Raw genomic sequence first — 72,089 nt, forward strand, 5'->3', positions numbered from 1 at the left:
TGTGGGGCATACTTCTGATTTGGATGATACATTGAGAAGCTTGAAGGAAGAGATAAGGAGTTTTAAGGAAGATAATGATCGGATCATACATGCACAAGAGAAGCAAGCAGAGGTCATGTTATACTTCCTTCAGAGTTTGTTAGAAATGTAGCGACAAGAGCTGCTTTGGATCAACCATGCACATGAGGATGGGACTAATGGAGCATATGGAAGTAGATCTCGTGGTAGGCACAGGTTGGATAGATCTGATACAGTGAGAGATGGAAGGTTGTTGGACACTCCATAAAGGAGGGGTGATGAGTACAGGTATTGTTCTAGTTTTGGGTCTTATAGACATCATGATCATGATCATTATCATCCTTATAGGAGGAATGATAGGGGATACTTACCAAATGAATTCAAGAAAACAAAACCACCTAATTTTGATGGAGATGTGAAGAAGTTGGAAGATGCAGAGACTTGGAGACTTGGGATGAACAAATTCTTTGAGTTGCATGAGTACAGAGATAACATGAAGGCTAGAATAGTTATATGCAACTTGAAAGGTAAAGCATACATCTGGTGGGAAGATGTTAAGCGAGTTAGAGACATCAAGAAAAATGACTTGAGTTGGCGAGAATTTAAGAGGCTTTTCAGGAAGAAGTACTTGTAATAAAGGTACTATGACGATAAGGCTAAAGAATTCTATGAACTAAAGATGGGATCAATGACAGATGAAGAATACATGACCAAGTTTCTAGAGTTGTTGAGGTATGTACCATATCTTACCAATGAGAAGGCTAAAGTTCAGAGATTTTTAAGTGGTTTTCCATTAGTATTTAGAGATCAGATTGAGTATGATGAGCCTCTGTCACTTAAGGAAGTTATTGGGAAACTAAAGCATTGTTATGATCAATCAAAGCGTAAGAATGAATCTCAACATGGATGGAAGGGAAAATACAAAGGTAGAGGTAAATGGCAACTTAAGAGGACAAGGCCTCAACATGCATATGGGAAATAAAATGTGGCTCCGCAAAAGAGATTTAATGCAACTAGATAGGGACATGGGTCACAACAGGTAGCATAAAGGTGAGGGCACTAGTCGGTTGGAGTGTTGGACATGTGGTGAGGAACACCTTAAGAGAGATTCTCTGCAGCATCAAGGTGGAAGGCCTAAGATATACAATGCACAAGAGGCGCAAACTGTTGGGGACAGTGGTCAGAGTATTCCACGTATCTATGCAGTTGTGGACAATAGGCAGGCAGAACAAGAGGCATCTATCACTGAGATGGACGATAAGCTTTGTGATCAAGTTATTTCTATTTTGATTGACCCTGGATCTAATTATAGCTATGTTAGTCCTGACTTGGTGGATAAGTGTGGTTTGAATAAGGAATTTCATGTAGAGTCTTGGTTAGTGCAATTGGCTACAAGTATAAAGAAGCACATTCATCACTGGGTAAGAGCTTGCACATTTGATTTAAATGGTATGACTATAGCAACACATTTGAATGTGTTACCGTTGGGATCATACAATATGTTGTTGGGAATGGATTGGTTGTATCTACATAGAACCAAGATTGACTGTTATTACAAAGCTATTGAGTGTGTTGATGACAATGGAGAACCAAGAGTCTTGCAAGGTAAGAAGAAACCCACATCAGTTAGGATGGTGACAGCTATGTAAGCAAAGCGTAGCCGCAGGAAAGGGTGTATGTTATTTGCAGTAAACATATCTAGTGATAAGGGTAAGGAGGTTGAGGATGTAGATGTGTTGATCAGGTATCCAGTGTTGTAGTAGTTTCAGGACATATTTTCTGAGGACATTACAGAGTTTCCACCTCACTGGGAGGTAGACTTTTCGATTGAGTTAGTGCCATGGGTAGCTCCAGCATCGAAAGCACCTTATAGGATGAGCACACCTGAGTTGGTTGAGTTAAAATTGCAGCTGAAGAAATTTTTTGACAAGGGATACATTAGGCCAAGTGTATCACCTTGGGGTGCACCAATATTGTTTGTGAGGAAAAAAGATGGTTCTCCCATATTATGCATTGATTACAGTCAGTTGAACAAAGTGACTATCGAGAACATATATCCTTTGCTAAAGATTGATGACTTTTTCAACCAATTGAAGGGAGTAACAGTGTTCTCGAAGATTGACTTGAGATCCGCTGATATCATTAAGTACACATAGAAGAGGAGGAAATTTACAAGACTGCGTTCAGGACTAGGTATGGGCATTATGAGTTTGTTATTGTTCCATTTGGCTTAACTGATGCTCCAGCTACATTCATTTGTTTGATGAATATTCTGTTGCATCCATATTTGGATAAGTTTTTTATTGTGTTCATTGATGATAGACTGGTATATTCTAAAAATGAGGAAGAGCACGTCAAGCACTTAGCAGCAGTATTGAGGTTGTTGAGAGAGCATCAGTGGTATGCTAAGCTTAACAAGTGCAATTTATTTCAAACTGAGGTACACTACTTGGGGCATGTGGTCTCCAAGAAGGGAATTGTAGTAGATCTAGAAAAGATAAGGGCCATCATGGAGTAAGTAGCTCCTAAGAATGTGGATGAGGTGAGATCTTTCATGGGTATGGTAGGCTATTATAGCAAGTTCATTAGGAACTTCTCACATATTTCTTATCCCATTACATCATTACAAAGGAAAGGTATGAATTTCGAATGGACAGAGGAGTGTGAAGCTAGTTTTGAGCAGCTTAGGCAGTTGTTGACGCATGCACCAGTACTACAGATTGCAGATACGGACAAAGAGTTTGTGGTATGCACAAATGCTTGCAAGAGATTTCTTGGTGGAGTCCTTATGCAGGATGGATAGGTGGTATGTTATGAGTCTCAAAAACTAAATGAGCACAAGAAGAACTGCTTGACACACGATCTTGAGCTAGCAGCGATTATACATGCACTGAAGATGTGGAGGCACTATCTTCTTAATAGGGAGGTTGTGCTTATGAGTGATTACATTAGGTTGAGGTATTTGTTTGACTAGCCGAATCTGAACGCTAGGCAAGCTAGATGGTTGGCCACGATCACCGAGTTTGATTTTGAGATCATGTACATCAAAGGTAAAGAGAACATGGTGGAAGATTCTCTCAGTAGATGGGTACATGTACATCACTTGGAAACTATGATCTCCTTTAGGACAGACTTACAAGATAGGATCTTGTAGGTAGGATAGTAGGATGTCAGGTATATGGAGATTGTGCACAAGTTGTAGCAAGGTGATAGTACAACTACAGGTACAGGTCATGGTACAGGTATAGGTATAGGTACATGTAGTGGTACAGGTACATGTATAGGTACAAGTGTAGGTGCACAAGGCATGGACTATCATATTACAACAGATGGTTTGGTCAGGTTTTGAGACAGGATATATGTGATAGACAACAGTGAACTCAAGAAGGTGATCTTTAGGGAGTTTCATGCGAAACTAATTTTAGGTAACCCATGTTATCAGAAGACACTAACAGTGGTAAATAGGTACTACTATTGGCCGAATTTGAAGAGGGATATAGCAGAGTTTGTGGCAAGATGATTTGATTGTTAGCGAGTGAAGGCAGAATGTAAACATACAGGTGGATTGCTACAACCGATTGCAATTCCAAAATGGAAATGAGAGGTCATTTACATGGACTTCATCATAGGGTTTTCGAGGACAGTGAAGCAACATGATTCCATCATGGTCATTGTGGACATGTTAACAAAGGTTGCACACTTCATTCCAATGAAGTCTACATTCTTAGCTAGTGATGTGGTATAGGTGTTCATCATAGATGTGGTTAGACTACATGGTGTTCTGAAGAAGATTGTGTCAGATAGGGATGCAAAGTTCACTTCCAAGTTTTTGAAGGATTTATTTGCAGGTTTGGGCAAAGAGTTGGCCTTTAGCACAACTTATCATCCACATAAAGCGGAAAGACAGAGAGGGTCAACGAGATATTAGAGGATATGTTGAGGATGGATGTGATGCATTCGCAGTAGAAATGGGAAGAGTATCTCCCTTTGGTAGAGTTCACATAGAAAAATGGTTATTAGGAGTCAATGAGGATGACTCATTTTGAGGCATTGTATGGGCAGAGTTGTAACACTCCCATTAGTTGGAGTGGTTCGATTAGCAGCGTATTGATTGGGCCAGATATGTTGGCAGGCATGGAACATGAGATGTAGGTGATCAAGAAGAATCTAAAGGAAACACAGAATAGGCAAAAGATTTATGTAGATAGGAACATGTTTTTCAAGGAGTTCCAGGTTGGGGAACATGTGTACTTGCGCATCAAACCGAAGAATTTCTCCTTACAGATTGGATAATGTGCCAAGTTGGCACCACGATTTTATGGACCCTTCAGTATCGTTGAGAGGAATGGGCTAATAGCCTATCGAATTGCACTGCCTCCAACAGTGAAAGTCCACGATGTTTTCCATGTATCTTTGCTTAAGAAGTATGTTAAGGATGTTGATCATGTGATCGACTGGTCTGTATTTCAGGTGGAACCAGATGGAGAATTCCAGTTAGAGCCTTAATGTATATTGCAGAAAAAGGTGCTCATGGTCCGAAACCGAGTAATAGATCAATTTAAAGTGCAATGGAAGCACTTTGGGCCCGTGAAGCTACATGGGAGATAACGGATCAGATGTAGGCCATGTATCCTTGTTTTCTGGTTGAGGCAAAGCATCTTGACATGGTGGTTTGGTATTTTCTTATGGTGGTTTGGTATTTGCTTATGGTGATTTGGTATTTACTTATTGTGGATTGGTATATGCTTTATGGTGGTTCAATATATGTTTTATGATGATTTGATATATGCTATATGATGTTTTGATATGTGCTTAGATATGATGACTAATATATGTTTGATATATGTTTTGGTCTATGATTTTGCATATGTTTTGGTATCTATATTTATGTTGATGTTGCTATATATACCCATGTGTATGGATGTAAATACCATAACAAGTTGTGTTATAAAGCTCCACTATGCGGTATGCGTGTCATGTCATTATGGTTATGTTATCATGCTATTATGCTATCACGTGGTTATGTTATCATGATGTTATGATGTCATGTGGATTGACACTCAACAGGATGATCATTGTAAATATTGTAATGAGTTATGTTATAAAGCTCCACTATGCGGTACGTTGTCATGTTGTCATGATGTTTTTTTCTCTTGAGCAAATCTTTCATTGTAAATACTGCATCGAGCTATGTTATAAATATCCATGAGTAGTATGTCTTCTTTCAGCAGGTTGCTGAGGTATACAAGTGATTGAACACTGAGGATGGTGTCCCCCAAGGGGAAGGGTTCTATAACAACCCTGGTGAAAATTCCATGTAATAAAAGTTAAAAACAATAACCACAGATGAATGGGACACTTATTCCAAGCTGAATGTGTAACAACCCTTGTGAAAATTCCATGTAAAAATATATAAATACCATGGATGATGGGACATGTATTCCAAGCTGAATTGTGGGCAGGACATCCTAGGGGGTGTTCATTTGGTTGTTTATGGCTAAGGAAATTGGCAAAGGCAATGGCTAAGGAATTAAAGAGGAAAAAAGGTATTTTGGCACATTTATATATGAAAATAATGGAAATTAGGAGAAAAGGAAGGTGAAAGGCCACATTTTGCATGTGAGGAGGAAATTGAAGGAAAATAATGGAAAATGAAGAAAATAGAGGCCTCATTAATAAAAAGGCTTATGAGGATCAGTGGGAAAGACTTGGTCAGTTCAGTTTTGGAGCTCTCTCATTATTCTCTCTCTCTCTCTCATACTCTTGGTTACTTAGAGTTTTCTTGGAGAACTCTTGGAGGGTGTGGCATACTTGGATTCTTGGAGCAAGAAGGCAAAGGAAGAGAAGGAAAGCACAAGAAGGCATCGGCATCAGCAACTACATCAGATTTTATTGCAGGTACCGAGTTGCATGTATGATTTCTTCACTAGTTTTGGCATGCATGGCACATGCATTTGGTTTCTTGGTTATGATCTGTCATTGACATGGAGTATGGTTGGGATTGACAGTGGATTTCCTAGCCTTTCCATTTCCTGGATAGCCATGGTGATTGTGGGTTTACTTTCATTGCTTTTTTTTGGTTGGTTCTCATTTTTTCATAGCTTGGGTTAAGTTACTAGCCCTGGAAGGCCTGGTTGAACAAACACTCTGGTAGCCCTATAACAGCTTGGGTTGAGTTACTAGTCCTGGAAGCCCTGGTTGGACAAATGCTCTAGAAGCCCTTGGAAGTTTGAGTTACTAGTCCTGGAATCCTTGGTTGGACAAATGCTATGGAAGCCCTGTATAAGCTGTGGGTTGAGTTACTAGTTCTGGAAGCCTTGGTTGGACAAACACTCTGGAAGCCCTGAAAGGCTTGGTTGGACAAACACTCTGGAAGCCCTGAAAGGCTTGGATGGAGACCGATCTGATGATGGCTTTTGGTGATGTCCAACCATGAGGTGGAATCACTGTTCGATGGGTTGAGGTGGGTGGCCTCTGGAAGCCCTAGATGAGTTTTGATTGATGTGTTCTCTGAGATCCCACATTCATGCTTGAAATATCACACGGGGGTGATTGACTGAAGAGAGACTTGGTTCACCCAATCTATGGTCGGGTAGAACATGGTAGTCCCATCTCTAGTTGGTTCATTGCATTTATTAATGAAAAAAATCATTCCCTTGATTTTCATTTGCAAATGTACTGATGTATATATGGATTTTGATGGCTGATATGTTTATTGTATTTCTATTCCTATTATGTTTTTTTATATGCACATTCACCCTGGAGGTTGTTATAGAATGTTGTGCAAGGCATCCTAGGGGGTGTTCATTTGGTTGTTTATAGCTAAGGAAATTGGAAAAGGTAATGGAAATGGCTAAGGCTTTGGAAAGGAAAAATGGCATTTTTGGCACGATTATTTATGAAAATAATGGAAATTAGGAGAAAAAAGAGGTCAAAGGTCACAGGTTGCATGAGAGGAGGAAAATGAAAGAAAATAATGGAAAATGAAGAAAATAGAGGCCTCATTCATAAAAAGGCTTTTGAGGATCAATTGGTAACCTTTTGTCAATTTAGCTTTAGAGTTCTTTCAATATTCTCTCTCTCTCTCTCTCTCTCATACTCTTGGACAATTAGAGTTTTCTTGGAGCACTTTCGAATTGGAGCAAGAAAGGTGAAGAAGGAAAGAGGAAGAAAATATCAAGCAGGGAAAGGCAGGATCAAGCAGCTACATCAGGCTTCATTGTAGGTATCAACTTGCATGCGTATTTTCCCTGCTAGATTTGGCATGCATGGGATTTCATGTGTTTCTTTTCTACCATGGCATGGGTTTTTCTAGGTGTGACAATATTTTCAGCCTAGCCTTGCCATTTCCTGATAGCTTTGATGAGATGGGTTCTCTCATTTGGTTTATGTGGGATGACTCGATTGGATTCGAAGTTGAGTGGAGTGGATCTCCGAATTGGCAAACACATGGTGTAGTGGTCCCTGAATTGGACTGAGGATGCATGAAGCCACTGGCCTAGTAACCCCTGAACTAGACTATGGGTTGCGGTAAAGCCTGATTATGTGCCTTGGTGGGCCTAGGAATCCTTATCGGTGAATGACGGGATATACTATAAAGCTAAGAGGTGGATTTTATCTCCATTGGGCCTAGTGATTCCGGGATGAAATGCATTGTAAAGCTTGGAGAGTATGTCTCGGTGTAGGGCCTAGTGATCCCTGGATCAGACTGCGGATGCACGATAAACTATCAGAGACTAGGAGGCATTAAAATTCCTCACGATGTAGGCAGAGAACTCATGTCATGAAACTAGCTCACCAAAAGATAGAAAAGATAGATCAATGACTTAAAAATCAGCCTCTTCAAGGGGCAACCTCCTTTACATTACACAAATGAACAATTATTGGATGATACAAATGACAATAGCTCATTTCTATATATAGGAGTCTAAGTGGTCCCAATATAATCAGAGCCTACATAAAAATCATATTGTAGGGGCACAACAATAACAATAGTGGGCTTCTATGGGGCACAATAATAACAACATGGGGACTACATGAGCACAACAATACCATAAGGGGATAACAATAAGGGGCTACACTAGTAGTATAGGGACCTAACACGCCCCTCTCCTTCAAAAAGTGTTGTCCTCAATGCTTGAGTAGTTTTGGATGCTTCTGTATAAAATAAATTTGTTTGTATGGTTGTAGCCGTAAAAATACCCAGTCACCTATGCCAAAATTGCTTTCATTGCTATGTTGATCTACATGTTGTTTCATTCGATTATGCGTGAAAGTGAGGCTATCCTTTTTCTTCTTGATATGTCCTTCTATCTTGAGAGTTCCTGCCAATGCATTACAAGATATGGTCAAGTTCATTTCTTCTTTCTCTGGGGTTGGTTCTTGGTGTATATCCTCTTCTTTTGATGTTTCTTGATCATTTTCTTCCTCCTCTTTACAATCAATGTAAACTAATTTCTTCTGAGCACACTTATTACCTTTAGTGTATTTTCTATCACAACTGTAACAAAGGTCATTTTCTCCTTTTTCTTCCAATTGTTATGGTGTCAACCTTGTAGGTTGGGGAAGGCTAGGAGAAACAACACTTCCATCTTTATAATTGTGGGTGGTAGGATTTCTTGTTGCCATAATTTTGCTTTCAATTTTTCTTGCCAACCTGAATGCCTTCTCCAATGAATCAAGTTCCAAAAGATGAACCTCATGTTGAATGTTATCCTTTAAAGTCCCTATGAAGGCATCAATCCTTTGATTCTCTGGAATATCATTTACCATTATATTCAATTTTTGGAAGTCCTCAATGTGAAATGCCATTGAACCCTTTTGTTTGAGATTTATCAATTGGCTAAAGAAGGTGTTGCTCTTTGTATCCTCATAATGTGCTATCATTTCCTCTGTGAAAATTGACCAGGTGACAAGTGGTTTACGAGAACAAATCCCTTTATACCATAAAAATTTATTCAGTTCTAAATATAACAATGCAATACACACCTTTTGTAACAGTTGCACATCATGTAGATCAAAATATTTCTCCATCTGTAGTATCCATGTTATGGGATCCTTTCCATCAAAATTCCTCATATCAATATTTGGAATATGGTGGGTATTCAATCCAATGTTAGATTCTATGAAATCATGATTAACATTTATTTTTTTCTCATCATGAGTTTCCTCTACTACCTTTTCGTCATCAAGAGGCCTTTCTTGTAGCAGCTTTGTCCCACCTTCCTTCAAACCTTCCATGTATTTCTTCAAATATTCCATGCCTTTCTTCAAATCTGCATCCCTACCATTGATATTAGCTTCCATGGCATATATAAAACTATTTATCTTAGATTTGATCGGATTATTCAAATCATCTATCCAATTTTTCTTACTAGGTGTTTCTATTTTTTTGATTCAAGTCATTATTTTTCTTGCTTTTAGAAGCCCGATCTTGAATCTATTTTATCTCTGAAATTTTGGATCTCCAAGGTCTGAAATTGCGACCTGCAGTAGCCCTCTGCATCCTCTTTCCAATGCCACTAGTTTGATCGAAATTGGATTCTCTAAGAAAGAGTTATCCCCATTCTCCCAAGATGACTTGATTATGTAATTTTCAGTATAGTGAACGTGTATGAAGTGCCATGGGTTATTGTTTCGACCTTCGGACCTGAAAACAATACATAGAAAAACACAGTCCCCCCTCTTTCTATAAATTCTTACTAAATTTCAATCTGATGCTCAGAGAGAAATTTATGATGATTTTCCCAAGGTCACTTGTTCGGGATGTAATTCGGGATCCTGTAGAAACCCTAAATGTCTTGGACCATATCTCCGAAAAAATAGTGAAACAAGATCTGAAATTCGGGCCTTAGCTTCACCAAGATTTCGGCTTAAATGAGTTTTAATTTAATATTCTAAACCTTCGTAGGAAAAAACGTATAGCAACAATTCCACGATGACCTGTTTGAGATGGAATTCTGGAGCTTGCAAAAACCCTAACTTCCTTAGATCATATCTCCATAAATATAGCGAGACAAGATCTAAAATTCAGACTCGAGGTTTAGAAAGATTTCGGGTCAAATGGGTTTTTCTTTTAGATTCTGAAACTTTGTAGAGAAAAAGTTATAGATAAAATTCCACGATGACCTATTTGGAGTAGCGAAACCCTAGAATCCAAAGCTCTGATACCAAATGTTATAAAACCAGTTCAGCAAAAGATAGAAAAGATAGATCAACGACTTAAAAATCAGCCTCTTCGAGGGCGAAACCTCCTTTAAATTATACAAATGAACAATTATTGGATGATACAAATGAAAATATCCCCTTTCTATATATAGGAGTCTAAGTGGTCCCAATATAATCAGAGCCTACATAAAAATAATATTGTATGGGCACAACAATAACAATAATGGGCTTCTATGGGGAATAATAATAATAACACGGGGACTACATGGGCACAACAATACCATAAGGGGGTTTCACTAATAACAATAAGGGGCTACACTAGTAGTATAGGGACCTAACAACTCTGGTGGCATCCACATTGATTGATGCTTTTGATGTGTTCTATGAGCCCCACATTCATGCTTGAAATATGACACGGGGGTGATTGGATGAAGAGAGACTTGGATTAGCCAATATATGGTCGGGTCGAACATGGTAGTCCCATCACCGTTTGGTTCATTGCATTGATTAATGAGAAATTCATTCCATTAATTTTCATGTGTAAATTTACTGGTGTATATATCGATTTCATTGGGTGATATGTTTATTGTATTTCTGTCCCTATTATGCTGGTTTCATGTACATTTTATGACAACAGCTAAGTTTGGCTCTCAACAGGTTTTTAATTCTATATGAATTGATAATGTGTCTGCGACCTAATAGATGAATATGCAACAAATGACATGAGGGAAAAATGGTTTATAGTGATTCTCAAATAAGTATTAGATCCCTACACTTAATTATGTTGTTTACACTTGTAGGTTACATGTCGATGATATGTTTGACAAAATGCCTGTCATGGCTAGTAGGGGTCTAGTTAAGGTCTTGTTGAGATTATTTCTTTTGCATCATTGTTTCTCTATACTTTTATTGATTTCAAGCTTTCATTCCATTATGGGCAGTGGCCTAGGATTTGGGCCTAAAAAAAGTGGCTTAAATCCCAGGGTCGTTGGCACAAAACTAGCAAGTTTGGTCCACAGTCGCTAGCATGTAGGCCTATGAGAGTGAATTTTGGTTTATGGTCTCTCCCTTGCCTATAGCATGAGAGTGACTATGACCTCAAAGGTCTAGAATAGTAGTGGGACCCAGGACAGGATGTCTGAGTGGCTGACTTGTCTTCTGATGATTCTGGTGATGATGTTGGATAAATGTGTGTGATGTTCCATCGATTCCACTTCCTTAAGGTCACCTAGTAGGTCAAATATGATCGTAGGAGCCTCTCGTCTCATGTGTTACCCCGGTTGGCATGGTTACCTGGGTGGATGTGGGAGGAGGGTGTTATAATGAAGATTGCCTTGTAGGGGTTTTCTTACCTTCAGAAGTTTACTGTAGCAACTATTACTTTTAGGCTTCAACTCTTCTATACTTTTCTCACTATGTCTTGTTGAGGAAATTTTTCTATTTGTCCTTCAAAGTGGAATTGAATTGCTTATATTATCATTTATGCTCATTTTCAGATGGAGTACAAGGTCTTTGTTGGAGACACCTTGTGTTGCTAATGTTTTCATGATTGAGTGTAGGTTGTCATGATGTTTTCGTGAGAGTTGTTTGTAGGAGAATATTTCCTTGAAGGGGAAATAACCACATGTTTAATCAACAAATATTTATGTACTCCTTTTCCACTGGATATATGGAGCGATCTAGCTATGTCGCCAGGACCAAAGATGTAGCCCAGGAGCGGTGAACTCCATCGCCAAATCCTTTGTTCTACTCTTCATCAATGCCTATATGAGTTATGTGATTTTATGTTGCTTATGCTTAAGTTTACATGTGAAAACTAACTCATAACTTGAAGAGACCATTTTGAAAACTTGTTTTGTGTTAAGATCCATTTTTCCTTGTAATGTGACGGAGAAAGATCCCTATTTTTAGGAATAGGAAATTGACCTCCTCCTCCATTTTCAGATCAATTGGTATTAGAGCCTCATCTGACCAAGTTGCAATAATGGGCAAGAAGAGTCTCCAAGAGCTAGAGGAGATGAATTTGGCTCTTCGTATGGAGAACATTGAGTTGAGAAGAATGCTAGAAATGGCTGAAGAGGAGAAGAGGCATATGCGCCTTCAGTTGCAGCATGTGCTTGAGGAATAAGTTGTTGAAAGTTCCACTCATGTGACAACAAAAGACACCTCCAAAATGAAACCAATATGTGGGCATGGTTCACACAATAATTATGGACCATATGAGGAAAATGATGCATGTACATTTTGAAAGCATCTCCAAGATTATCACCATATTCCAGTTGGTAAAAGTGGGTTACTAGAGTCATCCACAATGTCATCATCATCATCAGGAGCTGAAAATATGAATGGCAATTTCAAGGAGGTAATAAGGATTTCAAGTACAATTCCTTCTATTTATGTTCATAACACCTCTTTTTCCGCATTTGAGAATCATACCAAAGGCATTGGTATAAAGTTGCTTTCTAAAATGGGTTATGAAGGAGGAGGCCCAGACATCAATGGCCAAGGGATCACCAATCCAATCATGGTAGAAGAAATACCAAAGTATCAGGGATTGGGATATGGTCAAAGGGAGTTTGGAGAATGCTCTAAACGGTTTGAGGCACAAAAATCATCTGAGGATGATATGTCACACCAAGATGGTGGTGACAATGTTCATTTGTCTATCAAGCGAGATGAATGATTGAAGGGACCTTGCATGTCATTGTCCAACCCACATCATCAAAGCTGTAGCCCATGGAATATGAATAAATCTCATGGGTTTTTTTCCAAATGTTGGTAATTTTGACTATTTGTGGAATATGTATCCTTGGACTTTCTATGATGCATTTTACCATTTTGTGGTTGTATATGAGCAACACATGGTAATGGTTAAAATTATGGATCATATTCTAGGCATCAAGCATGATGACTCTCCTTCGCATGAGAGAAATTCCTTATCATCAAAGAAAGAGAAAGTTCTTTTGTACCCATTGCAAGATGCATGGGCATGGAAATAAACAATGTTGGAAATTACATCCAGAGCTTCGTTCCAAGAAGGGAAAATAGATTGTGAAATCTAATGGAAGGGAAGGAAGAGGTGGCAAATAGGACTCACAAAAATCCTAAATCAACCTTCAAGGAAAATTTGTTGGAAAAAAGGAACCCATAAGCCTAGGAGAGGCAGAGATTGGGTAGACTGTTTGTGAAGTTGCTTTGTAAATTTGTAATTACTTGTTGTTGTTTACCTGTTTGGGTACTTTTGTGAAGTGAACAATAATAGTCACTATGTGCAACAAGTATGTTTCATTGATGTTATGCTATTGGATTGTTTATAAGTCCATTTGTGTAAGGACTTTTGGAATGTACAAGTTGTAGTCCATGTTTGTTTACAAGTTTTTCATGTACTCACCGATGCAAGTATTCAAGATGGAAATTGTTGTGAATAGAATCTTTGTTTAAGATTGTATAAGATGACTAAGTTTTTTTATGCAAAGCCAATTATGCCATTGAATTTTTTCCGCAGTGTACTTTTGTGTACAAGCTCAGTTTGAGGACGGTAAAGCAATGTATACTGCTTCTGGTTTCCAAGATGGAGTCAAGTTTGTCTTCAACAGTTGAACTTCAAGATGAAGTTGTTTTGATCCATGCAAAGATGAGATTAAAGAGAATTTTCAAATTCCACACATCAGTATTTTTGTTCCTATATCAACGATAAGAATTTTTGGCCCAATCCTTAACAAGACAATAGGTGATCTTCACAAAGAAGATAGGTGAAGTGCCTTGATTAGAGCTTGAAGGGCATAAATTCCAAAGATAGCATATGGATTGAATTTTTGGGTAATTTTGAGTTTCAACCTCATTTTATTTACTAGGAGAAGTAAACTTTTGGAGTCCAAAAGTTCCTAGTGGGGAGGTGTGATCAGGTGATCAAATTTTAGCTCAAAAATGAAAGTGCCCAGAAATTCTTGAAACTGATGTCAAGTCGAAGTGCTCATCATTCTGAATCCAATGATGTTTGTTTCACCTCAATCTGACACCGTATGCTCAAGTTATTGTGTTTTGATCATTTGGCCCAACAACTAAAAAATGAGCAGGTTGCTGACTGGACTACCGTACAACTGACATCATCTATGGTGACTGTGCAGGTACAAACTAATGAGGTTCTACCTAGTGGAATCCTTTTATTGGTAAAATTAGCTCATTTTTTACTGGTTCTTGTTTTTGCGTGGTGGACCAATTAGGGTTTGCCACATGGCCTAACCAGAGGTCGCCACGTGGCACCCCATGGCTGGCCAAAATTTGGTTAATGGTGGGAAAGGTTGGGCATGATTCAAACACAGGACCTTTGTCGACCAAGACAAGTGCCTTAGCACTATTTCCTCACGATATTTCTTAACACCATAGGTCTCTGACACCATTTGAAGTTTAAATGACACATGTTTTTGGAGGAGGGGTCAGGCGGTCAACCCCAACCCCCAATCACCTACATACTATACTTCTTCAGCGCAAAGGTATGGGTCTCAGGGACCAACCCTGACCCTTGGTCACAACCTCCCATGAGACCACAGGAATATCCGTGAAGGCGCCAACAAAGAGGGGGCTTAGTGGAAGCTCTAGGTCCAGGTCACCTGGGAGCCACAAGACTGTGGCAAGGGCTCGACAGATGGGCACTAGTGAAGGGGGCTAGCCCTAGGCTACATGGATTTTCATGTAAGCCCGACGCGTGGAGTATGTTGGCCCAGACCTCCACCCTATGGGATTAATGTGACCACGCACCCAAATTTTAAGGGGCTAAGCGGGCAGGGGTGGGTCATTGGCCTTAGTCCCGGGCACATGTCCCATGTGGCCAAAATCCCCCCCTGTAAGGGTTATTAGGAAATTTAAGTATCCAACAAATTGCACCTTTAGCAGGTGAATTTGTCACCTCCACAATGGAAAACAGGGTGGATTTGTTGGATAGTTAGAATGTTGGTCCGATTTGTAGGACGAATAACAACAAAACTACATGGAGAGCTTGTAGAGCCATATCTTTGTGAGTTTTTGGCCTTTTGGAGCTTAAGAAGAGTCTACCTAGGGGTTTTTGGACATTCTAAATCCAATGGTGACCTCTATTTTCTGATTTGAGCACATATAAAGGGACTTTTTGCAGGTTCAAGTCCATGGGTTTATGGATCAATTAATGTTTTGGAGAAGTTATTGAAGGTGTTTGAGCATGGAGAAGGCCTTGTAGGGGTTTTCTTACCTTCATAAGTTTAATGTAGTAGTTATTACTTGTAGGGTTCAACTCTTTTATACTTTTCTCACTATGTCTTGTTGAGGAAATTTTTCTATTTGTCCTTCAATGTGGACTTGAAGTGCTTATATGTTCATGTATGCTCCTTTTCAGATGGAGTACAAGGTATTTGTAGGAGACACCTTGTGTTGTTGATGTTTTCATGACTGACTGTAGGTTTTCATGATTTTTATGTGAGATTTATTTGCAAGAGAATATTTCCATGTAGGGGAAATAACCACATGTTTTATCAACAAACTTCTGTGTACTCCTTTTCCACTAAATATATGGAGCAGTCTAGCTATGTTGGAAGGGCTAGAGATGTAGCGTAGGAGGGGTGAAATCCATCACCAAATCCTTTGTTAATATCTTCATGAATTCTTGTATGATTTAGGTGATGTTGTGTTGCTTATGCTTAAGTTCACACATGAAAATTAACTCATAACTTGAAGAGACCTTTTGGAAAACATGTTTTGTGTTAAGACCCATTTTTCCTTGCAAAGCGTTGGAGAACGATCCTTGTTTTTAGGAAGAGGAAATTGACCCCCTCCTCCATTTTTAAATCAAGGCAAGACCAAGTAGAAAACAAGATAAAACCATGAAAAAAAATAGCAATATGAAACTACAAGCAAAGTGGTAAGGCCATAGACTAGACATAAACAAAACTGCAAATCAAGCACAAAAAAATCACAAAGCACTAAAAGCACAAGACTAGGACAAGAACCATGACTCAATCCCATGAGTTCCCAATGCTTCCAAAGGAAATATCAACCCAAGCCTTCTTTAAGATTTCATGGTAGTCTCCTTTACCATGCAATGCCCTTCATCATACTGTCATAAACACATAACTATCAGTGTATAAACAAATATACAGTATACCAGTTACCTTACCTTGATGTGCCAAGCACACTGCCTTGTAATTGAACACATCCATGCTATCTCTCAAGGGACTCCAATTCCCTTGACGAATCCAACTATAACTAGAAACTAGTTGTTATACCTATCAAATACATATTCAGGAAATTGACGCATAACCACATAATGTCAGACGAAATCAAGGTTAAGATGACTTCATATATTGATGCAAGCACCCATTCATTTGGAATCGTAGTTTCCAAATATAGCCAAAGGAATTATCACCCAATTCCTTTATTTTAACTTTTCTCTTGCTGCAATTGAGTTTTATTATCTTCTAACACATCGCATAGTTGTTAGTTATATAAACAAATCAATTGTTACCTTGTCATGCTAATACCTAGCATGTTTCCCTGCAACTTCTCACACATCTCAATCACATGTTCCAAATATCAATTCATCATGTCTATTTATTTGAAATCAACCTTTACCAAGACTAACAAACATATCACAATCAACTAACAGTCACTACTCATAATACTACAACTAGCACCCACTTACACTCAAGTACATATAAATTGCTCTCAACATATATGTGTTAGCACGATCATCTTAAAGCAAGATCACTTCTTCATGCAATCTTATAGATACAAACTCATATCATGCAACTAATCAAACATTCAAAAAACAAATAGACGAAAGAATAAATGCCAAACACTCAAACACTAAATAGATGACATAATCAAACATTCAAGCACCAAGTAGACAACATAAGCAAACTCATACCTTAATGTATCTCAGGGGATGTTATCTTGTCTACACAATCAATCTAGATTAGCATGATATAACTTCACAACATATCAAATCAAACGTAAATAAGATCACGATGTCCATAACAATAACTAGTTAGCATGTTCACATCATAAACTCATAAACAAATGTCATTCATGCATAACAATCACATATGCACAGTCAGTCTGGATTAGTACAACATAATATCACAAATAGGTCGAATCATACCCGAATGTCATAACCCTAACCATATGCATAGGAAAATCCAAATTATCTTGATACATATAACATCAAGATCTTAAATGAAATGACCATAATCATCATGGGTACAACTATAATGCATATAACAACAAGTTACTACCATTCATGACTATCTGACACATATGAATATGATCACATTTATTAACTAGCATCTAACATGTATGTAACCATAACATCAATAAAATGGAAGGCATATACATAACCATAATGCATATAAAAACCTTTAACCAACATACCTACATACCCACCATACAAAACTGTATGACGATATGCTCTTACCCTATGGTCCTATGTTGTAACCTCGCTTTGATGATCTACATCTCTTGCTTCATCTCGCCCAACACATTAGCATCATAACATACCAATAACATCATGATGATGCATGACCACAACAATAACTATCAAAATGCATCTCTTACCTACTATACCTGCATAACCATGACAATGCATGCATAAGAACATATAGACACTGACATGCATAACAAATTCATATATGACTAACATGCATTCATGAAAAGAACATACCAACAAAAAAATCTTCAACTCCTACATGAAAATACAACTATAACAATGACCACTACCACGCATACATAACAAGCACCTATACAACCTACATGCATGCATGACAAACACATTCCAACCATCCAGTCCAAGTGTTGAACCATGCTTTGATACCACTCTATAACACCTTCCTCCTACATTTGCCCAAGCTAACCGGTCCACTAGGGTAAACATGTGATGAGAGGCTATGATGTAATTCAACTCCCCATGTACAATTAAGGAAGTGGAACCGACAAAGCAAAACCATTCTGACCTTCCACACATGCTACATAACCTTTAGGAGCAAACCAACCCTTCTAGGTGACCAACCCTTGAGACAACTTGACATTTTACTGATATGGACCCTTAGTCACTCCCATGAAAAGCCATGCATGCGACTAAGGCCTTCCAGTCGCTCCCATAGCAAGGCATGGCAATGACTGTGGACTTTTTCAAATAGTTTTGTGCCAACGACCCCATATTCTAAGCCACTTTTTCAGGGTTAGCTCTTAGGCCATTGCCCAAAACTTCTTGAAACCTTCAGAAATGATAAATAACAATGGAATAAGGCTACTAATGAAATCACTTGTACAAGTACTTGATTTTACCCCTAATAGCCATGACAAACATTTCCTCAAATATGTCACAATATGTAATCTACAAGTCATAACAATAGATTTGAGCATAGGGGTCTCATACTTATATGATATTCATAAGGAAGCATTGTTGCCTTATCAAGATAGTTGCATTATCATCTGTTAGGTAATATAGTCAGTGTACATTCATTTGCTAATCAAAATATGATAATAGCCATACACCAAGTTTGTCATACAACATACTCATAACTAACATATAACCAAAAAAAATGACAAGGATACAACAACCATAAAAATCACACATGAACCAATACATTTACACATGAAATACCAAGAAGAAAGAACTCTTATTAATGAATGCATAAGCTAACCAGGTTTGAGACTTTCACGAACCACTTGACCATAGATTGGGTTGAACCAAATATTTCTTTCAACCAATCATCCCTGTGCCATATTCCAAGCATGAATGTGGGTCTCACAAAAAACTAACCGGGTTTCCTCATGATTTACCGCAATCCCCACTAGATCACTAAGGCCCTAAACAAGCATAGATGCCTCTGAATCTCTCCACCTACACCATGAGGAATTTTCTAGTATCCTAGTCTCTAGGCTTTACTGTATATCCCACCATTCATCAGTCAAGGATTCCTAGGCCTAATGGAGACTCCACCCTCCAGGATTAACCGTATATCTTGCCATTCACCGGTCGAGGAGTTGGCCTGATCGGGGGCTTACACATCTAAGCTTTACTGTGTATCCCGCCATTCACCAGTTGAGGATTCCTAGGCCCACCGAGGTACACAAAATCTGATTTTACCGTAATCCCACCTTCTCTGGTCCAGGTATTTCTAGGCTTTGTGTTCTTCTTCAGAGACCACCTCACTGAGTTTCAAAACCATCCGACAAACCATCTTAACCCAATAAAAGAGAACCCGTCACACCATGGCTATTTGGAAATGGAAAGGCAAGGTTGAAAATCACTATCACACTTGGCAAAACCCATGCCAATGACTATAAGAGAACCAAATACACACATGCATGTACCATGCATGCCAAACCAAATAAGGAAATCACACATGCAAATCGATACCTGCAAGTAATCTTGCTCTTCATTGCTTTATATTTGCTTCCATTTGTCTTCTTTGTCCTTCCTTTGGTTTCCTTGATCCAATGCTAGAGTGCTACAAGAATTATCTAAGTTTCCAAGAGTGTGAAAGATAGAGAATAGAGAGAGAGCTCCAAAACCGATCTGATAAAAAAGCTTGTGAACTGGTCCTTAGAAGCATTTTTTATTAGTGAGACTCATATTTTCTTCATTTTCCATTATTTTCCTTCATTTTCCTCATATGAAACCTATGACCTTTCAACTTCCTTTTCTCATAATTTCCATTATTTTCATAAATAAAATGCCAATTAATGCCACTTTCCTTTTCAAAGCCTTTTTCATTGCCTTTGCCAATTTTCTTAGCCATAATAAAGCAATGAACACCCACACTAGGTTGTTTTTCCCAACATTCAGCTTGGAATATGTGTCCCATGACCTTGATTATTATTTTTCCTTTATTAACTTTATTACATGGAATTTTAACCCGAGGCTATTACATTATGGGTTAAGGGGTTTCATCCTTTTTAGAAAGAAAACTTTATATATGATTTTTATAAATGGGTGTTCTAAAGTCAGCTAATTGCACTTAGCATCATGGTTCTTGGTTATGCTTCTCTATGGTTTACATTGAGTTTAAGTATACTCTAGTTCTATCATTGTACCCTTGTTTACTTAGTTGGCTCTAGTTATCCAATGCTCAAAGGTTTTTTGAAATTGAACTTGCAAATATGGATTACAATAATCAACAAGCAATGAGGAGAATCCTAAGGTTTCATGAGACAATTTCAAGGTAAAAAGTATTCCATTTTCTCTATTATAGCAAAGATGTATGAAAATGAGCAACAATTTGCAAATCTTGATGCAAAATGTGTTATGCTAAGAATTTTTATTATCTATTTGAGTAAACATCAAACATGTTTATTGAGGGGCTCCCAATTAAAGGGTGTTAGTCAAATTAAGACAAAAAGATTTAAAAGAAGAGGATATGATCCATGCTATTTGAAGACATGAAGATAGGAGAACATAAACTTGTGCCATTTCATATCTTTTGATTACACTATATTTTTTAAAGACATTTGTATATTACTTAGTCTTTTTAAGAATAAATAAATATAAACTTTGTATTTTTGGTTTTGAAATATAATTCTTATTATGCCTGCCATCAATAGGTATTACACAATAGGTATTGAGTTGACCACATATTAGTTTAGTCAAACAAGTAAAATATTTTACAATTTAACAAAGTATAACTTTTTTTTTCTTTTTTTTTTTTTTACAAATTTTTATATTGACATTTGTCTATAATGTTATTAGCTGTAAGTTTGGAGATGTTATTAGAAAATGCCTTGTAATGCGCGTAACATGACCTGCAACATTTATTCAATTCTTTGTACCTCCTATGCTCCTTGCTATCATATCATCGTAATCTCTCACTGCATATAAGGTGGAAGACATTTAAGAGTATTTGAATCTAGATCTATCTGAATATTGATTTATCAACGACGACACACATCACACGTGTGGCAGATTGGTCAATCAATCATAAGTATTGAAATGACATATGGGTAAACATAGTTGAGCTTTCGAACATCTACCAACTGATAACTCTCGAGCAAAGCCTTTGTTCCCTTCTTGAATAATTCCATTTTTTAAATGCTTTGAGATAGGACCCACCGCTTGCCCCTTTTGAAAATTAAGTACAATTTTATTTGGCCGAAAAAATAGATGAGGTAGATCCCCAGTGAGAATTTTAGTCAAAAACATTGAAATCACTAGAATCATGTAACATCCTCCTCCCACATTTACCCAAGTTAAGCGGTTCGTTGGGGTAAACATGTGATGTGAGGCTACTATGATCTGATTCAACTCCACATGTACAATTAAGGAAGTGGAACCAACACCACACAACCAATCTAACCTTCCACACATGCTACAAAACCTCCAATCGCTCTCACAGTAAGGGCATGCAAATGACTAGGGTCTTTTTCAGCTAGTTTTGAACCTGCAACCCCGGATTCTATACCACTTTTTCAAAGCAAGGACTTAGGCCACTGCCCATAAATTCATGAAACCTTCAGGAATGAAAAGTAACAGTGAAACAATGATACTAATGCAAATACTTGAACAAAGACTTGAATGGACCCTTGTTATCCATGACATGAATTTTGTCAAACATGTCATAAATATGCATTCTACAGGTCATAACAACTTATATGAGCATAGGGGTCTCATACTTATCTAACAATCACTAAGAAGCATTGATGCCTTATCACATTAGTTGCATTATCATCTATTAGGTCATATATTCAATGTTCATTCATTTACAAATCAAAACATGAATAGAGCCATACCTCATCACTCTCATAAAACATACTCATAACCAACATATAAAAAATATAAATTATAAGGATACAACAACCATATAATCCACATATGAGCCAATACATTTACACATGAAATACCAAGGAGAAGGAACTCTTATTAATGAATGCAAAAGCCAACTAGGTTTTGGATTTCCCTAAACCACCCAACCATAGATTGGCTGAACGAAATCTTTCTTTCAGCCAATCACCCCCATGCCATATTCCAAGCATGAATGTGGGACTCATAACCAAAAATCAACTAGGGATTCCTAAGGCTACACCACCTCACCCTCAGCAATAGAACCATGCTTTACCGCAATCCACACCAGATCATTAGGCCCTCAACAAGCATAGATGCCATCAGATTTATCCACCTACACCATGAGGAATTTACTGTCATCTAGTATTTAGGATTTACCACAATCCACAGACTCAGGGATCACTGGGCCATAATCGAGACACTACCCACCACGCGAAAAAGGGGGAGGGTGCAACACTAGGACTTCTCGGGAGGTCACCCATACCAATACTACTTTAGCCCAAGTGCGCTTAACTCTAGAGTTTTGATGGGATCTAGTGCATTAATGCTGGTATGATCGCACCTGCAAGGAACACGCCCCCTACCCCTCTTCAACGGGCACCACATAAAAACAGGGGAGGGTGCAAGACTAGGACTTCCCATGAGGTCACCCATCCCAACACTACTCTAGCCCAAGCATTCTTAACTACGAAGTTCTGATGGGATCCAATGCATTAACATTGGTATGATCGCACCTGCAAGGATCATGTCCCCTCCCCCTCTTCAATAGGCACCACACAAAAAGGGGGGAGGGTGCAACACTAGGATTTCCAGGGAGGTCACCCATCCCAATATTACTCTAGCACAATCGGACTTAACTACGGAGTTCTGATGGGATCCGGTGCATTAACGCTAGTATGATCACACCCGTAAGGATCTTGCCCCCTACCCCTCTTCAATGGAGACCCGCGAGCCATGGGGACTGTTGGTGTCTAAGTATGGACAAATTATCCACTCCTTTTCCTACATTAATGTATCAATCTGGGTGCGTATTCTTTTCAAGGAAACACGCAAGGTATATGCAGGGGCAAGGTTATGATCGGTCCTCAACCAAGGTTTCGTGATTGACAATCAAAAAATTGCTAAAACAGAAGTAAAAACTCAACTGCAGAATGTAAAAAGGTATTCAAAGTTATCTAAGAGATCTGTAATAGCGACAAGAAATAAAATCAACAATAGAAAATACACACAACATAAGAAAACACGCAGCACCTGATCAGAAGAGCGGGCCCAGCTCTCTGATAAGGGCTGCGTTACTCACATCGAGCGATATATCAGCAAAAGGGTTTATATCTTATTAATTTTAATAATGTTGTTACAATACCATACAGGGTCTCCTCTTGATACAGGAATGACCTGTCTTTTATACAATACAAAGGAGAATAATTCTCCCAAAACCTAGCAACTATATGCCCAAAGATATACATCAGTTTTATCGCAGCACTAGCGCCAAGAGAGCAAGAACAGGAATGGTCAAAAACAGGTTGAAAGCAACTGCAATCAGTTATGCTGCTTCGTCGTGGTTGATTAGCTGCTGTGAATTGCAGAACTGCTATGATATGCTACGCGGTCAACACCTGTGCTCCATAATTTGCGATCATCACAAGTTTTAGTGGTTTGTGTAAGTAGAAACCTTCATGACTCTACTTCATTAATTAAATATCCCAAGAGACGATAAAGTGCAATTACCTCATAATGTTACATAGTAAATATATGCGAATGAATGCAAAAAGGATGAAAAGAGGAGTGGAAATGCAAGGAAAAGATAGGCCAATTTAGTGCCCAACATCTCCCCCCAACTAACCTTTTGCATGCCCTCGTGTAGCTCACCGTCTTCGTAGGTCTAGGTTGGATAGGCTTTGTGCTTCCTGAAGCCAGGCGAGATCATATTCCTCGGCCATTTCTGTTCCTAGAACCTTGAACCCTTCCGAGAGGAGAACTTCCTTCCACCAATCATTTGGTACATTATAGGCTGGGGTGTAGTTTTTTGCTGGCAGCCATAGAATAGGGTACTAGAATTGAATTCCCATCCATTGGACCCCACTGTTTGGATGCACGCCACATATCTTGGCACCCGACTGAGTGCTCGTGAAAAATTTGGTGCTCCAAACAATTCTCTGTTTTGGACAGATGTGGGTGACATCATCCACCTCTTCTAACAACTATCCAGGGCCTCAGCTTGAAACGTGACCAATTTTTTGACACAGATATTGACGCACCACTTTTGTGTCCTCAGCATTCGTTCCTTGTTTCCCATAATTTCCAAAAATGTAGTGTGCTTATTATACATAGTCACTGATCTCTCGGGTTCTCTGCTCACCATAAAAGGCTTCGTGGCCTGATTTGACTCGAACGTGTCAGAAGCCTTCTGCCAACTTATCTGATTAAAAGTGTAAGTGGTGAGGGCCCTTAAATGAATGTCCCCCACATATGGAACTGGATTAAATTCTCTTTCAACACACAATAGATACCCATGCATATAAATCTCGCACATCAAGTGTTGATTTGGCACATCATGGGCTCTCAATATCCGGAGGAACTGTACACCTTCCTCAATCTCATGACTAATTTATTTCTGGATGCTTTCCAAACAAAAGAAAAGAAAGCGCTCATGAAAAAATAAAGAGTAACAGGAAGTAGGAGGGCTACATGCCATCACTTCCTATGCTAAATGGAGCATTTGCTCTTTATCAATTTTTAACTCTGCTACTTGCCTTTCCAACTGCTCCACCTTGAATTGCTACTTTGCATGCCTCAATCGCATTATATAAATGCACTCTACATATTCAAAGATAGCTGTGGATGCTTTCTCTTGGGATTTCCTAGCTTCATTCTGATATCGCGCTGCGATGGATTTCCAGGTCTGTACCTTAACCAACAAAGAAAACTCACGGCCTTCAAACAAATATTCTATCGGGTCTATTTGAGTGGCAACAGAAGTTGTTGCCGCTTCATCTACCTGTGTCCCTGCTTCGGTCGTCATGGTTTTGGGCTTCTTAGCCCGCCGATTGTATTTCTTCACTTGGTTCTTCAACCAGTGCATCTGTTTCCTCAGCCTCTTAACCTCTATTTTGAGTCACATCGTTTCTTTAAACTAAAGATGATATTTCTGCTTCATAGGAAGCCTTTGTTGTTCACACAACTCAACCCATTCTTGCTTAACCACCACCTCATCTGGTACTGCAGCTAATTTGACAGGTGGTGATTTACCTGAGGGAGTATCCATAGGGTTACTCAATGGGGCTTTTTTGCTTGGTTTCTCTTCCTGGGCAGCAGCCATTTCCTTATTGTCTCCTACGTCACCTTGTTGTGAAGCTATCTCGATAGGTGGCGGGCTTTCCAGGTTCCCTCGTATCAAAAAAATCTACCTCTTCCTCTGTTTTGGGTTCTTGAGAGAGGTCTTTGTGGGGATCTTGTGGCCAACAAGCCTGTAGCAGCTGGTCCCTTCTTCGACCCATCATAATTCAAAATCGACGGAACGACCACCTCCTCTTCTGTATGTCGAGCAGAGTGAGACACCCTTACTCCTTTCGGAATGGAGAAGTAAGAGGAAAATTGAAAGAATTCTCCTACTTGATCTATCTCGGCCCCAGTTGTGGTCTCAAGCTCTTTCCCTCTGTCTACAGCATCTCCGCTCCGGGTTAAAATCCCTGCCTGTGCAATCCATTGTTCTGAGGTTGACACTGGTTCTTGTGGAACAACATCAATCTCAACATTTAATTCCTCTGTGGTCTCTAGAGTCAGACAGGTTGATGGTGGTTCTTGTGGGACACCACCTTCCATGTCCAACATTTCTTGAACAGATGATGTTGGCACTGTTTCTTCCAGCAATGCATTGATCTAGATGGATTCTTGCATAATCACATCGATTCAATCCATTAAACCTCTATCCTCTTCTTCTGTTGGCCCCACAATTCTTTCAACTTCGGGCCCTTCTCGTTTTGGTTCGTCTTCCTCCATTGGTTCTACAGTTGAGGGTGGTTCTTATGGGACACCCCCGGCCGCAATATTAATGAATTCCTCCACCTCAACCTGATGTGGTCCCTCTTCACTTATTATAGTGCTGCTGATTTTCTCTATTGGCTCTATAGTCGAGGCTGATTCTTGAAGGATAGCCTGGATCGTGGTGCAAGTGGCCCTTTCAATATTGGCCCCTTGCTGCAGCACTTCTTCTTCCATTGGTTCTGAGGTCGAGCCTGGTTCTTGTGGAGCAACCTCGACTGTCCTCCTTGGTTCACGCTCCTGATTCTGTTCCCACTCTTCAAGTTCCATCTCCATTTCCTTTGGTTCCTCTTGATCTATGTATTCATCCTCTGCTTCGGTTCCTTCCTCCATCGCTTCCGGCTCTTCCTCTCTAGCAGCTCTAGCAGCCATTATTTCTTCCTCTATAGAATCCTAGAATGTTTCCCACGAGATTTGAAATCGACCAATTGCATGCATGACTAGCAGCCAGACCATGCCATGGTTGGTAATGACTGCTGTCACTTGTCGCGAACGCCGAGAAAAGTGCGCCATCAGCTGGAGACTTCTTAACAGGAAGAAAGGCATATTCAATGAGAAGGCTTTCGCCTGTGGGAACTGGAGGTGAGCCAATATTCTGAAATGGTATTTAAACATGGTGGTATACCTCCCCTCGCAGGTTATGTATCTCATTACAAAACTTTCTACCTCACCCCATGGGTGTGGTAATGAATTTCGGTCATACCCCTGGCCCTTCTGAACAACATTTTCTCTAGCCTGCAAGAATGCTTCGGGGAACTTCGGAAGGGTGGTTCTTCGTGAAAACCATTTCTACCCCCTACTGGGGTAGCCCGCTGACCTCTACAATGGTTTCTTTTGTAACAGGGATTTCTATCCCTCGGACCCGAGAGCTCTCTTCCTCTAAATTGAGTGCGAATTTAATCGTAATTGCCTCGTTAAATCCTTGCAACTTGTCAAAATAGACGTTCCACCCTACATTTTTGAAGACCTACCATACTTCTGGATTGTTTTTGACCATTGTCGTGCCCTCCAGATCATGGCGCATAGCCAGCCCACCCATCACTGTAAGAACTAGATCAACACGATGGGTACAGTTGGCTGGTAGGGGGAGAGTAACAACAACCCAACTGACGATGACAATATTATTAGCATGGTGGCTGCGGGGTGAAAGGATGATAATAATGATTGGTACGCCTTGAAAAACACAACAATTAATGGCAGGGTGTGGCAGTACAGGTGAATGATTATGGCAATTGAATACAACGTACTGGGGAAATGACCAGTAAAGTTCTTGGCGTATGATTTCAAATTCCAATGCATGGGAATCATGATTACAAAATCGCACAATTTTTTTGGTTTCCGTTTTCATTGGATTTGGTAATGATGTGATATGATTACAATTTTAGGTACGCCGTCGTTTCTTTATGACGAGACCCCCAACTTAAATGCGGCCATCCGCGGCACGTACTAGTCCCTGTTTTGGAATACTTTAATTAAATCAGTAAGAGTCAATGAACGCGTACCTCGTGACTTTCCTGGCGGTGGAGTAGCAGCAAAGATAACCAGTGGAGTAACGACAATAGTGAAGTAACAGCGTTGACGGAGTAACAACATTGGTGGAGTAACAACACAGTGGAATAACAACACGACGGAGTAACAACAACCACAGAGTAACAACACCGATGGAGTAACAGCAACGATGGAGTAACATCAACGGTGGAGTAATAGCACCAACGGATTAACAACACCAGTGGAGTAACAACACCGGTGGAGTAACAACACCGGTGGAGTAACAACAACAGTGAAGTAACAGCACCGACGGAGTAACAACAACCAGTGGAGTAACATCAACAATGGAGTAACAACAACAGTGGAGTAACAACACCAATGGAGTAATAGTAATGGCAGAGTAACAACAATAGTGGAGTAACAACACCGGCGAAGTAACAACAACGACTGTTACTCGAAAAATTTCTCCGTTTCTCCTTGTCATAATTCAGTTCTTATTCCTACAAAAAGGCAAACAAGTAAGTAGTAACAACATATTATTATTATTATTTATTTATTTGTTTATTTTTAAAAGGTAGAGGGAGCATTCTCTACACCAACATCCATCAAACTAGATGTATCAGAAAGATGTTTTATGGAGGCATCTTTAGAAGTTGGATGGTGGTATAACTTCAGATGGTGTCATTCACTAGGAAAGAAGTACGATTTTCATCTACTGTAACCAATCTGACTGTGCCATTGGTGAACCCATCTTCCACTTCATAGGGTCCCATCCAACGAGTGCGAAGCTTTCCTTTAAAATCTTTGAACCGGGAGTCATATAACAATGCCCAGTCCCCTGTATGAAACACCTTATTCTTGATAAATTTATCATGCCATTTCGTTCTCTGCTGTTGGAAAACAGTAGTTCTCTGGACAGCTACTGAATGAATCTTGTCTAACTCATTGAGTTGTTCCAGCCGGTGTTTCTGGGCCTCTGATAAGTTTAATCCCACTTCCAAAGCTGTTCTGAGCATATTGATCTCGAATTCAACCGGAAACAAGGGAGATTTCCTGTAAACTAGCTCAAATGGTGAAAACCCAGTTGTATTTCACCATGTCGTCCTATAAGCCCAAAGAGCTTCTGGGAGTTTCTATGACCAATCCCGTCAATGACTTGCTACAATTTTTGTCAAGATATTCTCGAATACCTTGTTTGTACTTTCTACCTGTCCATACACTTGGGGATGGTAAGGAGTTGTCACTTTGTGTTTGACCCCATATTTCTGCATAAGCCTCTCTATCATGTGGGATGTGAACTATGCTCCTCCATATGAAACAATTTCTCTCGGGGTACCATATCGGGCAAAAATCTCTTCAAAAAGGAAGTCTGCCACCACCTGTTTTGTTTCTTTCGCAACCGCTCTGGCTTCCACCCACTTAGTCACATAATTAGTACAGACTAGGATGTGAACCTTCTGATGGGAAAGTGGGTTGATGGGTCCAACAAAATCGATGGCCCATTTCTCAAAAGGTTCCAAGACTATCTGGGGCTGTAATGGCATTTCATCTGATTTCCCAGGTTGTCCCATCCGTTGACAGCTGTCACATCTTTGGACATAATCTCTAGCATCACGGAAGATAGAAGGCCAGTAGTATCCCATTTGCAGCATCTTATTGCCTATTCTTTTATCTACAAAATGTCCTCCACAAGGCCCACTATGGGAAGCCTTCAATATCTCATAGATATCATCCTCTGATACACATCGTCGAATCTGTTGATCCACCCTCGTATGAAAGAGGTATCCTGCCATCCATGAATATCGGGTACTATGATGAATAATTTTCCATTGGTCCTTATATGAAAAATGATGAGGTACCTTTCCTGTAGCAAGATAGTTAGCAATATCTGGATACCACGGAGTGTTAGCAGAAATTGCAAAAAGATATTCATCTGGAAAGATATCTTCGATAGGTGTAATTTCGGTATTGCTTTCTAATCTAGACAGAAAATCAGCAACCGCATTGTCCTTTCCTCGTTTATCTACTATGGTAATATCAAATTCTTGAAGTAGCAAAAGCCATCTTGTAATACTACCAGGAGTAACGGGTTTATTCATCAGATACCTAATGGCTGCATCATCTGTGTGTACAAAGGTGGGGTAACCAGTGATATAGTGTTGGAACTTGTTGATGGCATAGATGACAACAAGGAATTATTTTTCAATCACTGTGTAGTTTAACTCAGCAGGGGCCAAGTTCTTGCTAACATAGTAAACTACATATGGTACCTTATCCACCTGCTGCCCCAAAACTGCCCCAACTACTGTCTGGGAAGCATTAGCATGAATATGGAATGGTAATGCCTAGTCTGGTCCTCTAAGGATCGGAGCACTACAAACCAATTCCTTGATCTTCACAAAGGCTGCATCACAGTCATCTGTCCACACAAAGTCTGCATCTTTTGTCAGTAATTGAAAAAGCGGATGTGCTGTTTTAGCAAAATTTTCTATAAAGCGCCTGTAATAACCAGCACAACCGATAAAGCTACGTACCTGAGTGGGTGTTTTGGGTATTGGAAAATGTTGTATTACCTTTATCTTAGCTGGATCCATCTGGATTCCTACAACCGAAAGCAAGTGTCCCAGGACTATTCCTTCATTCATCATCATATGGCATTTCTCCGTACTTAAGGAGACATGTGCCTGCTTGCATCTTTCAAGAACTTTTTCTAGCTTCCCCAATGCTTCTTTGAATGAATCTCCATATGCCGTGAAATCATCCATGTATATTTCAACACTATCATCCATCAGATCAGAGAAAATCCCCAAAATTGCCCTCTGAAACGTTGCAGGTGCATTACAAAGACCAAATGGGAGGACTCTGTATGAAAGCATTCCCTAGGGGCATGTAAATGTGGTCTTATCCTGATCTTTAAGAGTTATCTGGATTTGGTTGTACCCACTAAATCCGTCCAGGAAGGAAAAAAACTTCTTCCCCACTAATGTATCCAAGACTTGGTCAATGAATGGTAATAGAAAATGGTCTTTCTGAGTTGCCTTGTTTAATTCTCTGTAGTCCATGCATATTTGCCATTTACCATTTTTCTTAGGGACCATTACCAATGGGGAAACCCATTAGCTGTCTGAAATGGGGTAGATAAATCCCACGTCCAACAGCTTTTGGAGCTCTTCCTTAATAATGTTTTTCAGGGCAGGGTTCATTCTTCTCTGGGGTTGCCTTACAGGACGACAATCCTCCTTAATGTATATGTGATGAGTGCACAAATTAGCAGGAATTCCCTTCATATCTGAGTAGTCCCAGGCGAAGGCTTCTTTATGTTTTCAAAGAACATGCAGGAGTTGTTTTTTCTGGGAATCCGACAACTCTGGATTGATATTCAGGGTTTTCCCTGGTTCTATTTCCATGGAAACACTGTCATGGGGCATAGTTGTAGGTAGCTCCTCAAATTCATCTGTTGTTCCAATACTTTCTTGAGTTTCACAGCTCAAGACAGACTCCAGGATTTGCCGATTCAAATCTAAAACAAAACAAGGATCACTGATAAAGGTAGTAATTACGTCATCTTCTGTTTCATGTTTCAATTGGAGGGCCTTCCCAATAGTGAGAATTGGTCTTAACTCCTCATTTTCTGATTCAGAATCTTTCTTGTGTATAGATTTCTTGTGGCCTGCTGATTTTGCTGATGGGTTAGGTTCTGCGGGAGGATATAACACTAGATTCTTAGTGTTTTGTCCAATATAAGCATCTGCGGTTGCCAACCGTGGTCTTCCCAGAATCAAGGGATGGCCTCCAGTGGGAGATTGCGTTCGGAGTACTATGAAGTCCATAGGGTAGTGCCATGGATCAACTGAAATCGTGATATCTTCTAATTTCCCTACTGGTTTTACTGTAGATCGATCTGCCAGTTCTAACACCGTAGGTGTATGTTTCAAGTTACGAAGTCCTAATGCATGCATGGTTTCAACAATGATGGCATTTATGGTAGCGCCCAAATCTACCATTACATTTGGAATTTCTACCCCATTAATGTGCACGATCAAAATTGGGTTCTCGGGATCCATATACTTTACAAGCATGGACCTTCCCATCATGAAATCTGATAGTTTCCCCATTATGTGAATGGTGAGCAGATCTCTTGATTTCTTTTTAGGCTTCTTAGCACAATATTCCCTAAGAGTTTTCACATATATAGGTACATCCTTCATGGCTTGTAGTAGGGGAATCTTGACAAATAAATTCTGTAACTCCCCTAACAAGTCAAACTTAGTTTGAGTTGTTGGTTTACTCACAGCCAATCTTTCTGGATAGGGCGGTTCATCTTGGTGTTTTTGAGTAGCTAGCGGTTAAGGAGGTGTATGATTTTTGTTAACTTGGTTTGGTTCCTCTCCGACCATTTCTGGTTCCATCTCCTCACTGTCAATTTGCTCAATGATAACTAGTGAGGGCTGAGTGCCTACGGGCTTCCCAGATCGTAAATGCATCTCATAGAATTATGCGATGGAGATGCTGTATGAAGGCAGGTTGAGGGTGTCAGCTTGCCGAGCCCCTTTATTGTTAGGATTCGGATTGGGTTGGATAGGGAGTTGAGGATGAATAGGCTGATTACCACGGGGCACATAAGAGGGCAACTGAAGTTGCTATTGTGGCATTAACTGGGAAAAATGACCAGGAGGGGAAGGTCCCCGCTAGTTCGGAGCCCACGAGGAGCTTGAACTAGCTTGAGGAGCCCACTACTGCCAAGGTGGAAATTGGTATTGGAGCCATATGGGCGGGTAAGGCATAGTCTGGGGACCCATATTGAAATTGCTAAAATATTGAGATGGATCTGGAAACATACCTTGATTTCCCATTGACGGCCAAGGTTGCCATGGCTTTTTAGGTCCCATAAAGTACAACTGCGCCATATCTTCTCCTGTCCCTTGAAAAATTGCTTTTAGGCCTGGCAAAGATGGGCATGAACTTGTCGCATGCTTCAATTCACAGATTGCACACTACTCTACAGAGTTCAATGGACATTCCCTCTGAGGGTGTTTCTTCCTGCATGTGGAGCAAAATATGGCCATAGTTCTTTCCAATTCAAGATGGTTCTGTTTTACCTGCAGTGTGTCTATCTGTTCAGACAAGGTACTCAGCATATCAGTCCTTAGGTTGTCCAATAGGTTCCCAATTTATGCTTTTGTAACACCTCCGCCAGATACCTTCGTTGATCGAATCCCTTGTTTATTTCTTGCAACTCCTCTTGCGCACTGAATACACAACTCAAATATGGTATCAAGGTCCTCCTTTGATATATCTCCCTTTCTGACTATATTCAACAATTCCAAAGAGTCTTCTCGGAAGGCGCGGAGAAGGATAATTTTCGAAATTTCTTTATCCAGGTTAGAGTGACCTGACCTCTGCAATGTGTATTTAAAGCATTCCACACAGTCTTCCATATTTTCGTCCTCTTTCTGTATGAATTTAAAAAGCTCTTCTTTAATATCCCGTGATTTACATTAGTCTTGGTATTTCTCCAAGAAAGCAGTTCTCATTGCTTCCCATGTGGTGATAGAACTTCCCCCAAGACCCATAAACCACCACAAGGCTATCCCTTTTAGCGTAGCAGGGAAGATTTTCAATTTTTGAGCATCCGTTATGTAATCATACCCTCGACACACAATGTCAAATTCAAGCAAAAAACATGTCAGGGTCTTCTGAAGTAAGCCCATGGAAACTGGGTAAAGTTGTTAAAGGGATGGGCTTTATTGGTGCACCAGTCCCCAAATCCCCAATTGGGAAGTCAATAGTAGAGGTTGTAGGTGCCATGAATATCCTCCAGTACTCACTAGGGATTTCAGCTAGCTCGGCAGGAAGGGATTTTATCACAGGGGTTTGAGTTGCCTTAATAGCACTTCCTCTATCCTTTGGTGATAGAAATGTTTCTATAATCTCTTCCTCCTTGTCACAGTGGCTGGACCCTTCAGATCTCCTCTCTGCAATTCCTTCTTCCCTATTGGGATGGACAGTTCCTTTGGATTCTTTACTTGTAACTTCTTCTTCTTCTGTTACAAGCAATGGGATGCCTTTAGCAGGTGTATTGTTGCTTGTCTCTCCGGCTGCTGGAAGGGTCTATTGTATTGAACCGGCAGGGGGTGTTATGAACAACATTGGTTGATATACAGATTGTCCCTCCAATTTTGTTTGTGCACTTGGCCTCACGGCTGCACGAGAAGACGCCTCTGACTCAGCTTTTGCAATGATTTGCTGGATGTAGATGTTCCTTCCCAGATCATGTCTTCCCTTATTTGGGGATCTCCCTTTGCCCCTTTTATTTGGCTCTCTGTTCATACAAGTTGGTGTGGAGGTAGAAATCAAACCACAATGCTCAAGGCCTGGTGTAGGGCGTCAAAAGACCATTCCTTCCCCAGGACAAGAGATCACATTGAAGAGAGGGCAGTTAACAAAAGAAAAAAAGAAAAGAACACAAGAACCTAGGGTTCAGGACTTGGAGTAGGGCGTAAAAAGACTCCTCCCTCCCCGAGACAAGACCCCAATCAAGAAATAACACACACACAAGAAAACGTTAACACTTAAAGACTTGAAGTAGGGCATCAAAGGACCCCTCCCTCCCCAGGACAAGAGATTGGGTTTCTTGAAATCAAAACAAAAAATGCTAGGGAAAATCTAAGCTCAGAGCCTAGAGCAGGGTGTTAAAGGACTCCACCCTCCCCAGGGCAAGAGATCAGCCCTACTAAAATAAGAAAACAATAAAATCTCAAAATAAATGAAATACCTACACTCAGGACCTAGAGTAGAGTGAGAAAGCTCGTTCTCTCCCCAGGACGAGAGATTGACCCTTTGGTTAACACAGATCGTGTCTTGCACCTCGTTAGCCTCCCCGACAGCGGTGCCCAAATGTTGGTGTCCAGGTATGAACGAATTATCCACTCCTTTTCCTACATTAATGTATCAATCTAGGTGCGTATTCTTTTCAAGGCAACACGCAAGGTATATGGAGGGGCAAGGTTACGATCGGTCCTCAACCAAGGGTTCGCGATTGACAAAACATTGCTAAAACAAAAGTAAAAATTCAACTGCAGAACATAAAAAGGTATTCAAGTTATCTAAGAGATCTGTAACAGTGATAAGAAATAAACACAACAATAGAGAATACACACAACACAAGGAAACACGTAGCACCTGATCAGAAGAGTGGGCCCAGATCTTTGATCAGGGATGTGTTACTCACAATGAGCGATAGATCAGTAAAAGGGTCTATATCTTATTAATCTGAATAATGCTGTTACAATACCATACAGGGCCTCCTCTTGATACAGGAATGACCCGTCTTTTATACAATACAAAGGAGAATAATTCTCCCCAAAACCTAGCAACTATATGCCCAAAGATATACATCAGTTCTATCGCAACACTAGTGTTGAGAGAGCAAGAATAGGAATGGTCAAAAATGGGTTGAGAGCAGCTGCAATTAGTTATGCTACTTCGTCGTGATCGATCAACTATTGTGAATCACGAAACTGCTACGATATGCTGCATGGTCAACATCCGCGCTCCATAATCTGCGGTCATCACAAGTTTTAGTGGTTTGTGTAGGTAGAAACCTTCATGAATCTACTTCATTAATTAAATATCCCAAGAGACAATAAAGGGGAATTACCTCATAATGTTACACAGTAAATATATGCGAATGAATGCAAAAAGGATGAAAAGAGGAGTGGAAATGCGGAGAAAATATAGGCCAATTTGGTGCCCAACAGGGACTGTGTGGGGCCCATCCACGACCCTCGATTCGACACGGTTTGACACGATGTTCCCCCCTTCTCCCGGCGTAGCACAGTGCCTCCGCCTCTTCCCCAACCTGCTAGTGCCCTCAGCCCTACGGGGGGCCATCCTATTGGATGAAGAAGAAGAAGAAGAAGAAGGCGTAAGTTTCGCAGCCACCGACGACGCTGTGTAGATCTTGCTGGGCTTTCCATTAATGATCCATACATTTTTCCAAAAATTCAAATTCATAAAAATAATATGATTTGAACCTCTAACATACTTTCCTCATGACATATTTACTACAATCATGTGAATAATCTTGGGTTCATCTTCCATTCTCACAATATCTCACCTTTATTGTCTTAGAATTGTTACTTCCAACTAGGATGATAAATTGGCGTCTTGTTTCTAAACTCAAACTTTTGTGATTCATCACGATCAGAGAAAAAGCTCTTTCAGGTTAATCACACATGATTTCTTTGGAGTCAATGTTTTGATGAATCCGCGTGGACTACCTCATTGTGCGAAAAAGGGGGAGGGTGTAACACTAGGACTTCTCGAGAGGTCACCTATCCCAATACTACTCTAGCCCAAGCTTACTTAACTGTGGAATTCTGATGGGATCTAGTGCATTAATGTTGGTATGATCACACCCTCTAATCTAGGTGGATATTGGTGGCCACTTGCTTATTCCACCTAGAACCCCCAGTCAGTTTCTGTTAAACACACATGGATAGGAAAACAATAGGAAAGATAAATCAGTGAGTTCTTTTTTATTAACAAAAGATACACATTTATAGTACAATAGGTGACTCTTGGGATTCAGATCCCAAGGTCTCTTGGACTGCTTTGTCCATTCGAATTCCACACTAACCCTTTAGGATTAGGTGTCCAACATTCCCCCCCTTAATCCGAAGGGTTATGTATGAGTCCAAGAAGAGAGCTGTAATACAACATGTGCAAAAAATGCATGGCAGCACTAGGCTGAATGTGCTCTATGAAATGTTGGTAAAAAAGGGCGGTGGTTTAAGGATGACCACCAACACTGGAACGCTTAGTGCAGTTCCCGGAACTCTTCCAAAACTGGCAAGAAACTGAAGTTTTCTGCTAGAGGAAGTGATCCTATTGTTTTAAAGAGGGAAACCTTCAACCATAAAAGGGAGGTCTCACCCCGTATAAAAGGTAAAACTTCAACCTGAAAAGGGAAGTCTCAACCTGTGATGGTTTAAGGATAACCAACAACTCTGGAATGCTTAATACAATTCCTGGAACTCTTCCAAAACTGGCAAGAAGCTGGTGTCTTCTGCTAGAGGAAGTGTTATCAATCTGTGATCACGGGCATCTTTGTCTCTGGCTGCAACTCTGAAACTGGTGTGACAGGTTGTGGCTCAGGCTCGCTTGATGTGACTTTGAAGCTTGTAGATGACCATCATTTTCCCCCCTGTCAGGTACAAGGTGAGAAGATGGAGAAAACTCAACTGCAAGACTGTTCAATACTCTGGAACAAGTTCTGACATGTGTTTGGAATATCTTCTTGGCTGTTGATGCCCATTGCCAAGAAGCGATCCATCCTAGATGAATCTTTGTTCTTGCAGGATGTTTGTTTCTGAAGCATCTGTGTGAAGAATGACTGGTTTTATGACAGTGCTTACATGGATGAAGATCAAAACAGTGATCTTTCAGATGGCCAACTCGGTCACAGTGTTGGCATTTCACGATCTGTTGTTGTTGTTGTTGTTGTTGGTGTTGCTGTGGAAGAGGGGCAGAGTCTGGAACAGTTGAAGCTGAACTATCATGAGGAGCAAGTGAACCGTCATAAATGAATCCAACACTCTGAAACTGAATAGGCTTGGCATAGTCTGGAATATGAAAGGACAAGTCCTTGTCATATCCAAGACCAGTTCTGTGCTTGTTGTGGACAAGCTGTTCCCAAGGTCTGATGATGGGCTTGGGAAGTGCAGACTGAGTTTCTGCATCTGCATATACAACTGCTGCTTTATTTGAATGAACAGAAACAGGTTCAGAATGATGACTCCATTGGTGTAATTCTTCCTGCTGTAGCTTTGTCTCAAGCTGCAAAAACTCAATATTCTCTTGTATATTATACAAACAGGTTCTAATATCAACCAGAGAAGCTTTGCTTATTCTCACTGTATCATGATCTGAGGGATGTATGAGAGTTTTTAAGAACTCTAATATTTCACTGATTCTGGCCATCTGTCTTAATGCAGAAAAATAATATCTACTCACAGCAATATCCTTATAAGTGTGCAGCAAATGATCAGTGTGCGATCAACAAGCACCAATTACAATCCATATAAAAAATAAGATGATGAAGCTACGTTACTGTTGAAGACCTTAAATTTGATGCTATGATGATATCACTGAAATGATCAGTACAATATATGAGTATTTGATATCACTGCACTTGAATGCTAAAACACTGTATCAAAGGTGAAGTGATTGTTCTAGTGACAGAGTTATAGTGTACAACAAAGTGACAAGGAAATGCAACTGTGAAACCTTGAAAACTTGCTGTACCAATACAACCTGATTATTCCTTAATCACTGTAACTAGACATCACATCAACAATATATATGTGGCATTGCTAAAAAGGTTCGGAAGTAGTTCTACTGCACGTGCTGTAAATGGTGTCATTCGGAGAGCTGCGGATACCATCACAAATCTCGGTCACGAGAATAGTTCTATTAAAAATATTGTTAGGATTGAAGGTGGGATTCCTCCTCTGGTTGATTTGCTTGAATCAACTGATTCTAAGGTCCAACGAGCGGCAGCAGGTGCCTTGCGCACCCTTGCATTTAAAAACTAGTCAAACAAGAATCAGATAGTGTAGTGTAATGCCCTTCCCATCTTAATTTTAATGCTGCGATCTGAATCTGTCAGCATTCACTCTGAAGCAGTAGGTGTTATTGAAAATCTGGTGCATTCTTCTGCAAACATAAAGAGAGAGGTTATTCTTGCTGGAGCCCTTCAACCGGTTATTGCTTTCATGCTGACCAGTGATCCATCGTAACATCCACTCTATTGCAGTTTGGTCCTCCAGAAAACAGTTTACTGTGACAGTCACACACAGATATACTCACAGATCCACACGTTCAAACAGGGCACCAACCACCAGGGCAGAACTGCGTTCAACAATGACTAGAATGTATGGACAGTAATTATAAAGGAGGTATATAACCAGCGTTCAAGAGTCGGGTCCCACACAGAAGTATGGCGGTATGGGAGGACGTATTGAAGCAGTGGACTGGAGCAGCGCACTGGAGCATCATTCGGTGGTCATTAACATTCTGGAGGTCGTCATTACAAAGCTCAAAAGCGGTGTATATGAGACAACGATGGTATATGTTAAACTCACATTCACATATTGAGTTGGCTAGACTCAATATATCCAAATACAAACTTCAAATTTGAAAATCAAATGCATACCTCGACCCATGCAACTCCTGAAAACTTTGCAATTCAACCACAAGCATATTTCCCATTTACCTGCATTCTTGGACAAATTTAAGCCAAGTCAAAATAGCGCTGGCACGCTGTGGCTGTGTTGATTATAGTCCGGCCTCCACTCTTCGTCCTGAAGAAAACCGCTGCCGTTCTCGCTTTTCATCACCGGAATGTTCATGCCTACAGCCTCGCTCTAGCGGGCAACCTGAAACCTCGACCGGCCGTTGGAGAAATATTGGTGGCCTATGCAGGTTTCGAACCTGCATATGAAACGTCTGTAGTTCTATAGTGAATTAATAACAGTGCAGACATTCAATTTGTTCATTATAATAGTCAGATCCGCGAAGTCAGCATCAATATTGGTCAGCGGATAACAAGAAGTGGTTTAACGACGAAACTGCTGTTGCCGCCGCGAGGCATTACAAAAACGCTGTTGCACATATTCCAACATACTACCCCCAGATAGCATGCGGCAGGGGACTCTACCACCAAGACGGGATTCTTACAAAACAACCTGGCAACGAGGAATCGAACTGCATTATTTCGGAAATACAGGGATGCGTTGCGTCAAGTCAGAGCGCCTTCTCCTTCTTCTTCAGGAGGAGAGGGAGGAGGTGGTCGTCCAGTAATAGAATTGGCCACTGTTTCTCTTTTAAATTCTTATACGCCACAGTACAAAAGACACAGATAGTCTCAGTGCACGGGTTGTTACTGTAGGCCTACCTCCAGCATGGGTGGATATATCAGAAGAAATAGCCACTAATATGCAAAGGAATCGCAGAGAACGAAGATTAGGTTGCTATTTTTGCAGTGATGTTGTTGCTCCAGTGGATTCAACCCGGAACCTAACACTGGACCAACAGTGCACCGTAACGCGTCCTGGACTTGCTCCTATTGCTGCAGCTCTTGCAGTGGAGCTTACAGTGTCCATTCTTCACCATCCTCTTCGGATTAACGCTCCAGCAGATGAGGACTCTGTAGCATAGTTCAACGCAGCTCCGGGAATAAACCACTTCAATGCGGCTCTTGGGATATACGCAGTTCCTGGAATACACAGTTCAATGCAGGCAGACTAGCTAGTGAAGGTCTGGCAGCGTTCTTCGGGGAAGTGTCAAGGGCCTTAGAGAGTCGGGGAACGCGTGAGGCTGGCTTCAACAGAGCAGCATACTCAAGAAAAACGGATGCGCAGATGCGTTGTCAGGTCAGAGGGGCAGCTCTGATACTCAAGTTTGTCAGATGCGCAGAGAAAACGGATAGAGAGCAGAGAGCATATGCAGAAGTTAATCAATGCATTAACGTTCAAGGGTAGAGGCACAGACAAACGTTCAGCATTTAATATGTCAGAGTGCGCAGTCAATAAAATTGACAGACAAGCATCTCAGAACCGTTTTGGACAGATGCGTTATATGGCAGAGGGCCAGGACTGACATGAAATGCACATAACAGGCCACAGAAAAACAAGTGGCTCTGATACCATGTTAAACACACATGGATAGGAAAACAATAGGAAAGATAAATCAGTGAGTTCTTTTTTATTAACAAAAGATACACATTTATAGCACAATAGGTGACTCTTGGGATTCAGATCCCAAGGTCTCTTGGACTGCTTTGTCCATTCGAATTCCACACTAACCCTTTAGGATTAGGTGTCCAACAGTTTCATTTGTTTCCTTGTTCATTTCAACATTTACTATTTTTAGCAATTTTTTGGGTCCTGAACTTTTGGAGTAGTTTTGACCCACTAAACGACGTTTTTTTGGGGTCTGCGACAAGCCCATAACCATAGGTTAGGGCTTGTAGCGAAACCTATAGTACTTGGCAGGACCTTTCCAATAAGGTACTGTATGTGCCAAACATAGATAATATGACCAAGTTACAACCTGTGGAAGTTGGCTGCCCAACTAACCCCAACGGGGCCCACAAACTCTTGGTGTTATGGTTTTGGTTGTTTAGGGTTTTCTCATGTTTTACAATAATAAATAGGCCCTTGAGCCTCATTGTAACACAGTTCAAAGGCATGTAGCTACCACATCTCTTCTCAGAGATAAGCTACCATCGCCCGAGCTATCTTATTTCCATTCTATTTGTAAGCATAGTTCAGTATTTTTCTATTAATGAAATGAAGTGTTTTTCTGTTGCATCTCTGTGTTTATGATTATATCTATAAGTTGTTGCCTTCATGTTTAAATTCAGATCAATGGTATCAGAACGGTTTTCTCTTTCTCTGTTTTTCTTTGCATGTCTCCAACGAGGTCAGGGTATAAGGAGTTAGGGCTTGATCTCGTTGAACCATTGGAAGATCAGCCTCGCAACACTCGACGACCTCCCATGGAGGAAGAAAAGAAAGACAAGGGGGCAAGAGATCCTTTCAAAATGTTGCTCGAGGAAGCCCTCGAGTGATAAAGGGATGTAATGATGGATAACTTTTCCCAGATCCTTCGACGACTAGCCACAGATGATGCATCTTCATCCAACAACCACTCTGGAAGCGCCACTCCTTTTAAGGTACAAGTTAACTTTGATATTCCCATATTCAAAGGCTGATAGATGTAGATGCCATAGATAAATGGTTAAATCTATTGGAAGGATATTTTTCAGTTCATGACTTTTCCAATTGGGAAAAGATTACTTTTGCACTTCTTAAAGCCGCCCCACACATCAAGGATTGGTGGGAAACCTACTATGAACAGAAGGACGAGAGTGAACCCTTGCTGTTTTCAGCTGCACCCACTTGGAATTCTTTCCGAGATGCCATCAAGGAACAATATTACCCTGTCGAGAGCTATGAAGACAAACACATAAAGTGGACCATGCTATGACAGGGAAGGGACCAAGATGTGTTAGAGTTCACAAATACTTTCCATACCCTTCGCACAAAGCTGGGTATCAAAGATGCTGAGTGAAATTTGGTGCTCGAGTAACACGACTATCGACACAAGTACATCCAGGACGAGATGGAGTTCCTGGACATTTCCTCACTTGGCAAGGAGTATCAGTACGTTGTTAAGATTGAGCAGAAGTTTAAATAGAAGAAGCGAGACTTTGGATCTACGAATCCAAAGCAAGGAAAAGGGGCCCCAAAACCACAGAATAAAGGACCAAGCCAAGGCAGTGCTACCCAGGATAGCCCAACTAATCCGCAAGCAAAGAACAACACCCCAAAGACAAAGGAGGACATGGGAAAATGGTGTGAGTTCCATAAGAGCTCCACTCACAATACAAGTGAGTGTCGGGCCAAGCAGTCACTATTGGCGGAGATGAATGCTTCTAAATCAAACACATATTCCAATTTTGAATTAGAACTTGATAAGGGAACTGAGAAAGGGAAGTAGATCATTGATGTGGAGCCCAGTTGTTGTTGGGAAAAGTATCCAATACGGAATGACCCTATCCCACTCTAAGGGTGATAGTACCTCAGCAACAATCGAAGCAAAGCTATCTAAGATTTCTTTTTTATGAAAGTAAAATAGGGGAGAAAGAGATCCACTAACCGATGTCTTTCGCTAATGGTTGATCCAATCTTCTCTCCTTGCTGCTTGCTCTCAGCTCCTTGCTCTTTCACTGGCCCAGCTACACCAAGATCCTGCAAAATGGCAAGAGAGGGAAACTACAAGAAGCATACATTCATAATTGATTTAAGGATTAGAATAAATCAAATACACAAGTATAACAATACATCATTGAGACACATGCATATAGAAGAACCTCAAATGCTTTATTAATGGAAGAAGTAAAGTTCAGGAAGTGATACAACCATAAGAGGCCCAATCCAGCATCACCTCCCAGCAGAAAGAAATCTCCTCTTCACCTCCTTCAAAGCAAATCACCCAATAGTTCTATACTCAAACCAACAACACTTCCTTACATTCACAAGATTCCAGCCTCCTTAGACCTCATGAGAGAGATCTATATATAGGATTTTTGGAGAAAGGATGAGTCAGCTTGAGCTTGGCATGAAGCTGACTAGTGTCCTCTCTCACTTCAGTTATTCTTCAGTTCTTGAGTCCACTTGGAGGTTCTTGCTTCCACTTGGAGATCTAGACCCTCTTACTCATCACCAGTCGAATTCTCTGATCCAAGTGTCATTTTGGAAGCTTCCTGGGCATTGACACCTTGAGGAATGACTGTGCCACTTGTCCAAACTCGCCCAGCGCAGGTAGCCTTCTTTGCAGTTGACATTCAGCGCAGGTACACAGTGGAGCAGTTGACATTCAGCGCAGATGCTCAGTGGAGCAGTTGACATGATCCAGAATTAGCTTGTTTTTGAGTGTTTTCAGGTGGAGAACTGATATTCAGTGCTGTGGTTTGCTGACCTTGTTCCTCCAGGGGTAGGAACAACATGTTTAGGGACTTTGGATCCCTTAGATTATGGACATTTCATGCTTCATGCTGTAAGGCACAAAAATGTCTATAACAGTTGCCCCCTAAAGTATGAGGTCGTTTATCGGGTGAAATGCTTTATCAGGAGGATCCGAAGTTCATTCAATTGCTGAGAGGTGACCTGTAATAAAATAAAATACAATACATTATTTTTCATTCTGCTTTCATGATCTAGCTGAGGCGGGCATTCCCATGCTCAGCTTTATAAGTTCATTTTGGTACATAGAACAGACGATCGTCTGATGATAGACTGATAATTCTCTGCTCAAATTATCATCCTTTGAGTAGGATGATCATCTGCTGCAATGATGTACATGTCAAATGTCTTTATATTTCCTGAATATATATCGCAGCCCGGATGGATGAAACTAGATCCGGGGTCTTCAAACTCGTTCGATCTTCACTCTAAGTACAAGTCGATCCATGTGAGAATTGCGCTGAAGTCGAACATGGAAAGACATCGCTTGATTACCGGTCAATGATGTAAACCGTTAACAAGCGCGAGAGGAATCACCGATAATGATAATGACCCTCAAGGTACTGCAGTACAATTCACGTGGTGTGAATAAAGGACTTGGCGTCGAACACCACGCACAATCTTTCGGTCGAAGGTCATTGATGTATACCTGTCGCCGGAAGTGAGAAACTTGCCATTGAGGCATGCAAGCTTCAAAGTACTGAAGGGGTTTGTTCCTAGATCAACTTCTTGGATAATGAGCTGAAGTCGACAAGAAGCGATCCGTCACAGGAGGGCCTTAATGAATCCCACATCAGTGACACGGAACGGAGCTAATGATTTTAATGGAGGTGAAAACAATCTGTGACATATGATTCAGGGTGGCGATCATGGATGGATGAAGGATAATGTATGGCAGTGGATGGGACACGGTTGACTCTTTCTGAACAACATCTCTTGAACATATAACGACACTGATGCGATGGATCGGTAGCATTACCCAAAATGTGGATGGTTTGGCGAGACCATGGTGATGAGACCGGTGAATGAAACAACCCAACCCGATGTGGTACGGAGGAAAAGTGTCATGTCCAAGAGCGACTTGCTACCATTAAAGCTTTGAGGTTCTCCCAATTTTTCCCCAGTCATTTCTGACCAGTACCTCTTTATTTTTGTCAAGCTTGAGGAGGATAACATATGCTTGTTCTATAACCTGCCCTTCGGGCAAGCCCATCGCTATGTTTTAACGAGCCTAGCGATAGGGAAACTCGTTCTCGTCTAAAGACAAGTTTGTCGCTATTTAATCATTTTAACGAGTCTAACGACAAGGAAAACTCGGTCCTTTTCATTTTTAGAGAGTCTGAAAAGGTACATAAAGTTAACTCCAAAATTCCTTTTTCGTCATCTAATCCCTTAAGTCCGAAAAAGTATAAAACAATACAGAAGGGATGAGTTTTCGATAACTTTAACGAGCCGAATAAAACAAGCGCTCGACCTTTTTGTGCAATAATCCCTCAGGTCCAAAAAGATTAAAATCTAGAGGAGGGATAGCTCTTCCGGTCACTTTAACGAGCTGGAAGGCCAAAACTCGGCAATCTTTTCATATTTTACGAGTCAGTTGAAAAGAGCTCAAAGAAGACTCGTCTTTTGAGGAACGAGTGATAAACAGGGATAACAACAGATTCCAGGTACAGGTTGGAATTTTCCAATCACGGCAGTGTCACAAGGATGGCTAGGTGAAATCACTCTTCGCAGTTGTTCCTCAAAATGGGTAAACAATCATATGGAGGTGAACGATCGGCCAAATGACGGTGGAGGTGGCAGGTGCAAACACAACCAAGGCTTTTATGGCTGATAAATTTACGATCACAGCGGTTATTTACCCGGATAGGTTCATTTTTTATTTAAAAATGAGCTTAAACTCTAGGGGAAACATTGCTCACTGCTCTTATTTATTTTTTAACGAGCATGAAGACCGCGTTAAAACTGCTCGGATCTTGCGTTTATTTTTTAACGAGCATGAACTTTATGCTAAAACTGCTCGATATACCAGTCATAAGATAAGAAATGTCTCCTGTGAGATCTCTATTTTTTAAGGAGTTTCATCTTCACTAAGCTTTACTCCATCTCATCCTTTCTTTATGCAAGTTCGGAAACGACTAATCCAAAAAATAGATAAATAACCGCTCTTTGCTTGCACTCCGAAAGGTTCACATGCCCCCAGGTATAACATACAATTTCAAGGCTGCCCCTCCTCCTTCCCACCTCTGTTTTTCTTTGGGTGTTCACAGCTACTTGTCGTCTTGCCAGTCTAATGTTAACGATACTTGTCTTCTCGTTATTTTTAAGGGGTCTTACGCGATACTTGTCTTCTCGTCAGCCCAACTTTTAACAGATCTTTCGCAAGATCGCAAGAGAACAGCTACTTGCGACAAGAGAGCAGCTACTTGCGACAAGAGAAGAACACTACTCAAAGACAAAACATTGGTGTTATTGAGGGAGGCTTGCCTCTTTCTGGTTACCCAAAGATTGTTTCGTTAACTTCTTCAAACAAAAACATTTCCTCGGCACTGTCTACCGAAATAGACAAGGGTGAATGACCTTTGTCAAACACGTAACTTTGACAAAAGAATCTTATTCCAGAACAACCCCTCTTCCATCCACGGACGGGGTACGGACTAGTCATATTCTCTCACGGAAATTCTACCTTATACCCAGGGTTTACTCTGCCCGAAGCAGACCAGGATGCATTCCCCCTGGGTTCCAGTCCCATCTTTCCGAATCACTCGCACTCATCGGGAAGGAGGACTGGGGGTGCAGACATTTCTTGATTGAATAGACCATTCAGGGTTGGTATGTGACTATTTGCAATGCGTGATCCCGGAAATGAAAGTTGGTCTACGAGCTTGACCATCCTTCCTTCGTGTGGAAAACACATTACTCTAAAGAGTGAGGAGACTATTGCTCCCATGCAATATATATAGTCTCGTCCAAGGAGTAGGTTATAATCCAAGGGTCCTTGAACGACCATCACGTTCATTTGAACGATCTTCCCTTTCAATGTAACAGGCACATTGGGGAGGATCCCTAATGGTCGACTGGTTCCTTTATCGAAACCCGAGAGATTTCTTATCTCAGGCAAAAGCGCCGGGGAACCCAGTGCTTTCCAAGCAACAGAGGAAAGGATACTCACAGATGCCCCTTCATCAATGATAGTTCCAGCCATTACCATTCTGTATATTTGGACGATGATTCTGAATGGCATACTGGCTGGCAACCGGGGTCTGCCTAGTTGATTCCAATCAAAGGATACAACCAGGTTGCTTGGTGGTGGGACCGAATATACGGCCGGATATGACCCTGACGATGTTCCTTCCTGCGATAAAGGAATGGGCGCATTGCCCTGATGCTCATCAGAGTCTGTGTTGATGAAAATAATCTGGATGGTGTCATCCTTATTCTCTTCAGTGAGGGTGTCATTTGAAGATGAATCTTCAGTGACGGTGTCATTTGAAGGTGAAACTTCTGAAGGAAGAACCGGGTCAACTGCCGTTTCGACCTTTGGACTTTCGTCCGGTCTGGATTCAGTAGGTTCATTTTCAATGACTGACACTTCAGCTGACCACTTGAGCGGGCCAGCTGTATTCTCAACCAACGAAGGACTTGGCACGAGTTTTTTGTATCCAGGAGGAAGTCTCAACGGTGAAACCGGACGATCTTCCAAAACTCTCTTCGCTTCGTCTAAGAAGGGACAACGGTGGATGGCGTGATTGCCTTCACACAGTCTGCAGGGGAATCTTGCTTCCTGTCTTTGTCTTGAACCTTCACTTTCGCTGGTTGATGGTAAGCATTCAACATGGCTATCAGAGGTTGATGCTCCCGAATTGTGCAAACGAGGGGACCAGTCCCTTAGTATCCGGGGAATACAGGGACAATCTCTATGGAAGTGGTCTCCTCTACATATGACACATGGTGATTTAGGCCCGGTCTGTGCTGTGTGTGGATTTTTGTCAGATGTCTTTTGCTTGCCCCCAGTCGCCTTAGGCTCCTTCTTCTTCTTTTCTCTCTTCTTCTTCTCCTTCTTCTCCATGGGAGCTTGGCTTTTGCCAGCTCTACCTTGCGAAGATGAAGGATTGGAGGAAGAGTTATAGGAAGTAGAAGGCTGGTGGGTAGCTCTAGACTGATCTAACTGTTGACTCGACTGTTCAGGAACCATGGTGTTCTGAACTACATTGGTTGAGAATAGCCAAATTGGCAGGCCAATTGTCAGTCCTGGAAGCGACAATGTGGCCATGTGGGGCACACCAACTTCTCCCCAAGAGGAGAAAGGACTAGGATTTCCATCATGTGGAATTCTTTGGTTGGGGCATTCCATGTTCTCAACCTACAGATCAACGCAGGAATAGGAGGTGATTATGTTCCGTTTAAAATAAATTTTATAACGACGCTTTAGACACAACTTTCTTTTTCACTTTTTAAGAGTCGAGAAAAAGCTAAAGATGACTCTAGTCTCCTTCGATGTTTTAACGAGCCCGAAGTGACAAATGCTCGGATGGACTTTTTCAGTTATAGAGTTTGAAAAAGGCCAAAAGAAACTACTCTGGAGATCTAGGCAGAGGGTGTGCCAAACTTTTCGCAAAACCACAGAATATGTTTTACGGTACGAGTGGTCGATCTTCGTGAATGCTGTGTTCACTGCATTGCGATCAGTAGGGCGGCCGACACGGTTTCCTATGGATAAAGGCTTTGTTCCTATAGGGGTCTCCCAATATATACGCGACGGTACGTGGGAGCACAAGTCCGTATTGATACTTATCGCTTCACCGTGGAGGAATCACCCAACCACTCAACGCTAAGATATCACGTTTAACGACGCCGGAACACGTCTCTAGCTTAGACCTCTATGTGTTTGCGTTATGTTTCAATGCGTTGTTATGTAAATTCAATTTATTTTAAGGTTGATCTTATTTAGCAGTTTGCCTTTATGGATCACCACGAGATGTATGATAACACTCCTAAATGCAGTCTAAGATGATAAGCAAGCTTTTCAATCTTTCAACTTTGAAAATCTTAACTACTGAGGGAAAAGAAAGACATCATCTTTTCACACAGATCATAGAGCACACACTAATGCACTTTTTCCTAAATCAACATGCAAGCTGTCAAAATGCACATGCACAATGCAGGTATTTCTTTTCTCTTTCTTAATGTTGATGTAATACAAAAAGAAAGCTGTTGTATAACTTTGAATTCAATTTCAAGCGAAAGCAAACAAGCTTGTCCAAAATCAAAAGACACCTTAAGATTTACTTGTTTCGACATTAGAAATATATAAATTCAAACCATATGACGAAAGCAAAAGCTCAATCAGCTATGAACAGCAAACAAACTAACTCTTAAGATCAAAACGACACTTATCACAGGTCTAGATCTAAGAGGCCACAGCATGACTAGTTCACTTTCGTTATGGGAAACTGCAAATGATGTAAGAAATACACAAAGAACAAATACAGTTTCTTTATACAACCGAGGCGGAATAGTGGTAAGGAAAGCTGGTTTCAGATAGGTACATTGACTGATAACAGGTTGCAAAAACATGGATGAAAACAGGGCAACAAACAGGAGGGAACCCCAGTAGCACTAGGCAAAACTGGTTCAGTGCAGGTAGTACACTGGCAGTTTGACCTTCAGCGCAGGTAGCCCCTTCGGGACCTGCGATGAAATGCAGACTGCCTTCACAGTGTCTGCAATGAAGAGATAAAGTTTCGTTTTTCTCAGTTTCCGGGTCACAGATTGCTAAAAAATTCACAGTTTTTGGCCAAATCAGAAGCTATCAATCAAGTACACACTAAAGGGTAATTAGGAGGATGAAAAGCTATCACTAAGAGCTATTCAGAGTCCTTGTGGATCAGCTCTTCAAATCATAAACTTGCCCAAAAACTGAGCTAGAGTAGCTGCCCTCTACTTTGCATTTGAAAGATCCAAATGCAGTTCGATTCGGTACTCCCTGTGTTTATGAAATGAATAGCAAAAACACAAACAACCAACAAGATACGATCCCCAGCGGAGTCGCCAATTTGTTGTTGGGAAAAGTATCCAATATGGAATGACCCTATCCCACTCTAAGGGTGATAGTACCTCAGCAACAATCGAAGCAAAGCTATCTAAGATTTCTTTTTTATGAAAGTAAAATAGGGGAGAAAGAGATCCACTAACCGATGTCTTTCGCTAATGGTTGATCCAATCTTCTCTCCTTGCTGCTTGCTCCCAGCTCCTTGCTCTTTCACTGGCCCAGCTACACCAAGATCCTGCAAAATGGCAAGAGAGGGAAACTACAAGAAGCATACATTCATAATTGATTTAAGGATTATAATAAATCAAATACACAAGTATAACAATACATCATTGAGACACATGCATATAGAAGAACCTCAAATGCTTTATTAATGGAAGAAGTAAAGTTCAGGAAGTGATACAACCATAAGAAGCCCAATCCAGCATCACCTCCTAGCAGAAAGAAATCTCCTCTTCACCTCCTTCAAAGCAAATCACCCAATAGTTCTATACTCAAACCAACAACGCTTCCTTACATTCACAAGATTCCAGCCTCCTTAGACCTCATGAGAGAGATCTATATATAGGATTTTTGGAGAAAGGATGAGTCAGCTTGAGCTTGGCATGAAGCTGACTAGTGTCCTCTCTCACTTCAGTTATTCTTCAGTTCTTGAGTCCACTTGGAGGTTCTTGCTTCCACTTGGAGATCTAGACCCTCTTACTCATCACCAGTCGAATTCTCTGATCCAAGTGTCATTTTGGAAGCTTCCTGGGCATTGAAACCTTGAGGAATGACTGTGCCACTTGTCCAAACTCGCCCAGCGCAGGTAGCCTTCTTTGCAGTTGACATTCAGCGCAGGTACACAGTGGAGCAGTTGACATTCAGCGCAGATGCTCAGTGGAGCAGTTGACATGATCCAGAATTAGCTTGTTTTTGAGTGTTTTCAGGTGGAGAACTGATATTCAGTGCTGTGGTTTGCTGACCTTGTTCCTCCAGGGGTAGGAACAACATGTTTAGGGACTTTGGATCCCTTAGATTATGGACATTTCATGCTTCATGCTGTAAGGCACAAAAATGTCTATAACACCAGTGCCACCATGGCCACCACCAAGATCTAGATAATTGAGCCTGAAGATCCAAAGGAGGGGGAACACCTCTTCTACTCATAGATGTGGGTGAATGGTTCTCTGTTGTAGTTCATTGTCGACAACAGGATCTAAAAGAACCTCGTTTTAGCAGAGGTCGTGAAGCACGTGGGCCTAAAGACTATAACACATCCATAACTGTACACCATCGAGTGGCTTCACCAAGGACGAGATCTTTTTGTTAGCCAAAAGTGCCACCTTCCCTACAACATCAAGCCCTTCACAGATAAGGTACTATGCGACATTGATCCTCTTGAAGTTTGTGATGTATTGTTAGGATAACCATACTTGTGGAAGCGACATGCTATATATGAGTCTAGGCCTCGCTCTGTGATTATTACTTTGGCTAATAAGTTGTACATGATACTAGAGGTAGCCCCGCCTGCCACCATCTCTTTGATCACTGAAAAGCAATGTAGTAAGATCATTTCCCAGACTAGGAAATTTGTTTTCCTTATGATTTGCCCCTAAGGCAAGAAGAAGGTTGTGGCCACGGATCCTTTGCATAGCAGCAGCAGATGGACAAGGTTGTGGAAGAGTACAGGGATATTTTCACCTCACCCATAGGGGTACCTTTGCACTGTCAGGTCAAGCACTCCATCGATCTAAACCCAGGCGCACTGCTACCCAAATGGGGTGATCTATCGACGCTCTGTTATGGAGAACGATGAGATCAAGAGGTAGATTCAAGAACTATTGCAGGAAGGGCACATCAGGCCAAGCTCATCAACTTGTGGGAGCCCAATTGTATTGTAACAGAAGAAGGATGGGATCTGGAGGCTATGTATTGAATATCTGGTGCTGAACAAGATCACTGTCTGGAATAGGTACCTAATTCCGCAGATTGATGACCTTTTGGACCAGCTCAAGGGGGCCAAATATTTTAGCAAGATTGACTTCAAGTTAGGTTATAACCAGGTGCCTATCAAACCCTCTGATGTGTGGAAGACTACCTTCAAATCCAAGGAGGGCCTTTTAGAATGGTTGGTCATGCTATTCACATTGCCGAATGCCCCTGAAACCTTCATGAGACTGATGGACGACATCTTGCGACCCTTCACCAATTCATTCTTGGTGGTGTATTTAGATGACATCTTGATCTTCATCCAGATTTGGTAAGAGAACCTCCACCATATTCGATAGGTCCTTAAAACCCTGCACCAACACAATTTGTGAGCTAACTTGGAGAAATGTACCTTTGGCCTAACCCAGGTTCAATATCTGGGGTACATCATTGATGAGCAGGGTGTACATGTGGACCTATCCAAGATACAAGTCATTGAGGATTGGCCAGTCCCAACCACTCTAACAGAGCTCCACAGCTTTTTGGGTCTTGCCAATTTCTACCATAGGTTCATGTTGGCGTTCTCTCATATCGCTTTGCCTTTAAGTCAAGTTACCAAGGGCGGAGTGAAAGAAACGTTTTTTTGGTCGAAAACCCAAGAACAAGCATTCTCCGAGTTGAAGAATCTCCTCTATTCTGCACCAATGTTCACATTACCAGACCTGCAACAACCATTTGAGATTGAGATAGATGCCTCTGACTATGCTATTGGTGCAGTTCTTACTCAGCATGGGAATCCAGTGGTTTAACACAGTGAGACACTTTCAGACATAGACTGAAAGTACCCCACTTTAGACAAAGAAATGTATTCCATTATGCAGGCCTATCGTCAATGGAAGCATTACATTCCTGGGAAGGAAATGGTCATCCACACTAAACACCGACCTCTATAGTTCATACAAACACAAGGGAAGTTGAAGAATGATCGCTATAAAAAATGGTCCACCTATTTGCAATAGTTCCATTTGAACATTAAGTATAAGAAGGGAAGAACCAATAATGTTGTTGATTGCTTTAGCCAACCCCTGGTAATGGCATTGATCACTGTGCTCGACTCCTATGGGCACGAGACATGGGGTGGCCACATCTTTACAAGAGCGATCCAAAATTCGGTAGCATATACCAGACACTCCTGGAAGGGAAGCAAGTTCCAAATTTTCACCTTTAGGATGCACTATTATGCCACCTGGGACACATCTGTGTTCCTTCAAGTGAGCATGCCAAGATGATTTGGGAGGCACACTATAGTCGGGTTGCTGGACATTTCGGAGTAGAGAAAACAATGGTGGTATTGCAGAAGTATTTTTATTGGCCGAAACTTCGTTGGGATATTGGGAAGTACATTAGATCCTGCACCACCTGTGCCATTTCCAAACCAACCATCAAGAAGTGATCTGAATTGGATCCTTAAACATTTTCATGACTTTAAGTATGGGGGATTTACGCAGTGCATTATATTAGATATCATTTTTGGGATTCAACTGCGTTAAGTAAGTCATTCAAACGTATGACCATTTCCATGAGAGGTAGTCGTAACTGACTAATTTCTCATGATTTTTGAATAGTTCACTTAGCACTCATTGCATCGGGTGATGCTCACAGGGGTGAAGAAGTGGGATTGAAACTAGTGAAATGTGGAGAACGAATCACATAGCATCAATCATCACTTCCGGGGCTTGCACCCGGTAACCAGGACTTCCCAGGAGGTCACCCATCCCAGAACTCCTCTGGCTCAAGCACGCTTAACTGTGGAGTTTTTCCCCACAATCAAGCCCACTTAGCTTGCTACCCCATTTGCAAAACCTTAGCAAGTATTGTGCCTCATGAACCATTCAAGTAGAGATCCCTTGACTCTTTTTGAATTTAAGTATGGGGGATTTACGCAGTGCATTATATTAGATATCATTTTTGGGATTCAACTGCGTTAAGTAAGTCATTCAAACGTATGACCATTTCCATGAGAGGTAGTCGTAACTGACTAATTTCTCATGATTTTTGAATAGTTCACTTAGCACTCATTGCATCGGGTGATGCTCACAGGGGTGAAGAAGTGGGATTGAAACTAGTGAAATGTGGAGAACGAATCACATAGCATCAATCATCACTTCCGGGGCTTGCACCCGGTAACCAGGACTTCCCAGGAGGTCACCCATCCCAGAACTCCTCTGGCTCAAGCACGCTTAACTGTGGAGTTTTTCCCCACAATCAAGCCCACTTAGCTTGCTACCCCATTTGCAAAACCTTAGCAAGTATTGTGCCTCATGAACCATTCAAGTAGAGATCCCTTGACTCTTTTTGAATTTAAGTATGGGGGATTTACGCAGTGCATTATATTAGATATCATTTTTGGGATTCAACTGCGTTAAGTAAGTCATTCAAACGTATGACCATTTCCATGAGAGGTAGTCGTAACTGACTAATTTCTCATGATTTTTGAATAGTTCACTTAGCACTCATTGCATCGGGTGATGCTCACAGGGGTGAAGAAGTGGGATTGAAACTAGTGAAATGTGGAGAACGAATCACATAGCATCAATCATCACTTCCGGGGCTTGCACCCGGTAACCAGGACTTCCCAGGAGGTCACCCATCCCAGAACTCCTCTGGCTCAAGCACGCTTAACTGTGGAGTTTTTCCCCACAATCAAGCCCACTTAGCTTGCTACCCCATTTGCAAAACCTTAGCAAGTATTGTGCCTCATGAACCATTCAAGTAGAGATCCCTTGACTCTTTTTGAATTTAAGTATGGGGGATTTACGCAGTGCATTATATTAGATATCATTTTTGGGATTCAACTGCGTTAAGTAAGTCATTCAAACGTATGACCATTTCCATGAGAGGTAGTCGTAACTGACTAATTTCTCATGATTTTTGAATAGTTCACTTAGCACTCATTGCATCGGGTGATGCTCACAGGGGTGAAGAAGTGGGATTGAAACTAGTGAAATGTGGAGAACGAATCACATAGCATCAATCATCACTTCCGGGGCTTGCACCCGGTAACCAGGACTTCCCAGGAGGTCACCCATCCCAGAACTCCTCTGGCTCAAGCACGCTTAACTGTGGAGTTTTTCCCCACAATCAAGCCCACTTAGCTTGCTACCCCATTTGCAAAACCTTAGCAAGTATTGTGCCTCATGAACCATTCAAGTAGAGATCCCTTGACTCTTTTTGAATTTAAGTATGGGGGATTTACGCAGTGCATTATATTAGATATCATTTTTGGGATTCAACTGCGTTAAGTAAGTCATTCAAACGTATGACCATTTCCATGAGAGGTAGTCGTAACTGACTAATTTCTCATGATTTTTGAATAGTTCACTTAGCACTCATTGCATCGGGTGATGCTCACAGGGGTGAAGAAGTGGGATTGAAACTAGTGAAATGTGGAGAACGAATCACATAGCATCAATCATCACTTCCGGGGCTTGCACCCGGTAACCAGGACTTCCCAGGAGGTCACCCATCCCAGAACTCCTCTGGCTCAAGCACGCTTAACTGTGGAGTTTTTCCCCACAATCAAGCCCACTTAGCTTGCTACCCCATTTGCAAAACCTTAGCAAGTATTGTGCCTCATGAACCATTCAAGTAGAGATCCCTTGACTCTTTTTGAATTTAAGTATGGGGGATTTACGCAGTGCATTATATTAGATATCATTTTTGGGATTCAACTGCGTTAAGTAAGTCATTCAAACGTATGACCATTTCCATGAGAGGTAGTCGTAACTGACTAATTTCTCATGATTTTTGAATAGTTCACTTAGCACTCATTGCATCGGGTGATGCTCACAGGGGTGAAGAAGTGGGATTGAAACTAGTGAAATGTGGAGAACGAATCACATAGCATCAATCATCACTTCCGGGGCTTGCACCCGGTAACCAGGACTTCCCAGGAGGTCACCCATCCCAGAACTCCTCTGGCTCAAGCACGCTTAACTGTGGAGTTTTTCCCCACAATCAAGCCCACTTAGCTTGCTACCCCATTTGCAAAACCTTAGCAAGTATTGTGCCTCATGAACCATTCAAGTAGAGATCCCTTGACTCTTTTTGAATTTAAGTATGGGGGATTTACGCAGTGCATTATATTAGATATCATTTTTGGGATTCAACTGCGTTAAGTAAGTCATTCAAACGTATGACCATTTCCATGAGAGGTAGTCGTAACTGACTAATTTCTCATGATTTTTGAATAGTTCACTTAGCACTCATTGCATCGGGTGATGCTCACAGGGGTGAAGAAGTGGGATTGAAACTAGTGAAATGTGGAGAACGAATCACATAGCATCAATCATCACTTCCGGGGCTTGCACCCGGTAACCAGGACTTCCCAGGAGGTCACCCATCCCAGAACTCCTCTGGCTCAAGCACGCTTAACTGTGGAGTTTTTCCCCACAATCAAGCCCACTTAGCTTGCTACCCCATTTGCAAAACCTTAGCAAGTATTGTGCCTCATGAACCATTCAAGTAGAGATCCCTTGACTCTTTTTGAATTTAAGTATGGGGGATTTACGCAGTGCATTATATTAGATATCATTTTTGGGATTCAACTGCGTTAAGTAAGTCATTCAAACGTATGACCATTTCCATGAGAGGTAGTCGTAACTGACTAATTTCTCATGATTTTTGAATAGTTCACTTAGCACTCATTGCATCGGGTGATGCTCACAGGGGTGAAGAAGTGGGATTGAAACTAGTGAAATGTGGAGAACGAATCACATAGCATCAATCATCACTTCCGGGGCTTGCACCCGGTAACCAGGACTTCCCAGGAGGTCACCCATCCTAGAACTCCTCTGGCTCAAGCACGCTTAACTGTGGAGTTTTTCCCCACAATCAAGCCCACTTAGCTTGCTACCCCATTTGCAAAACCTTAGCAAGTATTGTGCCTCATGAACCATTCAAGTAGAGATCCCTTGACTCTTTTTGATTGTGGGGAAAAACTCCACAGTTAAGCGTGCTTGAGCCAGAGGAGTTCTGGGATGGGTGACCTCCTGGGAAGTCCTGGTTACCGGGTGCAAGCCCCGGAAGTGATGATTGATGCTATGTGATTCGTTCTCCACATTTCACTAGTTTCAATCCCACTTCTTCACCCCTGTGAGCATCACCCGATGCAATGAGTGCTAAGTGAACTATTCAAAAATCATGAGAAATTAGTCAGTTACGACTACCTCTCATGGAAATGGTCATACGTTTGAATGACTTACTTAACGCAGTTGAATCCCAAAAATGATTTTCATGACTGTTTCAAATTATGCCAGATCAAATCTTATGAATAAAAAGCTTATCAGAAATGACCTATGGAAAATGGAAATTGTGGCCAACATGGAACAACAAGGACCCTTGGTCAAAGCACGCTGATCGTTGGCCCATGGAGACTGTGCAGGGACGCAAATTGGCAACCGGGAAGCCCAGATCCAGAAACAGAGGCAGTTTCTGATACGTGATTAGCGCAAAAGCCCTAATCGCGTATCACAGGGCAAAACCCTCAGAGAAGGAAAGCCTCGAGCGCTTGGTCAAGAGGAAAACAGGAAACCATGTGGAAACCGTCAGAAGGTGGGTCCCGCACCCAAAAACTGGCAGGATATCGCATGCACTTCGAGCGGTAAGCGGGTTTGGCTGAGTTCAACGCGATGCCATACACTGGGCGATGTGTGTCCAGCAGATGAGAGAGAAAACAACTTACATCATGTGAGTAATGGTCGAGCAACTTACCCGCGTGATATAATTGGAGACCGTAGGATCTGGAGGCTCCAGATCAACATCGGAGAATCAACCCGATGGATGACTCGATTTGACGGGGGAATAGACTGAGGCGCATAAGAGTCGAGGTATGGCATGATCGATGAGCTGGCAGAAGAATCAGTTTCGCGGGCAAATCCTGGAGTAACGGAAGGAATGACTGTTTAAGAAAACTGACACTCAGTTCACAAGGCGACAAGTGGCCACCTCTCTGTGCAGCGTTACACAACGGTGATGATGCTGAGCAGGGGAATTCCAGCAGACAGAGGCAGGCGATCTAGGGAGCCAGGAAGAGGAAACGAACAGTCAGGGACTAGATTGGCTTTAAGCCACGAACAGACAAAGAGCAGAAGGGAACAGAAGTAGAGAAAGAAGTGAATCACAGAGAGCAGCGAAGCCGAGCTGACCCGCAGAGCAAAGGCAGCATCGAGCAGACAGAGACAAAGAGAGTTTGTGAACTCCAGAGAAGGCTTGAGAGGTTCAAGCAACTCCTTTATGTATACCTGTTAGGTATTGAGTACCAAATTGGACTCATACCATTGAGACCAGTTGAGGTCGAGATTCAGTAAGGGGGAGTCTGTGTACTCTAGAGGCTTGGGGGATCCAAGTACCACCCTACTGATCATCATCTATTAAGTGAGACTCAAATTGAGCTCCTTATTGTAAAATATCTGCTTTAAGACACAATAGAAAAGGCCACCATTGAAGGCTGGACCAGGAGACGTAGCCCAGGAGGATTGGGTGAACTCCTTATTAAATTTGTTGTGTTTTGTATTTGCTTACTGTGTTTCTCTTACTGTTTCAAGTGTCTGTGTATTTCACAATCTTATCGATCCATTGCTTAAAATAACATAGACACACCCCAACACATGAGTCTGTAATACCTTCATTAATTAACTAAGATCATTCACGAGTGATTTTCAGATCAAGAAGCAAGGCCTGTATACTCATCTACCTATCCTAGCCGACCTTATGAATCTGTCTCCATGGATTACATGTCGGGCCTTCCTTCTACTAAGTACGACAATGATTGCATTTTCATGGTCATCAACAGATTCTCTAAGATGGCCATCATGGAGGCCTGCAAGAAGAGTATCACAACAGAGGGTACAACTAAGATTTTATTTGAGAGATTATGGGTACACTTTGCGATCCCACACTCCATTGTTTCATATTAGGACAAGAAATTCCTAAGTGAATTTTGGTTAAGTCTCCGGTTGATGTTGGATACAAAACTTAATAAGTCCACGACTTTCCATCCCCAAAATGATGGCTAAAAAAGGTTGTCAACATGATGATCGTACACATTCTGCACATATACAACTCGAAGCATCCATGCACGTGGGATGAAAGTATCCCCTATGTCCAATACATCTACAACAAATCTCTCCACAACTCAACATGCCACAACCCCTTTTAGGTAGGGTTGGGATTTCAGCCATTATGCCCCATTGATGTGGCCATATGCTAGGTCCCTATAATACTAGTGACTCCCCCATTACTATTGTCATTGTAGCCCTTATTGTTATTATTGTGCCCCTATTGTCCCCATATTGTTATTATTGTGCCCCATAGTAGCCCTTATTGTTATTGTTGTGCCCTCATATTATTATTGTTATGTCGACTTTGATTATATTGTGACCCCTTAGACTCCTATATATAGAAAGGAGGTTTTATCATTTGTATCATGGAATAATTATTCATTTGTGTAATGTAAAGGAGGTTTCCCCCTCGAAGAGGTTGATTATGAAGTTGTTGATCTATCTTTTCTTATATTTGTGAGCTGGTTACATAACATTTGGTATGAGAGCTTTGGATTCTAGGGTTTCGCTACCCAAAACATGTCATCGTGGAATTTTCTCTATAACTTTGTTTCTACGACATTTCAGAAGCTAAAATTAAAACCCATTTGAGCCGAAGTCTAGATTAATCTCGGTTCCGAATTTTAGATCTTTTCTCGCTATATTTATGGAGATAGGATCCAAGGAAGTTAGGGTTTTTGCAGGCTCCCGAACTATATCTAAAACAGTTGACCTGGGGAAAATCGTCATAACATTCTCTCTGAGCATCAGATTGAAATTTCGTAAAAAATTACAAAAATAAGATGACCTGTAGTTTTCAGTGTATCAATTTTAGGTATTAAGGCCAAAACAGTGACGTGTGGCACTTCGTACAAGTTCGCTCTAGTGAAATAGTCTATAATTAAGTCATCGTCGGAGATTTAGCATAACTCTTCCTTGGATAATCCAATCTTGATCAGACTTGCGGGGTTGGAAATAGGAATCATAGGGATACCGCAGGACACATGTAATTTCAGACCTTGGAGATCCAATATTATAGAGATACAACAGATTCAATATTGGGCTCCTACAAAGTGAAAAAAGGTGTGTAGTTTTTTTTTTTAAATTTTGCATAAGTTTGGTTTGAAAAATTAGTTTGAAGGAATTCAAAGGGCGTAATGAACCATAATTGTCATTAATTGATGCCGTGAAGAATGACAATGGAAACACCTAGTAAGCAACTTGAAAGCTCTAGCATGACTCATGAAGAAGAGGAAGAAATGCAACATGATATACCAAAATTACAAGACCAAGTGCAACAAAATTCATTCTCACAAAAAGTAACAAAAGCTAAGATAGATGGTTTAAAGAAAGGTGTGGAAGCTAAGATGGATGGCATGGAACCTAATATGGATGGTTTAAAGAAATGCGTGGAATCTAAGATGGATGGCGTTGAAGCTAAGATGGATGGTTTAAAGAAAGATGTGGAACATAAGCTGTATGGTTTTAAAAAATGACAAAACCTCCTTTCTACATAGGAGTCTAAGGGGTCACAATATAATCAAAGCCGACATAATAATAATAATATAAGGGCACAACAATAACAATATTGGATTCTATGGGGCACAATAATAACAATAAGGGCTACAATGATAATAGTAATGGGGGAATACCTACTATTATAGGGACCTAACATGCCCCTCTCCTTCAAAAAAGTGTTGTCCTCAACGCTTGAGTAGTTTTGGATGCTTCTGTATAAAATTATCATCCTCCCATGTGGAATCTTCAGCCGGTAAGTTCTTCCACTTAATGTGATACTTCGAAATTGATCGATTTCGTAGCTATCGAGTTCTTGTTTCTGTGATTGTTTCAGGTTCCAATATGATTTTTCCTTCCTCGTCAAGTTTTGGCAATATTGTTTGAACTGGGAGCTTGTCACCTGTAACCTTATTTAAGCATGAAACATGGAAAATTGGGTGCACTTGGGAAGCTGCAGGAAGCTCCAATTTGTATGCCATAGTACCAATATTTTTCAACACCTTGTATGAACCATAATATTTTGGTGATAATTTATTATCCTTCTTAGCTTGTTTGAGGGACATTTGCTCATATGGTTGTAGCCGTATGAATACCCAGTCACCTACATAAAAAATTATTTTGCCGCGACGTTGATATTCTTATTGTTTCATTCTATTTTGTGCCAAAGTGAGGTTATCCTTTAAGAGTTGGAGAACTTGTTGTTGATGCTCGATGTGATCTTCCACTGCTTGAACCTTAGAATTTTCTCTTAAATATGATGTGATGGACGGTGGATGATATCCATAAAGTGCCATAAATGGGGTCATTTTTGTTGTAGTATGGAAGGAAGTGTTATACCACCATTCAACCAGAGGCAACCATATGACCCATTGTGTCTGTTTATTAGATACAAAGCAATGAAGATATACTTCCAAAAATTTCTAGTGAAAATGTGATCTCTCTTGCTTACAATAATCTTTGGGTTTCCATGTAGCTTTTGAATTGTTTCCATAAATTCAGTAGAAACTGTATTGGCTTTTAATGGATGAGATAATGCACAAAAGTGTGCATACTTGGTAAATCTGTCAACTACCACCATGATGACACTCTTTCCTTCGGAATTGGGTAAACTTGTCATAAAATCCATTGAAACCTCCTCCCAACATTGGCTTGGAATGGATAAAGGTTGTAATAGAGCTGGGGTCTTAATTGTTTTACCTTTATTTTTTTGGAAAACCAAACATTCCGCCACAAACTTTTAAATGTATGATTTAATGCCATCCCAAAAAAATTCCTTCTTAACCCTGTGGTAAGTTTTTAAAAATCCTGAGTGCCCTCCCGAGGGAGAGGTGTGCAATTCCATAAGAATCTTTTGTTTGAGTTGGGAATTCTTACATAGGTATAAGCAATCTTTGTACCATAATAAATCATTTTTCCAGGTAAAAATATCAGATGTACTAGGATCCTTCTATTGAGATTGCAACAAGATGATGGAGCTTAGTGAAAAGAGTCGCCTTCACTAAGTGGGTCCGCAGGCAAATTATGGTGCAAGTTCTATTTTTGGATCCTAGCAGGGATGATCACAGTAGGAGTGACCACAGCAGGAGTGACCACAGTAGGAGTGACCACAGTAGGAGTGATCACAACAGGAGTGATCAAAGTCTATTTTTAGACTGGCTGCCCAAAATAGAAAAGTCAAATATTATTGTCTCATAATAATATTTGGACTATAAACTTGATCTTATTCTCTTGGAGCACTTCAGTTTGAGCTACAGATGTGGCCCATGCAGCTGTCAGAAGGAAGTACGCTTTTCTTATGAGTCAGTTGAGTTGTTGCATGCATGACTTCAGTTAGAACTCAATCAGTTGAGTTTGGTGGAGTTGATTGTGGAGTTGATGGAGTTGTGTTCAGTTTGACTTGGTTAAACTAGTTGTAGCTAGTCTAACTGAAAATAGACTAATGATGAGTTGTTAAACTAATTATTAACTCATAATACAACTATAGAATACATCAGTTAACTCAGTTTCATGTCAGTGCATGTTCAGTTCAACATGGACAGGTGTTAGAGGATCTGATTGCTATCAGTTGTGACTATAGTTGTGCATGAGGATTTGCACAATCAAGGGATTGAGTATGCCAATGAGTTTTCTCATGTATTTGCCCAGTATTATAGCCCCTGCTCACGTCTTACACAGTGTGAGTGATTCTTTGGAGGTGAAATACGAGTTTGGTAAACCATTCTCATTCAATTCTTGAGCAGGTATTGAGCAGTGGAGGCAGGGAAGCAGTGGAATAGATTTGGAGATCAGATCTTAGCTGTATTGTGTGTAACAGGTGGAGCTGGTACTGGATTGCGTGTGATAAGCATTGTACTTTGTAATGTTACATGGTCTCAATCATTAATATACAGATAGTTGGGGTTTTTAGCGAGATGATTTCCCCGGGTTACATACTGTGTTAATGTGTGAATGCTCTTGATGTTTTATTGTTATTGATGCTGCTATATTGATGATCAACGTAGAGGAGCTTATGTATTGTGTATGTATTCCGCAATAGTACATGATCAGGATAATCTCCATTGAATATGTGTTAAATTATTCAAAATTTCTACACCTTCTATACAAGTGCTCACAATACCAGACCTACAACAATAATTTGAGATTGAGACAGATAACTCCGTTTATGCTATTGGTATGGTTCTTACTCAACATGGGCATCGAGTGGCTTACCACAGTGAGACACTTTCAGACATAGTCCGAAATCACCCCAATTTTGACAAAGAAATGTATTTCATTGTGCAGGCCTGCCGTCAATGGAAGCATTATATTATGGGGAAGGAAATGGTCACCCACACTAACCATTGACCTCTACAGTTCATACAGAGACAAGGGAAGTTTCAAAATGATTTCTATTAGAAATGGTCCACCTATTTGCAACAGTTCCATTTGAGCATTAAGTATAAGAGGGGAAGCACCAATAGTGTTGATTATATTGTGACCCCTTAGACTCCTATATATAGAAAGGAGGTTTTGTCATTTGTATCATGGAATAATTCATTTGTGTAATGTAAAGGAGGTTTCCCCCATGAAGAGGCTGATTTTGAAGTTGTTGATCTATCTTTTCTTATATTTTGTGAGTTGGTTACATAACATTTGGTATGAGAGCTTTGGATTCTAGGGTTTCGGTGCCCCAAACATGTCATCATGGAATTGTCTCTATAACTTTGTTTCTACGACGTTTCAGAAGCTGAAATAAACACCCATTTGAGCCGAAATTTAGATGAACCTCGGTTTCGAATTTCAGATCTTTTCCCGCTATATTTACAGAGATAGGATCCAAGGAAGTTAGCGATTTTGCAGGCTCCCAAACTATATCTAAAACAAGTGACTTGGGGAAAATCATCATAACGTTCTCTCTGATCATCAGATTGCAATTTGGTAAAAAGTTACAAAAATAGGATTGGCTGGAGTTTTCGGTGTATCGATTTTAGATATTAAGGCTAAAACAGTGACACGTGGCACTTTGTACAAGTTCTCTCGAGTGAAATAGTCTATAATCAGGTCATCGTCGGATATTTGGCATAACTTTTCCTTGGAGAATCCAATCTTTATCAAACTTGTGGGGTTGGAAAGAGGAATCATAAGGATACCACAAGATGCAATTTTAGACCTTGGAGATCCGAAATTATAGAGATACAACATATTCAATATCGGGCTCCTACAAAGTGAAAAAGGGTGTGTAGTTTTTTCTTTTTAATTTTGCATAAGTTTGGTTTGAAAAATTAGTTTGAAGGAATTCAAAGGGTGTAGTGAAGCATAATTATCATTAATTGATGCCCCAAAGAAAGAAAATGGAAACACCTAGTAAGCAACCTGAAAGCTCTATCATGACTCATGAAGAAGAGGAAGAAATGCAACATGATATATCAAAATTACAAGACCAAGTGCAACAAAATTCACTCTCACAAAAAGTAACAGAAGCTAAGATAGATGGTTTAAAGAAAGGTGTGGAAGCTAAGATGGATGGCGTGGAAACTAATATGGATGGTTTAAAGAAAGGTTTGTTATCTAAGATGGATGGCATGGAAGGTAAGATGGATGGTTTAAAGAAAGGCGTGGAAGCTAAGATGTATGGTTTAAAAAAATGACAAAACCTCCTTTCTATATATGGGAGTCTAAGGGGTCACAATAAAATCAAAGCTGACATAATAATAATAATATAAGGGCACAACAATAACAATAGTGGCTTCTATGGGGCACAATAATAAAAATATGGGGACAACAGGGGCACAATAATAAAAAGAAGGGCTACAATGATAATAGTAATGGGGGTATCACTATTATTATAGGGACCTAACATGCCCCTCTCCTTCAAAAAAGTGTTGTCCTCAATGCTTGAGTAGTTTTGGATGCTTTTGTATAAAATTCTCATCCTCCCATGTGGAATCTTCAGTGGGTAAGTTCTTCCACTTAATGAGATACTCCGAAATTGATCGATTTCATTGTTGTCGAGTTCTTGTTTCTGTGATTGTTTCAAGTTCCAATATGATTTTTCCTTCATCTTCAAGTTCCGGCAATATTGTTTGAACTAGGAGCTTGTCACCTATAACCTTCCTTAAGCATGAAACTTGGAAAATTGGGTGCACTTGGGAAGTTGCAGGAAGCTCCAATTTGTATGCCATAGTACCAATATTTTGGTTATAATTTATTATCTTTCTTAGCTTTCTTGAGGGACATTTGTTTATATGGTTGTAGCCGTATGAATACCCAGTCACCTACATCAAAACTTATTTCATTGCGACGTTGATCTGCCTGTTGTTTCATACTATTTTCACCAAAGTGAGATTATCCTTTAAGAGTTTGATAACTTGTTGTTGATGCTCGATGTGATCTTCCACTGCTTGAACCTTAGAATTTTCTCTTAAATATGATGTGATGGACGGTGGATGATATCCATAAAGTGACATAAATGGGGTCATTTTTGTTGCAGTATGGAAGGAAGTGTTATACCACCATTCAGCTAGAAGTAACCATTTGATCCATTATGTCTGTTTATCAGATACAAAGCAACGAAGATATCCTTTCAAACATTTGTTTACTATCTTAGTTTGCCCATTAGATTGAGGATGATAAGATGAGCTATGAGCTAATTGAGTATGAAGACAAGAAAATAATTATGTCCAAAAATTTCTAGTGAAAATGGAATCTCTCTCGCTTACAATAATATTTTGGTTTCCATGTAGCTTTTGAATTGTTTCCGTAAATGCAATAGAAACTGTATTGGCTTTAAATGGATGAGATAATACACACAAGTGTGCATACTTGGTAAGTCTGTCAACTACCACCATGATGACACTCTTTCCTTCAGAATTGGGTAAACCTATGATAAAATCCATTGAAACCTCATCCTAACGTTGGGTTGGAATGGATTAAGGTTGTAATAGACCTGGGGTCTTAATTGTTTCACCTTTATTTTGTTGGAAAACCAAACATTCCGCCACAAAATTTTAAATGAATGATTTAAGGCCATCACAAAAAAATTCCTTCTTAACCCTATGGTAAGTTTTTAAAAATCCTGAGTACCCTCTTGAGGGAGAGGTGTGAAATTCCATAAGAATCTTTTGTTTGAGTTGGGAATTATTTGTTATGAAACCAACTCAAGAAAAGATAGAAAAGATAGATCAACGCCTTAGAATTCAACCTCTTCGAGGGGGCAACCTTCTTTACATTACATAAATGAACAATTCTTGGATGATTCAAATGACAAAACCTCCTTTCTATATATAGGAGTCTAAGGAGTCAAAATATAATCCAGCCGACCTAACAATAATAATATAAAGCCACAAAAATAACAATAGAGGGATTCTATGGGGCACATTAATAACAATATGGGGGTAATAGGGGCACAACAATATTAATAAGGGGTATAACTACAATAGTAATGGGGTAATCACTAGTATTATAGGGACCCAACATGCCCCTCTCCTTCAAAAAAGTGTTGTCCTCAACGCTTAAGTAGTTCTGGATACTTCTGCATAAAATTCTCATCCTCCCATGTGGAATCTTCAGCGGATAAGTTCTTCCACTTGATAAGATACTCTAAAATTGAACGATTTCGTAGTTGTCGAGTTCTTGTTTCTGTGACTGCTTTCGGTTCCAATATAATTTTTCCTTCCTCGTCAAGTTTTGGCAATATTGTTTGAATTGGGAGCTTGTCGCCTATAACCTTCTTTAAACATGAAACATGGAAAACCGGGTGCAATCGAGAAGTTGCAGGAAGCTCCAATTTGTATGCCATAGTACCAATCTTTTGCAACACCTTGTACGGACCATAATACTTTGGTGATAATTTATTATCCTTCTTAGCTTGCTTGAGGGACATTTGCTTATATGGTTGTAGCCATAGGAATCCCCAATCACCTACATCAAAACTTCTTTCACTGCGATGTTGATCTGCCTGTTGTTTCATTCTATTTTGTGCCAACACGAGGTTATCCTTTAAGAGTTGGAGGACTTGTTGTTGATGTTCGATGTGATGTTCCACTGCCTGAACCTTAGAATTTTCTCTTAAATATGATGTGATGGATGGTGGTTGATACCCATAAAGTGCCATAAATGGGGTCATTTTTGTTGCTGTATGGAAGGAAGTGTTATACCACCATTCAGCCAGAGGCAACCATTTGACCCATTGTGTCTGTTTATTAGATACAAAGCAACGAAGATATCCTTCCAAGCATTTGTTTACTATCTCAGTTTTCCCATCAGATTGAGGATGATAAGATGACCTATGAGCTAACTGAGTACCAAGACAAGAAAATAATTCTGTCCAAAAATTTCCAGTGAAAATGGGATCTCTGTCACTTACAATAATCTTCGGGTTTCCATGTAGCTTTTGAATTGTTTCCATAAATGCAGTAGAAACTGTACTGGCTTTAAGTGGATGTGATAATGCACAAAAGTGTGCATACTTGGTAAGTCTGTCTACTACCACCATGATGACACTCTTTCCCTCAGACTTGGGTAAACCTGTGATAAAATCCATTAAAACCTCCTCCCAATGTTGGCTTGGAATGGATAAAGGTTGTAATAGACCTGGTGTCTTAATTGTTTCCACTTTATTTTTTTGGCAAACCAAAAATTCCGCCACAAACTTTTGAATATCTGTACGGCCTGATGTTTGGAGGAACACTTCCTGGAATCAGATGAATAGCATGATCATGATCACGCATAGGTGGGAGACCTTTGGGAGTCTCAAATGCCTTGGAATGGTTGTCCAGGACTTTTTGGAGATCTGGAGAAATAGATGATTCCGATGTGGAAACATCTAGCGAGCATAATTGTGCAATTACACCTCTTTGCTCCTTTTTTAGAAGCTTTGTCATACCATTAGAGCTGATTATCTTTCCTGGTTTCCCTGCAATACCCCTTAATTCAACTTACTTACCTTCTGTAGAAAATTTCATGAAAAGTTCTTGAAAATTAAAGGATATTGTACCCAGGGATTGTAGCCATTGGACTCCTAGTACAACATCAGCACCTCCCATTGGAATAGAAAGCATTGGGCTAGTCAATACATATTCTCCCATGGATAGCTTGATATTATGGCACTTTCCAGAGCAATTTATTGTTCCTCCATTTGCAATCATCACTTGACACTCTGGTGCTGGATATAGGAAGCAATTCAATTCTTTTGCTATCTTACAATGAATAAAATTGTGGGTGCTTCCTGAATCAATCAAAACTATTACCTTTTTCTTCTTGATTTGTCCTTCTATCTTGATGGTTTGAGGAGTGGTAATTCCCGCCAATGCATTACAAGATATGGTCGGATTTATTTGTTCTTAATCTAGGCTTTGTTCCTGGAGTATATCCTCTTCTTTTGACTTTCTCGCTCCTTTTCTTCTTCCTCTTCACAATCTATGTAGAGTAATTTCTTCTCAGCACACTTATGACCTTTAGTGTATTTGCTATCACAACTGTAACAAAGCCCTTTTGCTCTTTTTTCTTCCAATTGTTGTGGTGTCAACCTTATAGGTTGTGGAAGACTAGGGGCAACAAAACTTCCATCTTTATAGTTGTGAGTGGTATGCTTCCTGGTTGCCATAATTTTGCTTTCCATTTTTTTTGCTAACCTGAATGCCTTCTCTAATGAATCAAGTTCCCAAAGGCGAACATCATGTTGGATATTATCCTTTAAATAACCTATGAACACATCAATCCTATGCTCCTCTGGAATATCTTTTACCCTTATGTTCAATTTTTGGAACTCCTCAATGTGCTCCATTATTGAACCCTTTTGTTTGAGACTTATCAATTGGCTAAAAAAAGTGTTGCTTTTTGTATCCTCATAATGTGCTACCAGTTCTTCCGTAAAAATTGCCCAGGTGATAAATTGTTTACGAGAGCAAAGCCATTGATACCATACAAACTGATTTGGTTCCAAATATAAAGTTGCCATACGTACCTTTTGTGTGTTTTGCACATTATTGAGATCGAAGAATTGCTCCATCTGTAATATCCATGTGGCAGGATCCTTGCCATCAAACTTCCTCATATCGATTTTTGGAATATGGTGGGTCTTCGATCCAACATTAGCATCTACAGAATCATGATTAACATTTTTTTTATTCTCATCATGAGTTTCCTTTAGTACCCTTTCACCCTTAATGCCCATTTCTTGTAGCAACTTATTCACATTTACCTTCAATTCATCCATGTCTGTCTTCAAATCTATCTTCAAATCATCCATCTTAGCTTCCACGTCAATCATCTTAGCTTCTACGCCTTTCTTTAAATAGTCCATCTTAGCTTCTACACCTTTCTATAAACCATCCATCTTAGATTCTGTTCCTTTTTTGTAAGGGACAGTTGTTGCACTTGGTCTTGTAATTTTGATATATCATGTTGCATTTCTTCCTCTTCTTCATGAGTCATGCTAGAGTTTTCAGGTTCCTTACTAGGTGTTTTCATTTTCTTTCCTCGGGGAATCAGTTACCGATAATAATGCTCTACTATGCCCTTAGAATTCCTTCAAAATAAATTTTCAAACCAAGCTTAAGCAAAAATTTAAGAAAATCTACACACCTTTTTTTCACTTTGTAAGAGCTTGATATTGCCTCTGATGTATCATTTTACCTTCCAATCATCTAGTTCTGAATTTTTGACCTATAGTAGCCCTCTGTGTCCTCTTTCCAATGCCACAAGTCTGACCCAAATTGGATTCTCCAAGGAAGATTTATGCGAAATATCCCACAGTGACTTGATTATAGACTAGTTCAGTAGAGCGAACTTGTACGACGTGCCACGAGTCACCGTTTCGACCTTTGGATCTGAAAAACGTATACAAGAAACTACAGTCCATCCTCTTTCTGTACCTTCTGATGAAATTTCAATCTGACCCCCAGAGAGAAAGTTATGACGATTTTCCCAAGGTCACCTGTTTGGAATGTAATTCAGGAGTCTGCAAAAAGACCAACTTCCTCAGATCATATCTCCGCAAATATAGCACAAAAAACTCTGAAATTCATACCCAAGGTTCAGCGTGATTTCTTCTCAAATGGGTTTTTTTTGCGACTTTTGAAACATCACAAAAAAAAAAGTTATAGCGAAAATTCCACGATGACCTGTTTGGAGCAGCGAAACCCTAGAATCCAAAGCTCTGATACCAAATGTTATGAAACCAGCTCAAGAAAAGATAGAAAAGATAGATCAACGCCTTAGAATTCAGCCTCTTCGAGGAGGCAACCTCCTTTACATTACATAAATGAACAATTCTTGGATTATTCAAATGACAAAACCTCCTTTCTAGATATAGGAGTCTAAGGAGTCACAATATAATCTAGCCGACCTAACAATAATAATATAAAGCCACAAAAATAACAATAGAGGGATTCTATGGGGCACAATAATAACAATATGGGGGTAATAGGGGCACAACAATATTAATAAGGGGTATAACTACAATAGTAATGGGGTAATCACTAGTATTATAGGGACCCAACATTATTACATAGGTATAAACGATCTTTGTACCATAATGAATCATTTTTCTAGGGAAAAGTATCAGATGTACTGGGATCCTTTTGCACCAATGCTCACATTACCAGACCTACAACAACCATTTGATATTGAGACAGATAACTCCGTTTATGCTATTGGTATGGTTCTTACTCAACATGGGAATCCAATGGCTTACCACAGTGAGACACTTTTAGACATAGTTCGAAATCACCCCAATTTTGGACAAAGAGATGTATTCCATTGTGCAGGCCTACTGTCAATGGAAGAATTACATTATGGGGAAGGAAATGGTCATCCACACTGACCATCGACCTCTATAGTTCATACAGAGACAAGGTAAGTTTCATAATGATCTCTATTAGAAATGGTCCACCTATTTGCAACAATTCCATTTGAACATTAAGTATAAGAAGGGAAGCACCAATAATGTTGTTGATTGCCTTAGCCGACCACCAGTCATGGCACTGATCACTATGCTCGACCTCTGTGGGCACGAGACATCGGGGTGTCCGCATATTTACAAGAGCGATCGAGAATTCGGTAGCATATGCTAGACACTCCTAGAAGGGAAGAAAGTTCTAAATTTTCACCTTGAGGATGCACTGTTATGCCACGAGGGACACATCTGTGTTCCTTCAAGTGAGCTTTCCAAGATGATTTGGGAGGCGCACTACAGTCGGGTCGCTAGAAATTTCGGAGTAGAGAAAACAGTGGCAGTATTGCAAAAGTATTTTTATTGGCCGAAACTTCGTCAGGTTGTTGGGAAATACATTATATCCTGCACCACCTATGCCATTGCCTAACCAACCATCAAGAAGCAAGGCCTATATACTCCTCTACCTACTCCTAACCGGCCTTGGGAATCTATCTCCATGGATTACATGTTGGTCCTTCCTTCTAGTAAGCATGGTAGCGATTGCATTTTCGTGGTCGTCGACAAATTCTCTAAGATGACCATCATGGAAGCCTGCAAGAAGAGTATCACAATAGAGGCCACTACTAAGCATTTCCTTGAGTGAGTATGGGTACACTTTAGGATCCCACACTCCATTTTCTTAGATTGGGATAGTAGATTCTTGAGTTAATTTTGGTCAAGTCTCTAGTTGATGCTGGATACAAAACTTAATAAGTCCACGACTTTCCATCCCCAAACTGATGGCCAGACAAAGGTTGTCAACAAGATGATCGTACACATTCTGCACATGTATAACTCGAAGCATCCAAACACGTGGGATGAAAGTCTCCCCTATGTCCAATACAGGTACAACAGAGCTCTCCACAAATCAACAGGCCACAACCCTTTTCAAGTAGGGTGGGGATTTCAGCCATTATTCCCCATTGATGTGGCCATATGTTAGGTCCCTATAATACTAGTTATTCCCCCATTACTATTATCATTTTAGCACTTATTGTTATTATTGTGCCCCTATTATCCCCATATTGTTATTATTGTGCCCCACAGATGCCCACTATTGTTATTGTTGTACCCTTATATTATTATTGTTATGTCGGCTTTGATTATATTGTGACCCCTTAGGATCCTATATATAGAAAGGAGGTTTTGACATTTGTATCATGGAAGAATTGTTCATTTATGTAATGTAAAGGAGGTTTCCTCCTCGAAGAGGATAATTTTGAAGTCTTTGATCTATCTTTTCTTCTATTTTGTGAGCCGGTTACATAACATTTGGTATAAGAGCTTTGGATTCTAGAGTTTCACTGCTCCAAAAAAGTCATCGTGGAATTTTATCTATAATGATTTTTCTACGACATTCAAGAATCTGAAATTAAAACCCATTTGAGCCAAAATCACGTTGAACCTTGGGTCCGAATTTTAGATATTTTCTCTCTATATTTGCGGAGATAGGATCCAGGAAGTTAGAGTTTTTGCAGGCTCCCGAATTATATCTCAAACAGGTGACCTGGGGCAAATCATCATAACTTTCTCTCTGAGCATCATATTGAAATTTTGTAAAAATTTACAGAAAGAAAACAACCTTTAGTTTTCGGTGTATTGGTTTCAAGTCTTAAGGTCGAAGCAATGACATGTGGAACTTCGTACAAGTTCGCTCTACTAAACTAGTCTATAATGAGGTCAACGTGGGAGATTTGGCATAACTCTTCCTTGGAGAATCCAATCTTGATCAAACTTGTGGGGTTGGAAAGAGGACTCAGAGGGTTATTGCAGGATGTAATTTCAGACCTTGGAGATCCGAAATTACAGAGATATAACATATTCAATATTGAGCTCCTACAAAGTGAAAAAAGGTGTGTAGTTTTTTAAAATTTTGCATAAGTTTAGTTTGAAAAATTAGTTTGAAGGAATTCAAAGGGCCTAGTGAAGCATAATTATCATTAATTGATTCCCCGAAGAAATAAAATGGAAACACCTAGTA

General features: G+C 40.4%; 4 pseudogenes; all 4 read right to left on the reverse strand.

Moving 5' to 3' along the window:
* Nucleotides 1-22,436: 22,436 nt before the first annotated feature.
* On the reverse strand, nucleotides 22,437-22,555 carry LOC149245108 (5S ribosomal RNA; annotated as a pseudogene).
* A 53-nt stretch (nucleotides 22,556-22,608) lies between these two features.
* On the reverse strand, nucleotides 22,609-22,727 carry LOC149245109 (5S ribosomal RNA; annotated as a pseudogene).
* Nucleotides 22,728-22,780: 53 nt separating this feature from the next.
* On the reverse strand, nucleotides 22,781-22,899 carry LOC149245110 (5S ribosomal RNA; annotated as a pseudogene).
* A 12,924-nt stretch (nucleotides 22,900-35,823) lies between these two features.
* On the reverse strand, nucleotides 35,824-35,942 carry LOC149245111 (5S ribosomal RNA; annotated as a pseudogene).
* Nucleotides 35,943-72,089: the final 36,147 nt, after the last annotated feature.

This window comes from Pinus tabuliformis, chromosome 7, assembly GCF_031772625.1.
Source record: "Pinus tabuliformis cultivar Carrire ecotype Pingquan chromosome 7, CPIR1, whole genome shotgun sequence".
Taxonomy (NCBI): Eukaryota; Viridiplantae; Streptophyta; class Pinopsida; order Pinales; family Pinaceae; genus Pinus; species Pinus tabuliformis.